Raw genomic sequence first — 71375 nt, forward strand, 5'->3', positions numbered from 1 at the left:
CGAACTAATGAACCTCCAAGGCAAAAAATATTCAAGAAAGTTTTGGCTTTCTCGTTTCTCTCTTGAGGCTATGGTTTAGCGGAGCTTCCTCATCCAGCAGTCTCAATGTCTATGGCAATGGACACTAGGAGTGGTGCTAGTCTTGCAGATCGAGGGCCAGCGATGGATGGAGGTGAGAGAGACGGGAGTGGATAGGAAGACGAATTGGAAGACCATGTGACACTTGAGAAATCGCTAGGCCTTGTAGGTGCAGGGGCGTCTGTGGTGGCCGCCACTACCCACTGTCCTTTTTTAGCAATACGACGAATAAGATGCTGATGATGGAGGCGTGCGAAGGTGTTGGGCTGACCTAATTTCAGGTCAACGTTATTTTCCTCGATGGAATCCTCGACGAGAGAGCTCAATTTGGGAGGTTTAACAACATTTTCACCCAAAGAGAAAGGTGTTCGGGGTGACAACTGACATCGGTGATTTGAGCCTGCTCATATGGCTTGAAGGTCTGATGTTTTAGAGGCTAGAACCATCTTGATGGTTCCAGGCTTAGGTTGTTGCAGGGTGAAGGCATGGTGTTTTGTTTTGGTTTTGGTTCTATTGCAGGGTGGAAGGGTTTCTTACCGTTAGTAGTGATGCCTCGGTTTCCCTATTTTTTGGTTGTTGATGTTATTTTGGAGGTGGTTAGAGTCTTTTATTTTCTTTTTCTTTGGTGGAGGTAGCTGGTTGTTGTGGCGTCGAACATTATTCGACCTCAATGATTTTTAGTTTGGGCTTGGAGGTTTTTCTTTTGCTTTTGTGGAGGTAGTTGGTCGTTGTGGCGTCGATTGTGATCCGATCTCAATGATTTTTAGCTTAGGCCAAGTGGTTTTTTCTTTTGTGGTATTGCTTGGTGGTGGAAGCTGGATCGTTGTGGCATCGTTCGTTAGCCGTCTCAACGTTTTGCTTTATGTTTGCTATTTTTGGTTTTGCTGTTTCTTTTGGGTTCTTGGATTTTGGTGTTTTTATTTGGCAGGTTTGGGTTTGTTTTGGCGGAGCCCTTGGGTTCTGTCTCTTTTGGTTTTTGCTTGTATCTTAAAATAGGTCTTGCGATATTTGTTTGATTTGGGTTTGTTATGATCTATTGTTGAGATGACAGTTTCTCAACATTCTTATGGGGGGAAAGTGTGCGTTGTTGACCCATGTTTTTATGGTGTTTTTCTGTTTATTTCACATATAAATTGTTAGCTAAATTTAGGCATTTTAGTCATTTTAGGGTATGTTAAAATTTATATTTGCTTCCAGGTTCTTAATCCTGAAAGATAGTTTGAAAAATATGTTTCGGGAACATAGTTCGTAGAATACTAAGTAAAGTTTCTAATTTTTTAAAAACTCGGTAGTGCACCACTCATTTTATATGTTCCTTGCTTACAAATTCTCATAACACGAACCAAACCATATTGAGAAGCTTAAAATGCGGAATTGTGTGTTAACAATACCGGGTAACATTGCTACTACTTCAATCCATTTTTATAATCAACATAAAAGTTTAATGCATACAATATGATCCATACATGATCAACATCAACATAAGTATGACCATAATCCTAATCATCCAATACATACAATATAATCTTAAATCATGATAAACATCAACATCCTACCTCAATACATGCAATAAACACATTCCAAATCATTAAAAATGACTATGAAGAGGAGGTGGATGCACTGAGGGCCTTCTTCTTCTTCTTCCCCTGATATACAAGGTCGAACATCATCCTCCGTGTAGCAAAGTTCAAGACCCTCTGAAACATAGCTCGACTATGCCCTCCAAAGGCACACTCGGTGATTATATCCCCTATCTCAGCCACTCCTCCAATTAGAAGGTGGTAGCCTGAACAGAACGTATTTTTGATGTTATTCGTTAGATTATAATGAAAGTATCATAGGTAAAAGCATGATAGATGATACAAAGTTGCACATAATAACTTACCATTGTAGTTGCATCACCAAGCGGCTGTATACTCAGAGGTACCATCACAGGATGTGATATCTAGTGATACCATGACATGTACTTCGGTGCACTCCTTGTGAAAATGTAGCCCAAGCCATTGGACCAATGACTCGAGTGTCGAATGAGGCGTAACTCGCATCTGCCTCCTTCATCATGGGTTGTCCTATGGGGAACAAGGGATCCCTTAGAAATGCGCAAATTGTTTGAGAAACTGCTTCGACAGATGAGGTCGTAAAATTTGTACGTAGATGTACCCCGAGTACAATGAGAAGGGTTGTAATAGTCGGTGCTGCCTATGTGTATGATATGGATTCCAAATGACACGGTGTGCATCCATGTCATCCAACTCACACCGTCCTTGATGCACTAGAAGACAACATATCTTCACGCATATCCACCAGGGTGCTCTTAGCTTGTCCTCCGTGTAATTAGTCCTCACAGCTCTAAAGAAAATCTCCCTAGGGAAAAGATTGTAAATTCATGCATGTAACATAAACATACAAAGTCATAAGACAAAAGACGCTTGTGAAAAAATAAATGGAGTTCAAACTAGAAATCAAACATGGAGGAGGGTTCATTAACTGATAATATGCCTCGTCACTCTCAAGCTGGTCATACAAATATGCAAGAACTATTGTCCCCACGCATATGTCTCTACGTGATCCATATCCATGAACAATGTAAGGTGATTAATATCAGCGTAAGTCTAGCTCTTATTTGCCAACAAGGTGTAGCAAGTAGCACCTAGAAGCGTGTTCCCATCGCTCCTCTGTAATAATGCGATATTGAAGAGCAAATGAAAACGTGATGTTGAAACGAGGATCAAAACTGCAATGACCTCAGCATACTGCTGATGGAGCCACGCGTACAACACGTGCATCCCTCTGGTGTTGTACCAAGAAACATGACCAACACGTGCTCCAATGCTTACTCTCTAGTGGTACCAAGAAACATGACCAAGCTCTGAGCTACTTCCTCTCGTCGTATCACTAGAATGTAAAAAGAAAAGTCCCTATGTAAGGAATATGAAGCAAACATGACACATCATCTAATATAATGATCATCTCCACAAAAAACACGTGGAAAGAAGACATCTCTCAATGCCACCTTGAGCTGGTCCGCGACCACCCTCCTCGTCCTCTTGTCCCCTTCATTATACTAATGGAACATAATAAACGAGAAATTATAATTAAAATAATGATAAAACAATCAAGAAAGCAAGAATAAATTGATTTAAAACCACCCAACCCAAGGAGTGAAAGAAAGTTGGATAAGAACAAGAATAGAACTAATTTTGACATAAATAAAATGCAAGAGAAAAAGCGTGCGTATATGAGCAAAGACGTGCAGAAGAAGGTGGGGAAGACGGGCACGCAGCACGCTCTCCCTCTCACGAAATCTAAAATTCCTAAATATACGTTTACCACACACACACAATAAAAAAAGCAACTATATATATACTATTTTCCATTTTCTCGAGAAACTCCATCACATATTCACATCACACACACACTCATCATAAGATTCTTCTGTCACAACTCACAAGCATCGAGGAATCACTTCGCTCACGGTGATCGGAGAAACCATGGATGATGAAGTTGTTCAGCGCGTTTTCCATGAAGGAGGACGCGATTACTTCCAGCAACAACCTTCAACTTCATCGTCTTCTTCCTCCTCCATCCTCCAATCTCTCCCTCTCCATGTGGTATGCATTTTCTTCTTCAACTTCAATTTTTAGGGCTTCAAGCTTAATTTCATGTTTTCTGTCTTGATTTTGATAATTAAGCATATCGATGAGCACGCCAAATAGCTGAGTAGTAAAATTGATTTCGTTTTGATAATTTAATTGTGTATTTGTTTGTTTGTGAGTGAGTGAGAGAGATTTTCTGATTATTTTGAATGTTGTTGATGTTCATGTGAATTGAAATTCTTTGTGGTTTAATTCTCATGATCCATGAAATTTTTGTGGAAAGGATTACTAAAATGTGGGTGAAAATTGTGCAGTCTTTTGATCATGGATATTATTTGTTGGTAAAATCGATCCAAGAACTTCGAGAGAAAAAGGATGGTCTTGTTACAGTTGGCATTGGTGGTCCAAGTGGTTCTGGTAAAACAAGGTAAGGTGTTATTTATATTGTGGTCAATGTATTGTTTAGAATGTGTGGTTTATGGCTTAATGTGTTTTCAATTTCATGTTTCGTGAAGCTTAACGGAAAAGGTGGCATCTGTTATTGGTTGTACTGTTATATCAATGGAGAATTATTGTGATGGAGTTGATGAAAGGAATGATCTGGATTCTATAGATTTTGATACCCTGATCAAGAATCTTGAGGTGTGCATTTGCTTTTCTCTCATTTTACAACGTCTAAGATGCTGTACTGGCCTTTTCTTGAGTTTTATGGTTGAATTGGCTTTGATGGGTTAGCATGGCTGATATTACAAACCCCTTAGATTTTACACCTTCACTTTGTTACCTTCTCAAGCTTTTTATGTTTATATTGGCAAAATGCAACTTCCTGAGATATTTGTCCTTGATTACTCTTTACAAAATCAAAAGAAAAAAGAGAAAAAGAACAGAAGGAATTAGTAGCTGCTGATTCATCATGTTACACTGTTGGGAAAGTGGCTATCTTCTTGTTTTCTTTGGGACTAAAACAAATTAGATTGAGTCAATTTAATATGTACTACTTGGGGAGTTGGGACAAGCTTATGATTTTAGTAAGAAATGCAAATGAGTCTTATTATGCTTTTCCTTCTGCAAAGTTTATTTTATTTTGAACTTTATTAACAGGCTTCTGTATTGCAATTAGGATTTGACAACAGGTGATGATACATTAATTCCAGAGTTTGACTATCAGCAAAAGAGATGTATTGGCTTTAAAGCAATAAAGAGTACTTCATCTGGGGTGGTAAGATAAGCTAATTGTAGTTGTAAAGGAATTCTGTGTTTATTATTATTTTTACTTTTTTTTTTTATCACAATTGGTTTCAGGTAATTGTTGATGGTACATATGCATTACATGCAAAACTAAGGTCTTTACTGGATATTCGAGTTGCTGTGGTAATTTTTTTTTTCTTTTTACAATATTGTAATAATTCTATGGCCTTCATTATGCTGTTGGTTACTTGTGTGTTTCAAAATAACTAATTAATACAGACATATATTTTTGATAAATCAGGTTGGTGGTGTTCATTTTAGTCTTCTTTCTAAAGTCCGCTATGACATTGGAGATTCTTGTTCTCTGGATTACCTTATAGATAGCATTTTCCCGTTGTTTAGAAAACACATTGAGCCAGATCTTCATCATGCACAGGTTGGTCCCTTTCTTATTCTCACCTCCTATTTTCACAGCTAATTCTTTTATTTCCTCTGCCTTTATTTTGGCAGATCAGAATTAATAATAGCTTTGTCTCATCGTTTAGAGAGGCAATCTACAAGGTTAAATGCCGAAGCGAGGTGAGTCTATCATCTACAAATTAATACCAGTCATTGTCTTTCTATTTGTGAATTTATCTTTCTGATTACATAATTTTGTTTATTGGGTTTTCTTTCTCTCTGGTACATCTGTGTTAGGTTAGTCTACCATCTAAAAATTTAATACCAGTCATTCCTTGTCCACTGGAAGCCTGTTGGCTGCATGGTTTTCACTTCAAGTTAGCCTTCTTAATAACATGGAAGTTGGAACTCCAGACTTACTGCTAACAGTTTATTTTCAAACCTAGACTAGCTGAAACATCTGGTATGCTAGGTATCATCCCCAAGATTCCTTAGACTTGAAACCTTGGGTTTGATTGCTTCAATTTACACAGCCAAACTAAGGAGAAAGCACTTTTCTATCACTTATTGTTTTCTTTAAACCCATCAAAGCTAGAAAACCGACCATATATAGGTCACATAGATGGTAGCAAATTTTTATGATCTTATCATTATTAGTTTGTTCCGAGAAAATCATGTGTTTTTCACCTGATAATCTTACACCATATGTATGTTAGGGTGGTGGGAATCTTGTGAAGTGGGCTGCCCTTTTTCCTTTCTTCTACATCTGGTTGGATAAAAGATTAAGCTAGTTTGACTTTTCTGGTCCTTTCCTGGGTCTTTATGTCAGACTAGTTAGACATTAATAGTTTATTAGGAAGGGGAGATTGGTAGAGAAAGAAAGGTTTAAGTCGGAGTTCAATTATATAAAGTGAGCATGAATTCTTTGTGCCTGCAGGCCATTTGATAGGCACCTGCATGGCTGCATATAGTTAGATAGTTAATAGTTGGTAGTTAGTGAGAGGGTTCGACGGGGCAAGGGGGTCTGCCCAGGGCACAAGTAAGATCCATACGAATGGGACAAGCCCAAACTGCCCACGGAAGGAGTTGGGCCTTACAGAAAATTGTTTTAAATGCTTATTGGGCTAACAGCAGGACAAGTCCGATAGATACTTGAAAAAAAAGAGACTTTATGTGGTCTTTTGACAGTGAACACCCACCTGAAGAGGCTGTGTAATTTTCCTTGTTTGTATTTTGGGATAATTGTTCAGTCCTTAGGCTTGTATTCAATTATTCACCTTGAGGACAAGGTGAATCTTCGGGCGCGGAGTATTGATAGGTACCTGCATATAGTTAGTTAGTTAATAGTTGGTAGTTAGTTAGAGGGTTAGTGAGTTAGGCATGTTGCCCATAAATAAGGGAGTTAAAAGAGAGCGTTAGTATCTTTGCGACAATGATATAATTGGGAGTTTGGGACTAGGAGAGTCCAGGTTCTGTCGAATAACCTGGGTTACTTTTCAATAATATCAGAGTTTCCTATCTCTTCCTTGGCTGGTTTCTATCACCGTTTTAGTGTTTTGACTTTTGACATTACTTTTGGGATCAAGAATCGTGTGATGTTAGTTTTCCTTTTACTATTTTTTTTATTCTTGTGTTAATTTGGTATAAAATTTTAAACTTCTTGTTAGTTTATTTTTAAATAATTTATAATTTTGTGTTTTGGATTTTTGGGGTGCAAACTTATGCTTTGGACTAAATTCAAATTTTGTGACAGTCTTCAGAGGGGCATTCAGATTCTGTCTTTCAAGGAAATGAAACCCAAACAGATAAGTTAGTGTTTTAAATGTAGGAAGAAAATACGTTTGGTGGTCCATAGTAAATTTAAAATATCTTCACTAGAAAATTTGTCTTGCTTTCAGTTTTATTGAAATGTACCTTAGACCACCTTCAGCTAGTGAAGAAGCAAGAATAAACGACTGGATCAAAGTGCGGCAGTCTGGAATTAGGTATTACTTATCACTTGGGGACCAGAGGATTGTTGACAAAAATTTCATAATCAGGCCTAAAGCAGAGTTTGAGGTATGGGTGTTTTCAATTTTATTTTTTTGTCTTTGTTTCATTTCTTTTGATACTAAAACTATATATATATATATATATATATATATATTATGAATTGTACAGCATTTAGTTAAAGGATATATCACCAAAGGACTGTATCTTTCGTAAGTTTAATCCTGATGATTGCAATCAAATTGTCTATAAAAGAAGCCCCCTTTTGTGCTTGATTGAACATGGGCCTGTGGACATTTTAAATGTGCCCCCCAATCTTAATAGTTGATATACAGTGTTCAACAAGTTTAATAATAGAGAATAACTATTCTCATTACTAGCAGTTATCCAACCAGATAACAGACAACCATATGCTTCATCCCGCATTTAATGTTGGACTATTCGTTGTCTCAAATGGTGGATATAAAAGCATGACAAATTATTTGCTCTTCTATATCATCATGAATCTAGCCTTGCTAATCATCTTCCCTTTGTCGTCCTAACCTTTGAATGTTATCTCTAGCAATAAGGCCAGGAAGTTAAATCTTTTAACGCACAAGTTAGCATCCTCCCTAGATAGCTGATAGGACTGTAGGCGCTGACATCCTGGTGCACTAAGAAGTCTAGAAGAGGAAATGGACAAGGTGCTGATCCAGAAATACATGGGGTGTAGAGTGGGCAAGGTTTATACATTGAGGCATCAGATGAATGCATGGATAGTTATTAAACATATGTGGCAGGTTGTTAGTTTGTTTAGAGGATGGTTTACCAGGGTGTATCCGTGTATGGAGCATGTGTGGTAGAGAAGATATTCAGTTAGGCTTGGCCTGAGGAGGGAGAGAGAATGTTCATTCTCTAGGAGCATTTGTGTTATGGAAGGTGTATTCTAGAAGGGACTGTAAAAATAAGGGGAAGGCAACATATTATTAAGTATTTCTTAGTGATTAAGTATTTCTTAATTCTTAGTGATTAAGCATTTCTTTAGTGCAGTACTTCTAATGTACCTAGGTTTGCCTCTTTTAGCATTTCCTTCCATAGAACTTGTCTTGTTGTCTGTCAAGAAAAAATGAACTCTGAGCAGGTTCTTATTTTCCTTTCATTATTATAATGTTGGAACAGGTTGGACGAATGACATTGGGTGGATTGCTGGCTCTTGGGTACAATGTTGTGGTTAGTTATAAACGGGCATCCACAACTGTCAATTATGGCAAGGTTTCAATGTCTTATGAAACCATTGATGCTCTTGGTGAGACATTCTCAGTGATGAGAGGAACTAATAGGAAGGTATGAGCTTATCTCTTATAACTCTAAATTACATCCCTTTTAAAATAAATCTTCTTGACTGCGTTTATTTTTCAATTCTGAGTGGCTCATCTTGTCATTTTTGAGCAAATATAGTGTTAAGAATGATATATACTTGTTTTAATATTTGAAGAGTATCTCATAATATCTTTCTTGTATCAGAATAATTATATTAGATGATCTCTTAGGAGTGATTTCCCAGTCATTGTATTTCCTGTTGTTTTCTTATTTATTAAGAAACTTTATTAGAAAAAGTAGGTATTGGTGATTTGTATTTTGTACCACATTATACTCCCTCCGTCCCTAATTATATGGTCCTCTGAAGACAATCGTGCTTATTAAGAAAACATGTAATGAGGTTAATTAATGTATTGGTTTTAAAAATGTTTATACAATTTTCCACATTTACCCTCAATTAATGTGTTGAGTAGTGTTGAAAAGCATTGATTATTAGTGGTAATCAAAATTTTAGAATTACAAAAGTATAATAAATACAAGGCGTATACTTGAAAAAGGATAATAAATATTTCTAGAATCTAGTAAGGGGTCTAATATAAAGAGACACCAAGTATGTCTCTAAAGGGTCTTATAATTAGGGACGGGAGGAGTAATTCTCTTCTACCTTACATAACCGGATAACCCCTATAATTTCAAAGTTGAATTGGAGTATTGTCATTGTCTGACCAATCTCATCTCTATTTTGATAGTTTCCCAAATTAGGAAGTCCTAGTCCTCCACAACAGTGATGGATACTCCCTCACTGTGATGCACACCAGCCTTTGTTTCAAAATCAAAGATTTTGGGTCTACATTAGTTTTCTGTTTTTTGAAGCTCCAAGCTCCTAGTGTTTCAAAATATATGCAAGTTTTATGTTTAAACAAATGGTTCTCAATTTAATACTTCTATAGTGATCTTGTCATTTGAACATTTGAACAGCTTAAATCAGTCTTAATCTGTAAATCATTTGTTCGGACTTAGGACCAAAACTATACTTCGTTTTGCTCTTTTTGAGTATGTAATTTCTTCTTTTGTTTTTCATTTTTTCTTTTTAGTTGTTTTATTCTCAGTTTTTGGAGGATTTCTTATCATTGCTCACTATTTTTTCCTCAACAGTTCTTTTACAAAAACCTTTTCTTAGTTCTTACAGGATATGAATGTATTATTTTCTTCCATTATATATTGAAAAGTCTATTTAGCTAGAGCTTTCCATGTTGTGTACTTGCTTCTCACTCTGATTACTTATCCAAAAGTTCCAATCAAATTTTTTCTTCAGACTATTTCTTTTTCCTTTAGAAATTCTTTTATATAAAGGCTTTCCTTAGCCCTTAGAGCATGAATGTTTTATTTCCCTCCATTTTATATTAAGAGCTATTTGTTTTTAGTTTAAAAAAAAGTGATTTTAAGATAAAAGCTGTTTTTTGATTGAGATTTTATGTAAAGTAGAAGTAATTTCAAGTAATACTTCATTTGGTTACGATGATGAAATACACTTTTATTTTAAAAGGTAGCTATAATTTCTACATTTTTCCGGAAGCTACTCAATAATTAGAAATCTGGTTTTTTTTTTTTGTTTTTGTTTTCAAAAGCTGAAACAAAACACTTAGAAATGTTCAAAAGTGATTATTTTCTAAGTGAAAGTGATTTTTTCAGGAAAAAAGCTGATATAGACGGGCTCTAAGTAGTATGTTTGGCTAGTGGTTTCCTGTATTTTATGCTAGTTGCTTACTCTAATTGAGCCCATTTTTGTTGGTTAATATGCTAAGTTGTATTTTAAAGGAGGGGGAAAATAATTTCTGCAGACTGTTGGAACAGAAGCTTTGAGGATGGGTATCAATGGACCTTGGATTACTAAATCCTACCTGGAACTGATTCTTGAGAGAAAAGGTTGGGATTTGGGTGCATACTCCCTCTTTTAAAGTCCAGACATATTCAATTGATTCAGTTAATTTTCTTTGTTTTTAGGACAATTTTTGGTCAATTATCTTTACAATGACTTTCATTGTCTATTTAAGCTTTATCTTAAGTATGAAGATGATAACAAGAATAATTTCCTTCGGTTGCTTTGAGATGTATTGGACAGTGAACAGTTCAATTTTTGTTTCTCCTTCTCACTTTCACATGCAGGCGTACCCCGTCTTAGTACACCGCCACTTGTGTCTAATACAACTGTGATTGGTAGTCAAGAAACCGCAATCGTTGCACCAAAGCCAATTCGTCTTACTCCTAACCTTGTTACTGGGCTTGAGGATGTATCTCAGCCGTGGACTCGATCCCCAACTAAATCGAAAATAGAACCTGTTATGGCTGCATGGCATTTCATATCTTCTGAATCTTCCCAGCCTGACAACTCAGTACTAGGTATTTTTCCTTGAATTGGAGGATGTAGCCTAAACTCTTTTCTGGTGTTTTCGGTGATAATTTCCTTGCATGTATACATAAGAATTCCGTTATACCAAGACTTCTCTCATGAAGCAACCGCAGATCCATCTTTCAGGGACAACATTAGGCTTGCTCCAATGCCTGATTCATATGACTTGGATAGGGGATTGCTTTTGGCTGTTCAAGCAATACAAGTAAGGAGGGAAATTTCTTCTGAGTCTCATTTTTTGAAGATTACAATTCCTTAGGAAATTTATGTTTATAAACTATAATGTTTGATTGAATCCTGTCCTACAGGCTTTGTTGGAGAATAAAGGTGTCCCAGTCATAGTCGGAATTGGTAATGTGGAAATTTTCTCATACTTCCTCTTCCTCCTTTTAATGTGCATTTTTTCTTAAACCATTTACGGATGCAAACGTGCTGCTTCATTTCTGTCTTACACTGCCACATGGTTTGAACCACAATATTTTTGCTTGTTTGATCTTGGTGGCCGGGATACATGCCAGTGAAAGTTTACTCTTAAAAAGGTTTCAAGCATAAACAAGAAGACAATCATTTTAGCATTGAGCACATGAATTTGAAAGAACTGTCCTTTTTTGTATTTCACTCTTCCTATCTCTTCTGCTCTTAATTTGAAATATTTTCTCACTTTTTGGTAGTATTATATTTATACTTCAAATTGTGTTCTTGTTGAATTGATGCTGATAGTTATTATTGTTGAAAAGTGTTTTCATTTTTCTATCTAGTATTGGCTTCCCTGTACTTTAAATTTCATTAAGACGGTGGCAGATATTTAAATAGTGTGTTTCTGATGAAAAATGTTAGCTCTATTATTGTTTCTTCATAGAAACCTGGTATTTCATTTGAAAACATAGGGAGGAATTCCCCAATCTACAAAATGAAATACACAGAGAAGATCTGCAAGGGTAACTAGCCAACAAACTAAGAATGAAGTCTCCTAACAATACTTGCACCCCCCTTCCTCCGCGTGTGCGTCAACATTCATTTTCCTTCTGAATAGATCAACATGATTACATGACCAAAATCTATGTTGTCAATCCCAGATCCGGACGCATAGCGGCCGGCCCAGAAACGGGATTGCGGGATGACCGGGATAGTGAATATTTGTTTATATTTTGTGTAATGTAATAATTGTAAATCTCTCTCTCTCTCTCTCTCTATATATATATATATATATATATATACACACTAAAACAATGATAAATATTACTTGAAATTCATAACATATGCAGACTTTCATAGTAGCAAACTAGCAATAAAAGTCGTACAACTAATAAAAAATACATGATACTTAACTACTTAAATACTAAAGTCATTGATTCCTTAGCAAAAGAGAGGGCAGAAGCTACCTAAGCAGAACAGAGGCAGAACAAAGGAGATGTAAAAAACAGAGCAAGGGCTTTTGTTGTTGTGAAAACCTGGGAATACCCCTATAAAACACCCTAACGTTTACATTTGGAGGGCATTTTTGGAAAACTGGAGCTTTCACTATCTTGTTGGGATCGCACGTGAAATGCCGGGAAATGGGTCGGGATCCCGGCCGGGACGGCGAAGTGGGATGGGATGGGGGTGGTCGTCCCATTACTTGGCCGGGATGGGATGGGAAACCGGGATTCCGCCGGGATTGACAACCTAGACCAAAATACAAATAAAAGATAATAATGTCCACTTGGTTCCATTGATCTTGAATACCCCTTTCAGTAGGTAGCTGAATAGTTTTAGCAGTGGCTTGGAAGTCCCCCTTCTCTTCATACTTGCTGCAGAACCACGTTAATTGGGTAAAACTTGGTCATCCATCCCCAACATCTTATAAGTTCCACCACTCAGAAATAACTTGTGCTAGGCATATCACTGCGGTTCCATATTTTGAGCTCTAGTTCCTCTTTTTCCATTTGGATGGGTAGATGGGGTTTTAACCCAACATATGATAAGGTGCCCAACATCTAGTTGAGGAAGAGTATAAACTGAGGTTATCCCGACAACATTGATTTGATTTGACAATGTAAAAATCCAAGTATGTACTTAAATTATCTCATTTTTTACTCTAATTTTTTATATATGGGTTGATTGAATTCTGTATAATCAATTTATGTTCATCTCTAAGCATAGTAGGATACATATACTGGCTGTAGTTCTGAAAAATGACTGATGCTGGGGAAGTTATGCTTTTCAGGAGGTCCTAGTGGGTCTGGAAAGACTAGTTTGGCTCATAAAATGGCAAATATCATTGGTTGTGAAGTAGTTTCTCTGGAAAGCTATTATAAACAAATAAAGGATTTTAAATATGAAGACTTCAGCTCCCTTGATTTATCTTTGCTTACAAAGGTATGTTTTTGGAACACTTTTTATGTATTGGCTACTCTACATGTTGCACCTTCATATATATAGAAATCTAAACGATTACTTGAAATTTTTGTGTTCAAATGGATCGGTTTTTCTGAGGAATTAGCCTTTCTCACTATTTCATGAGGAATGAACCTTTCTCACTGTTTCATGTTCTTCTGATATCATTTAATGAACCATTCCATTAGCTTAAACTATTAAGTTAAGGTAGACGAATGTTATCTCGAGCACCCCTAAATTCCCTCTCCGAGGCGATTTAAAGTAATGGCCAAGTTAAATAGTCCAAGTAATTCTTCCTGTTTAGTTTCTTGGATGTAATGGCAGGAGATCCGGAGAAGGCAAATGAAATAAGACTTCTTATTCTCGGGAGCCTCCTTCTCAGGCAATTCTGCCACGGGGAAAACAGGGGTACCTAAGTAGCAATGGAGAATGGAAGAAACAGTAATGGATACAGGAAAAATCCCAAAAAATAGAACCCTTGGTCAAAAGACCAAAACCAAGAGATGTTACAGCCACTAGTCCAGAAGCTAAGCTAGGGAAATATAGGATGAGGAAGCACCAACAAGCACAAGAAAGAAACGATGAGGCACAACAACTTACAAACATAGCCACATCAACTAAAAAATGAAGAAACATGGAACCAAAAACAAAGAAACTGGGGTACGGATCTGGACAGATATGAACAAAGGGACCCACAAACTGAAACACCCAACAACCAAACTTGGTCAAAACGGAATGGCGAGGGGCTGGAGAACACAACTGAGAGGGGCTGGAGAATACAACAGAGTCGGCAGTGCGCGAAAAAAAGACCTGGATGATGTAGCGTGGCTTTCCCTGATTCTATGGGGTTGTCCCTGATTTTAGGGTCCCTATTTTATGGGATTGTGCTATACACTAAAAAACAAATATTCTACTATTAGAAAAGAAAATAGATGATGTTAATATCTCTATTCATCGAAAAAAAAAATGATGATAATATCTCTTTGCTTTTTATGCTTGTTTAGTCAAAGCTTCAGGATACTTTTGGCCTTTGTACTCATGGATAGTTAAACATTTCCATTCTTGAGTCCTTTGCAGAATATTGATGACATACGAAATGGTCGAATAACAAAAGTACCTATATTTGACTTGGAAAGTGGTGCTCGGATTGGCTTCAAGGAACTAGAAGTTTCTAAAGATTGCGGAGTGGTTAGCCATTAAACTTGTGCCCTAAAACTGGAAATTTATCATTATTATAATCTTGTGAGATGTAATAGAATAAAGATAATATCTTGATTGCATTTTAATTTTACAAACCGCATGCATGCATTTCGTAGTAGATTTTAAATTCATTGCTGATCTAAATAATTACTTGGTAATGGATTGATGCTGAACTTAGAATGGCCATTTTAGTTGTCCGTGGTCAATATTTTCAAAAGTAACGACCATTAGGCATCTGTGTAGGAATTCCCCTCCCCCCCTAACACATTTCCTTGTGTTAAGGCCCTTTGGGCTTTTAGTTTGGACATAATGCAAGCCTACTGAAATTATATTTTAACTAAATTAAAGAAAAATAAATTGAACTCGTGTGTTGTTAACTTGTTATTGAATCTGTAAGTGCAGAATACACACACACACACAGACACACACACACACGAGTACAATGAACAAACTCTTAGGTTAGGGGGAGACACATGTCAAGATTAGTGCTTAATTTAACTAACGTGTCTAACTCCTAAATTAGTTCTGGACATAGTGCCTTAAATTAAAGCCTGAAATCAATACATAATACAATCAGATATTCAACACTCCCCCTCAAGTTGGTGCATATATATTAGATGCATCCAGCTTGTTACGTGCATATTTTATCCTAGTACCCCGTAAAGACTTAGTCAACATATCTGCAAGTTGATTCCTAGAGTGAAAATAAGAAGTCTTAAAGATTCATGAGAGTATCTTCTGTCAGATGAAGTGACAATCAATATCTGTACGCTTGGTCCTCTCATGAAAAATGGGATTTAAGGAAAGATGTTTGGTCCTATCATGACAAATTGTATTTTAGGAATGATACATAGCTGATTGGTTATCATAAGCAAGTTCCATAGGTCCTATTTCACAAAACTTCAGCTTCTGAAGCAAGTGTTTTAACCATAAAAGTTCACATGTAACATTAGCCATAGCACGGTACTCTACTTCCGTGCTAGATCTTGTCCTATGACATTAGTATGAACCCTGTCCATATAAACAAGGCCCTTACCAGTGATCCTATAATGTATCTTAGGATTCAATTGACTGCGTTCCGATGACTATCACATGGTGAGTTAAGAAACTGGCTCACAACAATGACTGAAAAGGAAATGTCTTGTCTAGTCATTGTGAGGTAATTAATTAAACTTTCCACTAACCTTTTGTACCTTCCTAGATCAGGATAGGGCTTACCTTGATTAGGTAGAAGTTTCATGTTGGAGTCCATAGGTATGTCAATAAATTTATTATCAAGCATTCCACTTTCTTATAGAATATTAATGACATACTTTCTTTGAGAGATAGCTACACTTGTCTTTGATTCAGCCACTTTAATCTCAAGAAAGTATTGTACCTGGCAAAGATCTTTAGTTTGGAAATGCTTGAACAAGTATTGTTTCAACTCCTCAATGCCCTTTTGATCGTCACCTGTAATAACACTATCATTCACATACACCACAAGATAAATAAATTTACATGATGATTAGAATTTAAGAAACACAAAGTGATCCGCCTAACAGCGAGTCATGCCAAATTGTTGGATGACTTTGCTAAACTTCCTAAACCAAGCTCAAGGTGACTTTTGCAAACCATGCAAAGATTTTTTTAACCTGCAAACCCGGCCTAACTCCCCCTGGGCAACAAACCCAGGTGGTTGCTCCATATGATCTAATTCTCCACCAAGACACCCTGCAAGAATGCATTCTTATAGCAGCCATAGCTAAGAACAAATGTACAAATGCCATCTTAGCAACAGGAGAGAATTTATCACCATAATCGAGACCATAATAACTTAATGTCACATATCTGATGCATCTTAGTTTGTCCATATGCATAATTCCTGATGTTGAAGCTTAGTCATGCTATACCTCTTAGTTATTTTTCCTATTTGTTCTTTTTTATTCTTGAGATATCATCTGTTAATTTTGATCAGATTATATTTGAAGGCGTGTATGCTTTGCATCCTGATATCCGAATATCACTCGACTTGTGGATTGCTGTTGTAAGAATGAGCTTCTATCCATCTTTGAAGGCCCCATTCTATTTCATTTATTTTTATATTTGGTTTTTGCTGGGCTAAGAAAACCCATGAAATAACTTCCTTCCTTTTAATCTTCTTATTTTAAACAGGTAGGAGGTGTTCATTCACATTTGATTTCAAGAGTTCAAAGGGATAAGAGTAGAGTGGGATGTTTTATTTCCCAAAATGAGATCATGATGAGAGTTTTTCCTATGTTCCAGCAGCTTATTGAGCCTCATCTTGTTCATGCACACGTTAGTTGATAGCGTATTGCCCCCACCCCCACAAAGTATTTGAAAACTGCTCAGGAAGTAACAGTTTGAATATTTTTTGTGATTTTAGCTGAACCCTTTAATGACTTCTGTGTAAACAAGAATCACAGCACACTATCTTTGACAATGCCCTCTAACTATGGCTACTTAACAATCTTTTATTTTGTAAATCTTTGCTAAAGCTTTTATGTTTGAATATTGACACTGGAATGATAATATAAAACTTGGTGGTTTTAGTCGACTTTGATAGTCCCTTCTTTTTATTCCCTTCTCTCACCTGTCTCCCTTTTATTGCTGTATTTTATTTCAATATTCTTTTATTTTAGATGTTAGATAGTTTCTTTTGGAGAATCAATGGGTATATGACACGTCACCATTTGATATTGACTTGCAGCTTAAAATTCGAAATGACTTTGACCCTGTGCTTTCTCCTGAGAGTTCATTGTTTGTACTAAAGAGTAATAAAAAAGTAAGACGTTTATCTGTATTTATAAATTATTGTATTGGACAAGGTTTTTGTTCAACACTTTAACTAAGTATTGCAATAAATCTCAGGTAGCTTATCAAGATATTCTAGCAATTCTTGATCCAGCAAAGTTTTGCAGTTCTGTTCAGAAATTTATTGATATATATATACGGCTTCCTGGAATTCCTTCTAATGGAAAGTTGTCAGACAGTGATTGTATTCGAGTCAGAATATGTGAAGGCAGATTTGCATTACTTATACGTGAGGTTGGGAACAATTTTTCTCCTTTTCCCATCATTTACTTGCTGATACCTTCACACAATTATATAACAATATATAGTTACTGTCCATTTTTTATGATTATTTATTAATTTTATTTTATTTTATTTTGACAATGTTCATATTATCTTGTACTGTCCAGCCTATCAGAGAAGGAAACTTCATAATTCAGCCTAAAGTGGATTTTGATATTGGCATTAGTACGGTTGCTGGTCTTCTTAACCTTGGGTAAGCTACATTTCAGTACAAAAAGATAATCTTCACCAAATTGTAGATTTTCAGTAAATATAAACCACTGTTTTACAGAATAAGTTGTGGTGTTTGAGCTACAAATGATGCAAGAACAATTCTTAGTGTGAGAATTGTATGGGAGGAGATAACATCTTGCTTGATGTTGTCCAGATTCTATATTAGAGGAAAGGATAGGTGATTATCATCAATATTAGTTGTCTACACTTTACACATTAGGAGAATGTAAAATATGCGTACCAGAGTCTAGTATTCTAGTTTGCATTTCACATACCGTACACACAGCCATTGTACTTAACTAGGAAGAAGTAAAGTGAAGTGAACTCAATGAAAAGTAAGGGCTCAAGAATAACTCTACTCATGGAGGCCTGTTTCATATTTTATTTCACATTCTAAATCCTAATCCAGTAACTTTTTTCTTTTTCCTTCTATTAAAAGATCCTTCTATTAAAAGAGAAGCCAAAAGGCATTGGACTGCATCCGCGTGTCTCAACTACTCAGCGGAATGTATTATATATAATATGTGCAATATTTATACAATACCATTGATACCCTATTCATAATGGTTACGCTATCCAATTACAATTAATACAAGATATCCTACCTATTGACAATATACCTAACACTCTCCCTCAAGCTAGAGCAGATAAATCATATGTATTAGAAATTAGGAGGCCTATACTCAACCACAAAAGCTAGCTCAAGAGTTAAGGTTTGCACAACCATATATAAAGGCTATCTATGCTCTATCTCTAGCCAATGTGGACTTCTAACACACCCCCTCACGTTCCAGGTTGTTCAGTCCTGGACGTGAGGGGGTGTGTTAGAAGTCCCACATTGGCTAGAGATAGAGCATAGATAGCCTTTATATATGGTTGTGCAAACCTTAACTCTTGAGCTAGCTTTTGTGGTTGAGTATAGACCTCCCAATTTCTAATATGGTATCAGAGCCTATCCTAGATCCATTTGTTGTTTGTTGTGGAGACCTCCCATTATTGGGCCACCCGTTGTTGTTGATCCCACGTTCCAGGTTGTTCAGTCCTGGACGTGAGGGGGTGTGTTAGAAGTCCCACATTGGCTAGAGATAGAGCATAGATAGCCTTTATAAGGATAGTGCAAACCTTAACTCTTGAGCTAGCTTTTGGGTTGAGTATAGGCCCTCTAATTTCTAATATGGTATCAGAGCCTATCCTAGATCCATTTGTTGTTTGTTGTGGAGACTTCCCATATTTGGGGCATCCGTTGTTGTTGTTCCCACGTTCCAGGTTGTTCAGTCCTGGACGTGAGGGGGTGTGTTAGAAGTCCCACATTGGCTAGAGATAGAGCATAGATAGCCTTTATATATGGTTGTGCAAACCTTAACTCTTGAGCTAGCTTTTGTGGTTGAGTATAGACCTCCCAATTTCTAATATGGTATCAGAGCCTATCCTAGATCCATTTGTTGTTTGTTGTGGAGACCTCCCATTATTGGGCCACCCGTTGTTGTTGATCCCACGTTCCAGGTTGTTCAGTCCTGGACGTGAGGGGGTGTGTTAGAAGTCCCACATTGGCTAGAGATAGAGCATAGATAGCCTTTATAAGGATAGTGCAAACCTTAACTCTTGAGCTAGCTTTTGGGTTGAGTATAGGCCCTCTAATTTCTAATATGGTATCAGAGCAAGTTTCAATCCTACCGCTGTGAGGGGGCTCCTCCCCCGTGAGCCCCCTCATGGTGACTTTCCAAATCTCTTGGATTTATTTTTCATACTTTGCTTCCGCTTGTTAGTTCTAGCCGTTTTCTTACGGCCTCGTTTCTTTCTGAATACACTCCCCTTTGTCTTGAAACCGTAGTTGCTTTCGTGATGTCTCTCTCGGCTATTTGGTTTTTGGGTCCTATTTTTTTGGGCCTGCTTTGACATCTCCTCATTGTGCACTGTTCACGCTGGTTAGTCAACCCCTCTTTGATTTCTGGTTGTTTTTCTATCTTCTCCATGGCTGATGCGTTTTGAAGATCTCCTGCTAAAGAAGAATTTGGTGTCCTTTTCTCTTTTTTGGATCGCCTACTGCCACCACCGACCGTCGCTGCAGCCAATGACGACTTATCTGGTTTTGCTTTCAGATCTGGAAGCGTTTTTCTTGAAATTGTGGCTATGCAACCATATGCCACATTACAACTGTTATTGGATTTGGCAAGTGTGGTATATTGAGTTTGGAATTTTCAATTCAATTGGAAGCTGGCTAATGGGAATCACATCTTGGGCTGCTACCTTCACGAAGAAAAAAAAAGGTTTCACAAATATAAGGATTTCAAGATTCAGAAGAATCAGAACATTGTTGGCTCATGTGATGTCAAGTTCCCAATACGGCTGGTTTTTCGCCCTTGTTTGCTGACTCAGCTACCCTACGACACTCCAGAAGAATTGGTTTTTGTCTTGCATCAATTTCAGCCAGATCAAGTATGAGAAGTTGTCTTTTGCCTGCCCATGGATTTAGCAGAAGTTCGAAAGATTATTCAATTTGAAGTATGAGAAGTTGGCTTTTATCGCCATGGATTTACTAGAAGTTTGAAAGGTTATTCAATTCAGAAATTCGCCAAGACTGTCATTATTAAGGGATATCTATTAAGATAATTTTCTTCTTGGGTTCGATTTGTTACAAGCTTAAAGCTAAGTAAGCTTTAGCTTGAGGGGGAGTGTTGAATATCTGTTTAGATTTAGTTTCTTTTTATCTATTTGTTAGTCTATATATATTGTAGTCAAGTCAAGTATTATCAATGAAATACAAGTATTATTTTATCAAATTCAAGTTGGTATCAGAGCTGTTTCCAGGGCTTATATACCGTATGAAGTACCCCAAGATTGCTAACCGTACAGTTCTCTGCACCACGTGGCTCTTTGGTCCAGTCAAGTTCACAATTAGTGTGTTGGGTTGCTCTAGTTTCTTGTTTTGGTTTCTTGGTTTTAGTTGGCATAATTGTGGTTTTAGAGTTGGAAAAGATTTTTGGATTGTTTTTGGGAATATCTCTCTCCGGCAGCAGCAGCTTCTCAAGTTAATTATATTTGTTACAAGCTATGCATATGACAAATATGCTCTAGCTTGAGGGGTAGATCTGGATATTGTTAAATCTTAATTATATTTGTTACAAGCTATGCATATGACATATATGCTATAGTTTGAAGGGAAGTGTTGGATATTGCTAAATATCCTAATAGAGACCACAGTCAACCACCGCCGACAATCGTTATCCTTGTTGCTGGTTTGGTGGAGGGTGTATTCAAGAAGTGTTTGGTTGGATCTAATTGTATTGCGCTGCATTGTTCTCGCTGGTCCTATTTGTGTTTCGGCCAGGTTTGGTTTTTAAGGTCCTCTATTTGACGTGTGTTGTGGCGCCACCGTTAATGGTCGTCCGGTCTTCCTCTTCCAGTTTGGTTTGTGGGTCTTCTGTGTTTTCTCATCTGCGATGTTTCTTGCTGTTTGAGTTCTTAGTTTGCGTGTCATGGTTCGTGATGCTCTTATTATATTGATCTTGGCTGACTTTATGCAATTTGGTTTTGTTTGGTTTTGAAGGTGACAGTGTCACCTTCGTTTGTTTTGTCTCGATTGTTTGGTTTTCTGGTTTTAGGGCTTCAACTGCAAGTTGCGCTGGCCCACTCTCTAGTTGAGAGTTATTGGTTTTGGTTTTAGGGCTCTAGCTGCGAGTTGCGCTGGCCCGCTCTCTAATGTTTGAGAGTTGTCTGTGTCAAAGTTGACACCATTGTTTGTCTTAGAAGCCATCAATCGATCGACCTCAAGTATGTTTTATTTCTGTGTGGTTGTTGTTGGTGAGTTGTTGCTTCAGCCTTGTTCAGTCCTGGACGTGAGGGGGTGTGTTAGAAGTCCCACATTGGCTAGAGATAGAGCATAGATAGCCTTTATATATGGTTGTGCAAACCTTAACTCTTGAGCTAGCTTTTGTGGTTGAGTATAGGCCTCCCAATTTCTAATAATATGCACCAAACTTGTTACATATTTAACTAATTCTAGGACCTCTCAAGGACTTAGTAAAGACATATGCCAATTGATCGTTTGATTTCCATTAGCAGTTGATTGTTAGATATATAAATAACTAATTCTAGTGCCTATGTTTCATTCTGTTAGCCATTGTGAATTTTCAAGAGGTCCAACATTCACCCAACACTTAACATATCATGTTGACTTCATGCTTTAGGCAAGGGAAACCAGGGTATAGATTTGAGTTTTACCAAGTTCCAGAACTTAGATTGTGTCAGCCTGCTGTTCCTATTGCATTTGAATTAAGAATCTGGGTTTTCCAAGGTACTCAGATCAATTGGATAAGGTGGGGGCATGAACAGATTTGGAGGTATTTCCTTCTCAGTTTCAAAGATTGGGCGATTCTTAGGTTGCAAGTTTGCAAATCATGGTCATTAGAGAAGACATCCAATCAGAAATCTATTACTGATTTGCATGGACTATTTGAGGTGTGATAAGAAGCATTGGTTGGGAGTAGTACGAGCTGAAGAAGAAAGATTTGGTAACTCTACAGCAAAAACAGCCTCTTTTGCTTCTAATCTTAGCAGGGAATGAACTACCAGTACAGCCTGGACAAGTGTTGACAGCAACTCTAGGTTCTCCAGTTGAATTACAAGGATTGGTTACAGGCATAATCTGCTGGAACAAGATGGTTTGGCTGTTGGCTCAAAGGGAAATTGTGGTCTCTCATTTTCCCTCTGCTTGTCATGTTTTAAATAGTGGGATCGTGGTGGTATTTTGTTTATAGTTATCAGTATTTTATTATAAGTACAACATGTATCTTGATACCATACAAATTCTTGAAGCAGCGATACGTATCGCAGTATGAATCTAAAATGAACTTGCATCTCATTTTGTATCTCTGAGTCGGAGCTGAATCTTACGATTCACGGTTCACTGTTGAATCTTACGATTCAAAGTTGTGTACAGGTTGCACTCCAGTCAAGTCAGGTTGTGTGACTCGTATGTGAAGATAAGAGATACAGAGAGAAAACAAAAATAACAGAAAATAGAAATTGAATGTAACTTGTATTCAAATTCTGAAGTCATTACAAAGAGTAGACTTATATAGCATACTATTACTAACTGTAAGTACATGTGCAAACCACATGTTAACTAGCTAGTGCACATGCACAGCATAGCTGGCACTTATAGGTGTGGGTATCGATACGGCCATATATGTACTTAGCACCTATGAGATTAAAGTTGCTACTTACAGAGGTAAAGGAATGAGTATGGTTATTTTAAATTACCGGTTTGGGGATGAGTACGATAATACCCTACCCAAACCTTGCCCGTTATCACCCCTAACTTATATTTGTCAAAATGATAGATACCTCTTGCAGATTTCTTTCTTAAACTTGTCTACAGTTGGTGTGTTTAGGTATTATTATTGATTGGAAGCACGTTTGTGTCAGGTACCATGCAGTTGCGTACATTGAAGCATCCGCATTCATCTATCAGGATGGAAAGGTCACATGATTTATATTATCTCTTGCATTTGGGTTAAAATGAATAATAATTAGTTGATAGAAGTTGCAAGGCCAAAATGAACTTGTTCGTGTTTCTCTAGCTCCCTGCTTCCTTAAACCTAAACTTGGCTGATTGAGAACCATGATAATTCAAGTCGTTTTCAACTTTTGAATTTTATAGTGAATTGTGTTCATCAGAACTCATGTTCAGATTTATGATGATGAATTCTTGAACTGTTGGCCAAAAATAAATAGTGAATTGTGTTCATCAGAACTCATGTTCAGATTTTATAATGAATTCTTGGACTGTTTGGTGTAAGTATTGTGAATTTCAATGATGCAACTGAAGATTCCATGATTATTATCTGTAAAGTATACTTGAACATCACACTTTTATAATAGAACCGGGATTTGAAATAAGTTATACTGTTGAAGGATAAAGTATCTTTGAAGTGAGTTTGTCTCTAAAGTGGACAAGAAGGTATATCCACCATTGTTTAATCTGTAATCTTAACTCATAAAATCTAGGGGTTCATACACACTCTTAAATTGTGTTAAGCCTAACTCAACCCTATATGCTAGCTCATGAAATGAGAATTATTCAAGCCTTTATAAGCACTACTGGGGCTGTATTTCTTGTTCATATGAGATCTTTGCCACACTCACCCCACATTGAGAACCGGTCAAATGGAGCATGGAGATTATAGGACTTACCGGTTAAGCTGAAGGACTGGGTTCATTGCAGTGGGAAAGTCGTCGGGCCAGGTGGACTTTTAAACAACGGTGGGTGACCCAATGTCGGATCTTTTGATCCAAGTCTAGTTCAATCCCAAAATTTAGCTTGTGCAATTAGGATTTCCCAAGTCTTTAAAAGCTCTAGTTTGACCATACCTCTAGTCAACATGGAATCTTAAGGCACCCTTTTTCTTAATAGACACCCTTCTTTTTCTTAATAGACAACCTCACTTTAGAGGAGTTTTTCCATTATGAAAAACAAAAAAGAGATGCAAGATATGTTGAATATTCTTTTAATAATTACATAGAATGGTTACTTATGACCGTTAGATATGCTTTGATCGGACAATGTCCCTTCTTTTTTGGCGTACTTCAAATAACTAATTGCTTTCTAAGTTTCCTAATCGGTCCAGTGTAATACTATATTATGCAATTTGGGATGATTATTAAGAATTTATTGATTGACCATGTCTTACTAATAATAGGTGAATGGTGAGTACTTGTGGATTTTGATGTAAAATTTCATGTTTAGTTTGTGATCAAGAATTCTGATTGGGTCTTACTGATATTTGCAATGCATCACTTTTTGTTTGATGATTGATAGCTCAGTTTTGCAGCTACAAAGATTACCTTTTGTACCACTTCTTCAATTTCCTTTTGAGCCACCACTCAAATTTGTTGCATATGCACATTGGAATAATTAAGTTATGATATTCTATTGTGTGGGGGAGGGGGCGGGGGGGGTCACTTCTAGGCTTATCTATGATTAATTTGCTTCTGAGTTGCCGCTGATTTTTTTTTTTCTTTCTATTTTCTTGTGTAGATTCTGATTGAGGTTGATCATCTACAAGATGTCTCTGGCCCATACATCCAGATAAAGGGTGTCAATAAAGATGCTGTGGCAGCAGCTGGTTCAATGCTTAAATTGGATGGTTCATATACTACTAAGGTATTGACTTTCTTCCTTTATTATAGTTCCCTTTTTGTGTCTGGTGCATAATTCAGGCGCTTAATCAATCTAGTCTGTCATGTCTTGATGGTGCTTAACTTATTGTTCTTGTTCATTTTTTTGGTAGAGTTATCTTGAAATAGTCTTGGAAAGACTACCAGCAATAGAGAGAAACTCTGGTGGGATTCACTCTCAGCAATCAGCAAAGTTGCAAGAGATTGTTGAATTTATTCAATCTCAGGTAGCATTTATTATTTGGACAGATTTTAGTCTATTTTTTCGGGGCTTCATCAAATATTAGCCATCTAAGTATTTGACTCTATTGAAATTATATTGGTTTAGTTAAAGGAGGAAAAGATAGATAAAAGAATTTGCGGATATTTTGATGCATCATATCTTTTTATACAATAGTGAAGCCAAGAACATGCAAACATCCTACGGGGTATAGCCGCATGACCTGATTGATCCTAAACTCTTTGGGTTTTGATTTATTCACACTTCATTTTCTCTTCCATTCCATCTTCACCAACTTTCTGTTTCTATCTTTTCATATCACATCACCTATCATATCATTCATTTCTCTCCCTTCCTTCTCTTCCTTCATCTCTCTAGGTGTTGGTGAATTTTTTTGTGTGAATGAAGTTCTATCCATACTCTATAGTACCTAGGGATCTACTCCTTTTTAGTCTACACATCTTGCGTCATGCTAATGCTAAGCAAACCTACACTGCACTGGACTCCTGGATTGGTCCAAAGCTACTGCATTCCTGAATGTAGCGAACCTTTTTTGCATTTGTGAAGCATTTAATGTAATTTTTTAGGCATAATCATTTAGTGGAAATATGTTGGAACAAACAGGGAGGTAGCTCTTCTTCAGAATCCTCACCAAGTACGGGAGTCTCTCCAATTGAAGGTGTTATTGAAGAGATGCAATCAAGGATTAGAAGGCTTGAAAAGTGGCTTGCTATAAATACGGTACTCCCAAAGCCTTACCCTATTCTCAAAGTGCTTGCTTTCTTCGAATTCACTTTAACTGTTGCATGATTTTATTAATTTGTTTATTTGAAACTGTGCGCAGGTTCTATGGACATTTCTGATGTCTGCCCTTGTTGGTTATTCACTGTATCAAAGGAGGCGTCAATGATGGTCTTGGAAGTTTTCAGGATCATGCATTGGCATTCTTGTATAGTTACAACACCAGGCTCCATTTTTTAAGTGGCGAGCCCATAAAAAGCTAATTACAATGACAAATCCCTTGAGTGTAGGTTCGATTCAGAATGTGCATTGTGGTTCATCAATTTCAATTTTCAAAGATAAATTCAACTAGAATATTGCTAAGAGATTAGGAAATGTAATTCTTTCTTTTTTTGTACAGGATATGTAATTCTAAGTATATCAAGTATAGTAATAATAATATTGTAATTGTTGTCATAATAAATGAGATGATCTATAATTTGTATGGTTTTTTTATCATCTAACTTATGCTTGTCTTTAAATTGTATTCATAATGGAATTTATATGTACTATAGTGGAAGGGGAAAGATCTCCAAGCTCTCCAACCTGACAACTAAGTTAAATGGATGATATGGTGAAACAAAGGGCATATGGTAATGTTGATTGATCCATACAGTCAATAACTTGGAGAAAATGAGGTCCAGTGCATGTTTGGTTGCATGTCTGTCATTCACGTTTAGACGCTGAGATTACATTCATTCATGAGCTACAAAATTTTGTTAAAAGTGCTTCGGAGTGTATGTGTTGTCCAACACATCTAAAAATGCAATTATTTTACAGAGCCTCTCAATTCCCGCTATAAAATTTAGGCTTAAATATGTTTAGTTTTTGATTTATATAGATGAATTGAATTGGGTCCTTGAAAATTACTAATTATTTGTAATTGATCCCTGAATATTTTTTTTAATTAAACTAAGTCAATATCCATTTGTGTCTACGTGTCATCAATTTAACATAGTCACTAGACTCAAGTGGCTTTCACTTATCCTATGTGTATTTTTTATCCTATGTGTCATTTAATTTTACTTTTTCCACCATCTTCCCCCTTCATCATCTTCCTCTTCCCCTTCATCTTCTTCCTCTTCCTCTTCCTGCTTCCATCCACACCACTCCCACCCACCACCACCACCACCACCACCACCATCCTCTTTCTCAATCTACTCCCACCTCCCCCTCATGCTTCCCTTCCCCTCTCTTCCCCTACCTCTACTACCCCTTCCATTCCACCTTCCGCCAAACCAGTGGCTCTTGTAACAGATGTTGTAGTTGTCAATGTTGGAGATGCAATAGAGGTACTAGAGAATATATAGTTTTCATGTATCATATTGCTTCACCTCCTTCTCCTCTTTCCCTTCTTCCCTTTGGAGGGGAAAACACAAAAAAAAGAGAAAGAGAAGGGGAAAGGAGAAGAATAACTATAAACGATTAAGAAATTTAGAATGGCCAGAAGTGAAGTGAACAATCCACATGAACTGGTCATGTGAGTTGTCCTTAACTGTAAAAACAATTGTCAATGACCAAAAGTATTAAAAAATAAAATCTAGAGACCTAGAACACATTTAACCCTTTATTATATATACAGAAGTTCTTCACAAGTAGTTTGGTTGAGCCATATGTGCTCAAAAGTACATGGAAATTAACTTGAATGCCTAACTCACAATCATCAAGTTGTTCCCATTCAAGTCACGGTTAAGAATTGCTTGTGTGTGGTTTGAGGCAAGTCTAGGAGGTAGAGGCACATATGATACAACATTTCAAATGTACAAGGAGATGCCTAGTGGAACCAAACTTTCTATCTATAGGAATTTACATTGGTTAGTTTAATACAAAGTCTACTCTTCTATTCTGCTGATGCTGCTTCTTATTTTACACTTCTATTGTTTTTCTCTGCTATTTTAAATATCTGATTATTAGCTCTCAGTCACAATTCCATGCTCCTCTTCTTCCCTGGTTGATGATTGGTCCTTCATTGCTGATGAAAGTGAAGCTACAGCTTCTCCAACTGTCAAGAAAAGGTGATCTGGTTGAATGAAATCTTTAGTTGCATCCGCTCTTTTTAGCTTTTCAAAGACCGCAGCTAGAGGATTCACCATCACAAGCTGTGACAACTCATTCTAGTTAGTAACAATTGAGATATCAAGGTGTTTAAGAAAATCAAGTTTTTCAGAGCTCAGCAAGCTTGCCTCAATACCCTTCAATTTCAATGTTCCTTTCAACTCCTTGAAAAGTGTGACCCCGCTTGTGTCTATCGAACTCACAGCTGAAAATGTCAATAATGTTCGTATCAGTGATATGATTCACCAGAAATCAAGATAATGCACTTCCCAGATTCCAATTTTAAAGTTTCTAAACCTGCTGATGATCTTACCTGACATTTCCAGAACCACAAACCGAAGGTGTGAGTTTCCTGTCATGGTATCTTCTTCTTCGTCCATCCATCGCAATATCCTAATAACAAATGCAAACCATTGCTGAAGAGTAGGGAAAACAATAACCAATGCAGGTAGGGATGCTTTGCTATCTACATAAATTTGTAAAGATGAAACCAACCTGTCATGGAGATATGTGATGTTTGCAAAATTGATGGGAGCCTCTATACCTAAAATAAGAAAACCAGGAACTCTTGTAGCTTCCTCATAATGGTGAAGATCTCTATATATATTTGACTCTGGGATGTTCCCTAACAATACTGTTTTAGGCCTTGTAACTTGCATAAGCACCCTCAAAATTGATAAGCAGACCTGGTCAGCAAATAAAAAGAATTATGTTGGCCCCCTGATAAGCATTACTCCCTCCGTCCCTTATTATAAGACCATTTTATTGTCTCATTGAAGAACCAAGAACTTACTGCCATAGCAAGGCCAATCTGGACTGAGTAAAAAATAACACCAAAGAATGCAACCATCATCACAACGAAGTCGAATTTGTCTATCTTCCAAATGACACAAGCAGCAGGGATATCAATGAGGCCAATTACTGCTGTTATGATGATTGCACCCAATACAACATTAGGTGTGTAATGAAATAATGGCATGAGAAACAGGAGGGTCACCATAACAGCCATAGACATCACTACATTAGACATTATTGTTTTTCCACCTGCGTTATGATTGACAGCTGAACGAGAGAAAGCTCCTGAAATTCATTATTTAAATCGGTTAAAATGATCTGTTTTTGACCCCTTCTGTCATGATCAAGCTTTGTTAATTTAGAAGGTTTCCTGGCTAAGGACACAATCACACAAACCTGTTGTGACGTAGCAGGATGTGGTGGAGCCAACCATATTCATGCACCCAAGTGCAATCATTTCCTTATTTCCATCGAGTTTGTAGTTTTTCAGAGTTGCAAATGTCCTTCCCACTGCAATTGCTTCCTGTTTTAAAACCCCAAACATTCATAATTTATCCAAGTTTAGTTTTTTTTTTTGAACAAAGCTGCTTAAAGAAAAACAAACAGACTACTAGCGCCTCAAAAAGTGAGTGTCACGGTAGTCTTCCACTAACAAAGGGATGGAAGCAAAGTTTAGTAAACAAACAGAAAAATCCTAATTAATATTCACTTATGAATAAAAAATGAGCACATGTTACATTACGATGTAATTATTTGTCATGCCTGGTACCCAGTGACTCAGTGAGTATTGTACTATATTACTGACCCCTAGATATTTTCTATGTTATTCATCTTTTTCTAGTTATATGAAATTATGGACACATAAATTAGGAGTTCCATAAATTAGTTCTCTGCTCCATCTTCTGTTATTTTTTTCTTTTATGTTTGTTATGAGGAGGGAGAGAAAGAACTTCCCTGAAAAGTACTTAACCAAAACTACTTTAATGTCATTTTGCTTCCAAACAAAGAAGCTTTGAACTTGTAATCATCCAGTACAAGTTAGATGATTGCACTCTGAAAATGGAAAACTTGCTAAAAAAACACCAACTATGCACCAGATTCTTTTTCTATACGACTACTTCATCTTACAAATATACCACAGGATGACAGGACAAATCAAACAAATCATGAAATAGAAGTGAGCAAAAATTGTACAGAAAAAGGAAGAACAAGAGGTTAAGGATCAATGTTATTACAGTGAGGGATAAAATTCCAGTGATAATCCCGACTTTGATGGTTAGACCAAGATGACTTCCCTTAAAGACCAACATATCTGCTGAAACAGGATTTATTCCTTTTTCCAATTTTCCAATCTAGCAAGCACACACAAGCAAGAAGCATTGCATTGTTTTACACTTTTAAGAAATAATAAACTCATAGAAGCATTAGGGAGAAGAGACTCACTACACTGATGCCATGATTTTGACCCTTGATTCCAAAAACCAGGACGGTAGAGACAATGACAGACAAAAGTGGAGCTCCTGCTGATACCCAGAAAAGACGTGGCCTCCTCATGCTCTGCACACATTTATTTCTATACAAGTTAGTCAATACTAGTATCCTACCCTGCACTCATTCTAGTCATTTCAAAATAATATCCAATTTAATTTTAAATAAATAAATAAGAAAAAAAAAGAACATACGATGTGTCTTGCTAGCAGTAGCAACACCAAGAAGCAAACCCCCATAACTATTGTTTGCCATGACCACTGCATAAAAATAAAACAAATAACATATTTGTTAATGGAGTACATCATATTTAGAAGCGTGATCTTGACTCTCTCTATTTGTTTTGGGTTGAAGTACTCCTTGTAATTCATTTCAATATATTTTCTATGGTTTATTAAAAAAAAAATATAGAAGCGTGAGAAAGAGATTTAAGGAGCAAACCTCGTCTCTATTGTGAAAAATAGAGCGCAAAACAGGAACCAGAGCCGTCTGTTTAGTGAAATGTATGATTCCAAGTATGTTCTTTAGCTGTTGAAAAGACACAATTACACCAGTTCCAGCCATGAACCCAATAAGGGTCGCCTTAGAAAGAAAATCAATGATAAATCCTAGCCTGCAATCATTTGAAACTTCACACCAAATGAGAATTTTCTTTCTTTCTTTAGTTTTGTTTAGTTTTTCCTTTATGATTTTTATATTAAAGAAAAAAATGGAAATAAAAGAGTGATAGTAATTACCTTAGAAATCCAAGAGCAGCTTGAAAAACACCCGCAAAGAACGTTGAAGTAAGCGCTAGCTGAAGAAACAAATGTGGCTCTGTTAAGGGAGACACTTCGTCTGAGAGCATGGATCCCAATACAAGAGAAGTAACAGAAACAGGTCCCAGTCCAATATCCCTTGAGCTTCCAAGAACAACATAAACAAGTGGCGGAACAAAACTAGAATCTGAAACATGCAAAAACAATTAACCTCTAATAAGAATTATGTATGAATTATCATTGGTTTTGAATTTTTGAACTAAAAATATACAACTCTGAAGATAGAACAAATAAACATAACTCACACAATCCCACAATTGGAGGAAGACTTGCAAGCTTTGCATAACTGATTCCCTGAATAAAAGACAACAAATATCATAATCAAAGAAGATATATATATATATATATATATATATATATATATATATATATATATATATATATTATTTTGGTTGGGGAGACGGGGAAGCTTAAAACACATCACATACTACCACGGATTTTGAACACTACATCATTACCCAAAACTTAAAGTATTGAATTTATTGGTGACATCTCTTACATTGTCTTTACATCACTTATTTTTAACTAATATAAGATTCCAATTCACACTTAAATTCTCAACAATTTTAATGACGAAAAAATTAACAAAGAGTATGATGAGTAATGACCTGAGGGATGGCCAAGCTAGCAAGGGTGAGACCAGCAATAAGGTCAGATTTGAAGAGTGAAAAGTTATAATTAGAAAGGCATGGAAGAATAGGGAAAATGTATTGAGCTCCAAGGATCAGTCTTCTGTTAAGTGGTTGACCCTTGAATTGGCGTAGAGGATCATCAGGGAAAAATGTTTCCTTGAGTTTGGTCATGAGCTTCTGTAAGGTGCTCATGTAGGGTGGTGAGACAACTTGGTGCACTTCCATGTTTACCTCAACGAAATCGGATTTCATGTTGCTACTACTAGGCTCCTCCATCATTGAAAAGAACAAATTAACACTATTGAAAATGATGGTGCACTATTCTAAATAGGTAGCTTTCTTCGGTTTGATCAATGCTGCCTCTTATATAAATTAATTCTAATTGGCATATCTCGTCATAAATAATCATCATCCCACTTTAAAAGTGCAAGAGGGTATTGCACACTTATATAATAGAGATCTTGTATTGCTTTTAATCATCTACAACCGCAATGGTCACCATCGACGGGCATGCACCATGAAGGAGAAGGGGAAAATATGAGGGCTAAGGTTGGTTGGAGAGTTACCAAGAAGGAAATTTTCCGTAAGAGTTTGTTCACGCATGAGACTAATGGCATGAATGGTGTACGTACATGTTTTCTGTCAATTTAGGTGCACCACACAATGTTTTTCTTTAACACTAAGTAATGGTGTTTGACTGGTATGAAAGTATTTCCTGAACAAGTGGTTTGAGAGGAGGAGATACGAGGTAGAATATGAGGGAGGGAGATTTTTGAGGGAGTAGTTCAAATTATTTTTGCCTTTGTTGGTTGTAAATTTAATATAGTTTTTTATTTTCATTACGAAAGGTGGAGCTGAAATTTAGTTTAGCCTCCCAACCCCATATAGAGGTAAAGAAGTGAATGCATTTACTCTATTAGTGTATATATGTTTGGATATTTATTGGCGTACAGATAAATGATGAACAGTTAGCAGATATTTTAACATAATAAGTAATGAAGTTCTTCTTATGGATTGAAATTAAAGTTCATTCATGTTGCATTTTTCAAACACATAGTTACTTATTTTATTGAATACCAATGACAGATAACAAATTAGTTGAGATATAGGTTTAAATGGAGACGATAGAACAACAAATTCATCTATGACAAATCATCAAGAGCGTGAATATAAAGATTTATAAGATAGAGGAAACATATTCGAATTCATGAGATGAAGTTAAAATTTCATGATGAAATTGATGTGGAACTAAATCCCCGATAAACTTGATGCGAAATTATTGATGATGTGTTGTGTTTGGTAACGGTAAGTCATTAGAATAAGACCGCAATTTTAATTACAAAGATAACCCTGCATGTTTAATATTTGATTGAGTATAAGAAATTGAACTCAATTCAATATTATACATATAGTCGTTTGTTATTGCTTATGTTTTTTGTGTATGCTTTTGAAAAAAAAGCAGAAATTTGATTATTTCGTTCGGTGCGTTTGTTTCAAATAAAAATTATAATTTTTAGAGAGATTAATTTGTAGAGATTTTGAGAAAAGCACAACCTAATTTGTTAGTATTTGGGGTCTTTAATTTGCCGGATGTAGGGTTGTCCAGGGTGCTTTGCGTGTTTTGTTTTTTGAGTCTAGAGTTTTTGTATCATCTTTGGTGTTTTACTAGTTTGGCTGATGCTCTTAGCAGGTTGGATTGTTGCCGACTTTGTTAGTTTTTTTATCCCCTTTGAGGAATGATGTATATCATTGACATTTTCCTCAATTAATAGATATTTAATTTCGAAAAATAAAATAAAAATCAAACTCAACTTAAAAAACATGTAGTGGCGGTTCTTCAAGATAATGCGAAAGTATTTACGTTGTTGGAGAAATAGACTATTTTGCGTGTTAGGTGTTCTTATTCACTTGGGTCTGACATGCTTCAACAATTTACACTATCTCCTAAGAGATGAACAATGCTGCGGATTTCCTAATCCCTCAAGCGTCTAGGGAATACACTACTCGTTGAGTTTGAAGGCTTCCACAATCGTCTATTGTAGCGTTTTTATGCATGGACGGTGTAGTTGTCGTTCTTTGTCCTAGTTATCCTCTTGTTATAACTTAAAAAATTATCTTTAAAAAAAATTAAAAATTAAACGGAACTAAAATGGCATATTGATGTCATAAAAGTATCTTTCAAAAAACGACGTCGTCGCTTAGCAGGGGTCTATCTCCTCCTCGTCCACGCTGTCTTCTAATCTTGTTCACTCCCAGCATAGCTCAGTAGAGTCAAGAACACAGAGCTTCCTCTTCTCTCTCGCATTGCAGAACAACAACCGTTTTGGTAACTATTCAATTCATTTACCCATTTCTCTTCTGCTTGTTCTGTATTTCATTATGTAGGAACTTTATAGAATTTGTTAACACAAACTGGAACAGTTATAGAATCAGAAAAATGGAAATATAATTTTAAAATTATGTTTCTTGAGACCCTCAAACATTATTTAATTTTTTATTTGAGTTTCTTTCAATATTGTGTTGTTTAAGGTTGAGTTTCAAACTGTTTTGCATGTTGTGTTTTTTAAGGTTGAGTTTCAAACTGTTTTGCATATTGTTTTAAGCTAAATGTTTTATTTTTTATTAATTTTTTTTTAGAGGAATATGGAAATCTCTAGCAGCCATAACAGCAGTAGTAGCATGATGTGGTTTTTCAAGGACAGAGGGTTTGATGATAACAGCATACAAGGCATGTTCCGAAAATGCAAGCGCCTCGAGGTTGTGCATCAGGAGAAAGCCAATGAGAATTGGGAGTATTTGAGAAGCATTGGAATTCAAGAAAGGAAATTGCCCTCAATTGTTTCGAAATGCCCTAAGATTCTCGCGTTGGGTCTCAATGAGAAGATTGTGCCCATGGTTGAGTGTCTCAAGACACTAGGTACAAAACCCCATGAAGTTGCCTCTGCCATAGCCAAGTTCCCTCACATACTCTCTCACAGTGTGGAGGAGAAGCTTTGTCCCCTTTTGGCATTCTTTCAGGCGCTTGGCGTGCCCGAAAAGCAAATCGGTAAAATGATACTGCTGAACCCTAGACTTATCAGCTACAGCATTGAAACAAAGATGGCAGAAATTGTGGACTTCCTTGCTGGCCTTGGTCTCAATAAAGATGGAATGATTGGAAAAGTTTTAGTCAAGGACCCGTATATTATGGGTTATAGTGTCGAGAAAAGGCTCGGCCCTACTTCACAGTTTCTGAAGTCAATTGGTCTGGCTGAGAAGGATCTTCAAGTGGTGGCTATGAACTTCCCATCAATTTTGAGTAGAGATGTGAACAAGCTTTTGGTTCCCAATCACGCTTATTTAAAGAAATGTGGATTTCAAGACAGACAGATTGTCGATTTGGTGGTTGGATTTCCTCCTATCCTGATCAAGAGCATCCAGAATTCTTTGGAACCGAGGATCAAGTTCTTAGTAGATGTAATGGGGAGACAAGTTGATGAAGTCGTTGATTACCCTTGCTTCTTCCGGCATGGTCTAAAGAAAAAATTACAATTGCGGCACAAGTTTCTGAAGCAGAGGAATTTAAGTTGTAGCTTGAGTGAAATGCTGGACTGTAATGAGAAGAAGTTCCAAATGAAGTTTGGATTGTAAGCAGGATATGCCTTGAGTAACTAGGTCTCATCCCTTTTAATTTGTTTATGATTTTCATAATTAGTTAAATAGTACTTTCGCATTTATATCCTCTCATGTGGATTGCCTTATCTATCACAGTTTGTGTTATTCCATGTGCTTTTTCCTTTGTTCAAATTCTTAATCTTGTGCTCTGCTGTATCTAAGTCGAGAAGGTTTCTCCTTCGGATTTAGGATTGAGGTATGTTTGCATGATATGGGTACTGAAAGTTCCTCTGTCACAATATGTCATTGGTAACGAGGTCCCGTAAATCTTGTTTCCGCACATGCATTGTTTCACAGCATGATGAACATTTTACACTTAGTTTTGTGAACTATGAAAAAAGATATGGGGACATTGTATTAATATCTGATTTGAGCATCATCAAACAAATATCTTCATAATCCTCTGTGACTGATGTGTAAAAAGGATAACATCACGTCTACCTTAAGTACATTTGAGGTCATAGTGCTTGGTTTTCTGAATGTCAAGCTAGGAATAGCTTTGATGAGAGTATAGGCAAAGTTAGTGACTGTTTCTGTTCTGTATGTTAACAATGCCATGATCATATAATTTATACATTATAAGGGGGGAAAACCTTTGCCCCAGCTTATGAATATAAAATTCTAGTTGTTTTTGTCTTTCATAATGTTGTTAAAGCACAAATATTGGAGTGTTTGCCTATAGACTCATGTGGGTAGATATGTATTGTTCATGCAATTCCCCCCCCCCCCCCCCTTTAATCACGAGGTATAAAGTGGGCTAGGCTCGGTGCAATGGTAAGATTGCTGTCATGTGACTTTGTGGTCAAAAGTTTGAGCTGCGGAATCAGCCTCTTTCCTATCACAAGGCATATGGTCTTGACTTTCTTTTTCCTCCTGCATGATTGGATATTGAGATGTCAGATGTGCAATACGGAGTAGGATCATAGGAGGAGTCGAGAAGGCGCATTTAAGCATTATGTAACGTGATGTGGATTTTTATCTATCAAGCTCTAGTGCTTTTTCTCCTCAATATCTAAGGATCTTATAAATTATATGTAGATTTTACTCCTCTGAAAGAGTGTGTGCACCTAGCACTTGTGTAGATATCCGTATTGGTTCCTATCATGGTCGCGCTGAGGTTAACAATACTGATTTTAGCAGAAATCACTGTTTTGTCGTTTTGGAAATGTTCTATGTTGTGGTTAAATAAATTTAGTTTAAAATGGTACAGAATTTGGCTTCAATAGCTACATTGGGATAAGCTTCTTACTGCAATAATAAGAAATGTTTTAAGAATATAAACTTAAGATCTTTGCAAATACTATAGTTTTGTCGAATTAAATCTGCATAACAACGCATGAAGTCAGTGCTTTAGTTAAGAAGCAACAACTTGTCCCCATTATGATCAAAATGTATGAGGCAAAGCAGAACAATTGACGAAGTTTAACTTCAATTGTTGAAACTATAAACTGTTGCATGTTACTATAAATAATATTGCACTAGTTCTATGCTAGCTTTGCTGCTGCTGCTACTTCTACTACTACTTTGTTTCAACATTAACTTATTTATGCTGCAACCTTAATTAATCAGTAATGTGACACAACTATATGTGCTTCTTCTGCGGTTGTTGATTAACCCTTCATTTCTGATGAAAGTGAAGCTACTGCCTCTCCAACTGTCAAGAAAAGGTTATCTTCTCTTATGAACTCATTAGCTTCATCTGCTTTTTTCAGCTTTTCTATGACCTCAGCAAGAGGGTTCACCAACACAAGCTGTCACAACTAAAATGAATTAGTCACTATAGAGATTTAGTAAATAAATCAAGTATATTTCAGGGTTTAGAATCCTTGCCTCAACACCCTTCTTTTCCATTGTTGATTTGAACTCCTTGAAAAATGAGATTCCACTTGTGTCAATGGCGCTCACAGCTGAAAATTTCAAAGAGACATGATACTTAAAGTTTTTATTGTATGACACTGTTTTCTTCATTAGAGGGTAGGTGAAATATGTTCAGTGATTTGCTTGAATATAGATTGTGAAATTAGTGCAGGGAAATTAGCTCAAACCAGCTTCTTGGTATGAAATGCAGTCTTACAAGTAATTGTGTACAGCTAGGTGAGAACATCCTTAGATTACAGTAACAATTTGATTGAGGTTTTCTTATTAGCAAATAAGTTTTACCACTAGAATAGTGATTCCTAACAATAATGAACTGAATCACATACTGCAATAGGGATATATGATTCACAGGAAATCAAGACTATGAAATTCCACCTTTGCTGTATCAAAACCTCAGTTACCTGACATTTCCAGGATTAAAAATCGAAGGTTCAAGGGCTCCTTTTTATTATCTTCTTCCTCAATCCATCGTAATGTCCTAATTTTACATATCAGCAGTCAGAGTAAAAAAAAGAGAATAATATCAATGTGCCAAAACAAAAATTCCATACTTGATAAGATTTGCAGAAACTAACCTCTCATTGAGATATGTGATGTTGGCAAAATTGATTGGAGCCTCAATGCTTAAAATAAGAAATCCTGGTATTCTTACAGCTTGGTTGTATTGATGAAGATTTCTATATATTTCTGTCCCTGGTATCTTCCCCAACACTACTGTTTTAGGCCTTGTAATTTGCAGGAGTATCTTTAAAACTGATAACCCAACCTGATCAGTAGCATTGTCATTCCTTGCCAATCAAAGGGAGCTCCTACAATTTGTTATAGAACTCTTTTGGATGCAAAATAAAGAGCACTTATTGGAGTTTATTTAGTAGATAAGCTCCAATAAGTGTTTTTTGGTTCATATACAAACGAGCTCTTACTTGCTCTGTCTCCACTTGATCTCTTACCTTATTCCACAATCAAATTGTGCCACGAAGGTAATTATAACCTTACATGAGTCACGTGACACAATTCGATTGATTTGGACAGAGAATGAGACACAAAATGGAGACAGGGGATTTCACTCCATAATAATGATGTTCGCATTTATGAGTAAAAACTGAATAAACCAGGAACTTACTGCAATAGCAAGTCCTTTCTGAACTGAGATGAAAAGAACACCCAAGAAAGCAGTTAACATGACCAGGAAATCGAATTTGTCAATCTTCCAAATGTAACAAGCAGCAGGGATATCAATGAGGCCAATCACTGCTGTGACTATGATTGCACCCAACACAACATTAGGCGTGTATTGGAACAACGGCATCAGAAAAAGGAGTGTCACCATGATCGTCACAGACATCACTAAATTTGACACTGCTGTTTTCGCACCTGCGTTGTTATTAACAGCTGAGCGAGAGAAAGCACCTGCAAATTCATAGTTTAAATGGGTAAGTATGTGCTTCTCAACCATCACTCAATCTTATGCTTAATTAGCCTTCAGGAAAGACTTTTGAAAGTTGCAAACAAGAACCTGTTGTAACATAGCAGGAAGTGAAGGAGCCAACCACATTCATAAACCCAATAGCCATCATTTCTTTATTTCCATCCACTTTGTAATTTCCTAGTGCAGCAAATGTTCTTCCTACTGCAATACCTTCCTGTTTTTTAAAATTTCACTGATCCATCGTTATAACAGTGATAAGACCAACTATGCATACTTCATTATGGTGTTGCTGGTTTTATGTATATGAAAAAAAATTATTCCAAGTTTTCTGTAGGACTAGAATGAAATAAAATTAAACAAAAAGAAGTTAGCAAAGGAGAAAGCCAGAGAAGAAAAATGCTAAACTTACAGTGAGGGACAAAATGCCAGTGATAATGCCGGTTTTCACGACGAGACCAAGATGACTTCCATGAAAGCGCAACATATTCCATGAAGGAGGGTTTATTCCTTCTTGTAATTTTCCAATCTGGAAACACATTGTAATTACTTCTCTTTAGTAATTGAGCAGATAGTGATATGTAATTACATGTTTGGATCAACTTATTCTTTTCAAAATCAATTATGTTACCCTGAAGCAACTCATAAAAGTTTCTTCCCAAAATTGATTATGTTTAAAAATCAATTATAGAAGAATTTCCAAACACGCACTAAGTGGCTCAAAATACTGCTACATTGATGTTTCATTTAAGAAGCAAATAGTGTGGAGGGTGTGGGAGCAGTGACTTACTACACTGATGCCATGCTTTTGACCCTTTATTGCAAAAACCAGAAGAGTAGAGATGATGACACACATAAGAGGAGCTCCAGCTGAGACCCAGAATAGCCTTGGTCTCCTTATGCTCTGCATGCATTTATTTGGATAAGTTAGTCAATACTACACTGCATTATTCAATACTATAGTAAAAGTCAAGTGAAAGACAAGGCCAACGCAGTCTAGACTTAAATTTACATCCACTTAGGCCTTAGCCCTTATTCATAATCATTGGCAAGTGAACATTATTTAAATAATAGAACTATGTTCAAGTTTAGATCAGCAATGTTGGTTGATGCTAGGCGAGTATTCTTTGAGAGACTTTAGTTGGGTAGCCTTGTGCTACTTTCTTTTTTACTGACTCTTGGGCTTCTCGCCCTTTCAGTATAAAAAACAACATAAGAATATAGATGATTGCAGTAAACTCTGGACTAATTCCTTTTTATTTTACCACTTTACTTGTTAAAATCGGTCATCCTTTTCCACGACCACAAGCCAATCTGGAAAAAGAAAATCAAGCCAAGCTTGTTCTGAGTCGAGTCTGACTGATATATATTCCCATGTGACAGACAAACATCATGATGATTTCGTCCAAATTGAAATATAGATTATTTATTGTAAAATCATGTGCAGATGCGAACAAATCACCTACATCATTCTTTACTATTTCTCAGTACAATAATTTAGTGTATATGATTGATATCCACAATTCCAGAGAAGATTCATATAACAATTTTAAGAGAGTCTAGAAAAATAAAAATAAAACCCCAAAAGTTATAATGTCCAGAAAACCCCTCACCCAAACCAAAAGGGACCTTCCATCACTCCCACTACGCACCAGCGAACGGACTCGAAGAGCAATTCCAGCACCACCGGGAACAGATCCTGCGTCGTAGATGCGAAGTCGACGGTATTGGAGAAATCTTTCGTGCAGAGAGGCTCCAACACAGTGATGCAGTTCTGGATAACGTTGGGTATGGTGATTGTGGTGGTTGTAGGGGGAGCTTGGTGTTAGGGTCCATTGGTGAAGAAGAGGGTAAAGTGGTAAAAAGGAAAAATAACATCTATGGCATAATTGCTTTTTAAAATTAATTTTAGGGTAAATATGTAATATCCTGTGATAAAAGAAGGTTTTTCATGTTAGTCTCCACCAAATTTTAAAGGTTTTTTTTAAAGTAACTTAACCTAATAAATTATCAATTTATTATATTTTTGTAAAAAAATGTATATTACGAATCATTTATCAGAATTTTATAATCAAATAATTTTAACATTTTGTTTTCATGATGATCAAATTTTGTTTTTAACCCAAGTGTAGAAAATTGGTAAAAGTTGAACGGCATTAGTTTTAACACCCCGTCAATTAATCTCCCACCCTTCTTTATGCACCAAAATATCTGAAATACCCTTTAAAATTTAATTTCATTCCAAACATATCTCTTTTCCTATCTTATCACTACCATCATTTTTGTTTATCACACCACCCTTCACTTTTACTCTCATCTCATAGTTTTCTTCGTTGCCACTTTTCACACTTAATAAATGTGAAAACATTTCATACATTGTAAGTGTAAACTGATGTATGTTCGTTCTCTCTTCACCTTCTTCCTTTCGTTTTAAGTATTTCACACTCAGTGAGTGGAAAACATTTTCACATTCTTAACAGTTGGTTCCTTCACACTCTTGAGGGTGAAATTTGAAATTATTTCACACTCTTGAGTGTGAAATGAAAATATAAAAAAAATCAATTTTTTTTTAAAAATAAAATTATTAACAGTTCAATAACTCACACTCTTGAGTGTGAAATTTGAAAATGTTTCACACATTTGAGTGTGAAATTTAATTATTAAAAATAAAATTCTTAACACTTGGTTCTTTCACACTCTTGAGTGTGAAATTTGAAAAGAGAGTGTGAAATGTGTGAAATGAAAATTATAAAAAAACAAAAAAAAATTAAAAAATTATTAACAATTCAATAACTCACACTCTTGAGTGTGAAATTTGAAAATGTTTCACACACTTGAGTGTGAAATCTAATTCTAAAGAAACGAAAAATTTAAAATTGAAAATAAAGTCCATTCACACTACTGATCTTGAGTGCGAAACTGAATTGTGTTTCACACCCTTGAGTGTGAAACACAATTGTGCGAATTGAGTATCTTTATTCTCTCTTCACCTTCTTCCTTTCATTTTAAGTGTTTCACACTTAGTGAGTGTGAAATATTTTCACACACATTGAGTGTGAAAATGTTTCACACTTAGTATGTGTGAAAATACTATCACACTTTGACTATCTCTTTATAAGAGAGGGTATTAAGGGAATTTAGAAAATAAAAGAGGGTGTGGGATTAATAGGGGGTGTTAAAACTAATGCCCAAGAAACTCTTTGAGAAAATAGGTGAATCAAAAGACACATCACATTAAATAAAGTTCCATATGAGTCAAAAGAGGATTCAACTTTTCAGTTTCCAACAACACCATAGAAAAGTTACCCATTAATTTAAATATAAAATATCATTTCAAATTCATGAATATAAAATATATTAAATAATTTTTTATGCTTCAGAAAATAAAACCAAATTTAATATTGAATTTATATTTATATTAGTTTTTTGTATGTTAGTTTATTAATACTTATATAATACTATTTAATTTACATTTACATATATATATTTTTAAAAATTGTCTTCTCTTTGTCAATTAATAGTGCTGTCCTGGTCTTCTGGGAAGATGGTAAGAAAATGAGGCACTCGCAAGAGAAATTAATTTTTTCAATAAAATAGTATTTTAATATTATTTACTTACACTCCCTATAAAGTTTTTATACTATCTTCATATTTTCTGGTCCCTCAATCCGTGGCTGACTTCATCATTTCAACCACCGAGTCGATTTTCATTTTTGAGTTTTCATTTTTCCTGAATAATGATCCTCGAGTTCATCATACCGTTTGCAATGAATTATCTCTGTCAGGGTGACCTTTGAGGTGTAAAACCCAGGCTGAAGACTGAAGAGGCATCAAGGTGTTTGATAATGATAACTATATGCTAGTGATTCTGGACCACAATGCCTTTTCACTATTTATTGGAGGTTAATTAAAGTGCCTTTTTGAAAAAGATAAAGAAAAAATGGTACCATAGAATAATGCACACAAGGGTGAGACAAAACTATAAGATTCAAGATAGAAAATTTGAAGTAAGAACAGAACAGTGAAAAGAAAGAGTTGTGAGAATATAACATACAACGTGTCTTGCTAGTAATAGCAGCACCATGAAGCAAATTCCCATCAGTATAGTTTGCCAGGACCACTGCAGAAAAAAGTCCCACAAATTAAAGAACCAAGTTTTCAAAAGAGAAATTCCATTTGGTGTTTTGTGTCACGGTGAGAGATAAAAAGAAAAAAAAAGTAATTAATTAACCTCATGTATATTGTTAAAAACAGAACTCATAACAGGAATCAACCCCATCTGTGCAGTGAAATGGGTGATTCCAAGGAGGCTCTTGAGCTGTTGCAGTGAGACAATTATAGCAGCACCAGCCATGAACCCAATGAGGATTGCCTTAGATAGAAAATCAATGATGAATCCTAGCCTGCATTAATCATCAACACTTTCAAATTGGGGGGAAAAACTAGCAAAACATGCCTAAATTTTGCAAATTAATTACCTTAGGATTCCAAGAGAAGCTTGAAAAAGACCAGCAAAGAAGGTTGAAGTAAAAGCCAGTTGAAGAAACAGAATTGCATCTCCAGTGGGAGACACTTCCTGCCTCAGCATGGATCCCATCACAAGAGAAGCAATTGAAACAGGTCCTACTGCTAGGTCCCTTGAGCTTCCAAGAACAGCATAAATCAGTGGTGGAACAAAGCTAGAATCTGAAAATGTGCAGAAGAACCAACCATAAGCATGTGATCAAACAAATTAGCACAAGCTATGGAGAGTAAAAAAAGAAAAAGCAACACACTCACAGAGTCCCACAATTGGAGGAAGGTCTGCAAGCTTAGCATAACTGATTCCCTGAATGACAAATTCCACAGAAGAAATTTCTAATCACAGTTGATTTTATTTTTAGAATTAATTGTAGAATGATTTTCAAACGTGCATTTTTTAGATTGATGACGAACCTGTGGGATAGCCAAGCTAGCAATGGTGAGACCAGAAATAAGGTCAGATTTGAAGAGTTTGAAGCTATAGCTAGGACTCCATTGAAGAATAGGGAACACATATTGAGCTCCAAGGACTAGTTTGTTCTTGAGTGTTTGTCCCTTGAATTGGCGCAGAGGATCATCAGGGAAGAACGTTTCCTTGAGCCTAGCCTTGAGCTTGTGCAAGGTGCTCTTGTGGGGTGGTGGAACAACTTGGTGTACTTCCATGGCCATTTCTACTATGCAATGTGAAGAATGCATGGTGCAGGCATTATTAGGCTCATCCATTGAAGAGAGCTATGTTTGATTGGAATGGTGTGGGTAATTTGAGCAGTGTTGTGTGCCTTTTATGTAAAACCTTTGTGTCCTACCCCAATAGTAATAATAATAAAAATAAAAATAAAAATAACATAAAATATAATTATTTTTATATAGTATATTATTATTACTCCCCCTTATTATAAGTCACTTTTTTGGAAAAACAATCTGTTCCTAAATATAAGTCATTTTATAATATCTAGAAAGTATTAAATATTTTTTTCTAAATTCACTTTCATATTAAATATGAAAGAGATGATGAACTTTGAAATATTAACTTTGAGAGAGAAAATCATAGGTAAGTAAATAAAGGTAAACTATCATTTTCTTTACAAATTTATTACTCCCTCCGTTCCATAAAGTTTGTTGTTTTGCACCATTTTTCAATATCCCAAAATGTTTGTTGTTTTAGAAAACCAATGCATTTTTTGCTAATTTTTTCCACTTATACCCTCATTTAATACATTTTCTCTCACTTATCACCTTTCATATTAACCAACCACAACTCTTCTCTATTAATTACATTCTTTTCTATCTAAGTATACTTTAATAGTTGCACATCATACTAGTAAAATTAAATAAGGGCAATCTAGTCAAATTATACTATCAATAATTGTTTTCTTACTCTTTATGCCACAACCTTAAACTACAAACTTTCTGGAACGGAAAGAGTATTAATAACTACTTTTTTAATTTAAGAGAAGTATTTATTTGTGACTTATGTATAGTAAATGAGGAGTATTATTGACATGTCTGTAAACCGCTATAAGACAAAATGGCACCTATGGCAACTAAAGTACAAAGAGATTGAAACAATAAATACGAGATGGTGTCTGAAATCAATAAAACGAGAAGGGATAGCACGGGCGGTGAAATTACTACTAGTAGCAGTAGGCTTACGGTACCGTTCATTTGGTTGATTGGTGGGCACACAAAAATAAGAACACAACCGATTACACTTCTACCAAAAAACTTACCCTTTGTAACTTCTTGCTATGATTGATTGCAAAATGGTTATTTTCATTTTGCAGTATTTGATTGATCTGACTGGATACCAATTTGATGACATGTTGGATTACATGAAAAGTTGGAAGATTTTAGAATGGGGATTGGTTTTAATGTGATCTTAATTCGTTATTTGCATTATTAGTCGCACTATCCCGATATTTATCTGTACTTATAATTTTGTGAAACTTGAAAACGCCATTCATTATATTTCATTCGCACTTTTAAAGTGGGTTAGTAACGCACTCTGAAATTGCGTTTGTAATGCACTTTGTAACTACATTACTAACACACTTTGTAATTGCGTACTAACGCACTTTACTGATCACTCTGATTATAACTAATGTAAATTCTTAAACTCTCAATTTTTAATTAACACACATGTTAAATATTAGATTGACTATTATTTCCTATGCTAAATCAGACTCTATATATAGGGTGTCATTTCTCTCTTTCCAACACGATTTTTTCTTCTTTTTCTTACTAATTCAAATGTCTTTGTCCTCTTCTCCTTTATTCCTTCTCCTGCATTCTTCTTCCTTAGGTAATAATGTTTGCGGTTCACTGAATTTCATCCCCAACCTTAGCTACTTTGGAAACTCATAATTTAGATATTCAGATTTAGAGTTGCAAAGCAGCTAATGTAGGGGTTGACTATCCTTATTTTGAGTTCTCAAAGTAGTGAATGTAGAGGGTATCTGGTAAAAAATTGGTCTCATAAATATGAATGAACGACATACTGAGCCACTAGATACCCTCTGAACTTGATGATCTGGATCGATAATTTGAAAAGCTGAAGGGCAGAAAGATTTGCAAAATAAATTAATTTTACATTGTACCAAGTATGAGTTAATGAGTTTATTGTAATTCTATTTTACCTTCTAAACTTCGTGATCTGAATTAGTAAAATTAAATTGCTACTGTTGTTTCATGTTTCAATCTCTGTAATGCAATTTCTTATATATGACGTTCACGCACTTTACATTACGCACTTTATAGTGCGCACAAGTAACGTACTGTAAAGTGAAAAATAATGCATTGTTATGTGCGAGTTTCATAAGATTGAAATTTGCTTCTGCTGCACAAATCTATTTAAGCAAATACATACACAATTACAGTCCACAAACAAAGTATCTCATCATGAACCACAAACAAAATTACCAATTAAGTTAATGAATCTATAATTGTGTAAACACCATACAAACACAAACACCAACACGAATGGGAAAGGAATCTTTACACAATCAAGCAAAGTACAATCCTCCTAAAATAAAAATCACATGAAACAACCAAAGTACAATCACCCTAAAATAAAATCCATATGAAACAACTAAGTACAACCAACATCCCTAACCCTTGGAGCTAGATATGTCATCCCTCATTTCCTCTTTTTGCCACCGCCACAATCATCCTCATGAGCCTATTAACCCTGCAAACCCCGCTCTATGATGGCATGAATGTTTTGGTTTGCTTCCAATATCCTTTCTAAAGTCTCATAGGGGTCACTGTTATTAAGCTCCATATCTGAAACTGCTCAAGAATACCCTAAAAAACGTAGACAAATTAAATAAACATAAGTTCTGAATAGAAACTTGTTTGATTTACATTCATCACAAGTCAGAAACACTTACTTCTAGAGTCGCTGCTACATCATCTATGGTTTCCGGAGGGACCACCACGGGTGTGAGACTGACTTGTACCACGTCATGTAACCCGATGCTGTCAATGGATATCTAGATGGATCACTGCCCACGCAATGAATAGAGAATTCTCCAAACATTTGATCAATCTCCTCACAGGTGGGTCTCTGAGCAGGTGGTTGGTTAGGAACAACCTGGACCAAATGAAACTACCTTAGCACACACTACGATAAGGGTGGGTGTACCATGTATGAATAGTGAGTCCAACCACTGTACAGAAATGCTTCCAAAAATGGCTTGTGCACTATGTGATTATCATAGGGTTTCCATATGACAGAGCCCATTGTTAGGTCATAAAGGGAAATCCTCTTATGGTAGATTAGCATATTTTCCCTCTGCGTTATCCAACGACTCGCCGTAGGCATGTCCTTAGAGTAATCAAACAAAAGTTTGTTAGACTTCATAAATCAAAATTTAAGTAGCATGTCGTAAGAGAGAAACTAAACAAACATATTGTCACAAACCTGAAATAAATTCAAGTAGCCTTCGATGTAGGTGCAACTGTTCCTGCCGACATCCTTAAGATGCTCATAAAGAGAGGCTAATGTTTTGGCACCCCAAGCATACATGCCGACTGCATCTAGATCATGAAACAGGTGTAAGTATGCAACATCAACCTTGTCGTTCGTCTTCCCATAGAAGATATTCAGCCCCATCAACTTTACAGCAAGAATGCGCTAGCAGTTGTCTTCGTTCTTTTGTATGTGACCATGTTCTCAACCAACTTCTCAAGCCATGTATAACGAGCATACGATCCATTGCACAAGCGAGCCTCGTCTTCAACCTTAGCATGGGTAATACCAAGCTCATTGACCAACACAACAACAACTTCATCTCGAGTCGAATTTGCGAGAGTAAAAAAAATCCACGTGACAGGGATATGTAGCAATGAATCCACATCATCTAGGGTGATACTCATCTCCCCGAACGACATATGAAAAGATGACATATCCGGATTCCATCTCTCCACAACTGCCGACAACATGGCCTTATCCACCGAGGGTAGATTGCATATCATGAAACTCTCAAGACCAGCTGCTTTAACCCTTCCATTCATGTATTTATGAAAGTACTTTGGTTCTTTCTTGAAAGCAATCCCGTGATGGTAAGTTTTCAATACATCCCAACATGTCTCATTTTCTATTGTGTACGACTTCCAAACTTGATTGGCAACATGCCTCTTATAACTCTTCAGGAATTCCAAATTAAAAGGCCCCTTGGAAAGTAAACCTAATCCTCATCATGCTAATCCTCTTCTTCTTTCTCATTGTCATTGTCCTCATCATGATCATCATCCTCATCCTGATTATCATCATTGTCCTCACCTTCGTTATAATCATCATTATCCTGATCATCATCATCAACCCTAACATCACGCACATCATCGTCCTCCTCAGCCTTATTCACAAAGTGAGAAACCTGTTCAGGTTCAGGGTTAATAACTGGTTGAGATGCACGAGATTGTTGACGCCTTCTTCGTTCCGACATCGTAGGAACAAGTCTGCGCACGGGGGAATCCGGGGGCTTCAAGTGGGTGATTTAAATTTTTTATCCTTTCCATATCTGTACCAAAATTGAAATGATTCAAATATTATAAGCAGAGATTGCAATGACACTGAGAAAACGCACTTTACACTTCAAAGGTAAACACACTTTATAGTGCGAAAAAACCTAGAAGTCAAGGGAAACGAAGGTTTACCAGAAATGACGACAGAAAGATGACGAGCAATGGCGAACGATAGAGAAAGATGGTGGCGGGTGCGGTGGGGGTTGTGAAAGGGAAGGTGAAAGGGGAAAGAGAAGAATAAAATCGTGAAATGGAAGAAGAAGATCTGATCTGAAATGGGATAGTTTGAAATGAACTGGGGTGGTGGTTGGTTAAGAGAGAGGGAAATTTTTAAATGAAAGTGGGATGGTGGGTGGTTTCAGGAAGTTATTTCATTAAGGACATTTTGGACTTTTTACACTTTAATGGGTGATTTGAATAGATATGTGAGTGGTTTAAATAACAGTTCCTATGGCCTTAATGTTTTCCTTTAAGTGGTATTTTATTAAAATACCCTTAAAAATCAATATCATCCCCTTACCTATCCCCACCATTATCTCCACCATCCTCTTCCTTCTGTCCTCACAAATCTTCACCATATTCAATACCATCTACACCATTCTTGCCCACCATCTTCTTCATTTTCTTCTTCAATCTCCACTATTGTCACCATCATCCATCTCTTCTTTTTCTGCAGCAATCATAGCCTTCCCTCACCACCATCCTCTTCCCCCACTTTTCGTTGTTTTCAAACATGATTTTTTCTAGGTACGTCGTCATTTTTCCGCACATGTGGTAAGTGCGGATCGCACCTATCTGTTTCTGTTATTACCTTCTTGCACTTATATGTGCGTCTAGTGCTGTTGTTTTTTGCACTTTTAAGTGCAAATCAATTGACATGACTTTCGCACTTTAAGGTGCATTTTTGTACTTTGACAGGTAACACGTGATTTTAACATTTTCAATTGTTTTAGGCATTCTAGTCATGCACCCTATGTTGTCAAAGGAGGTTGATAAAGTTGATAAGGTTGATAATGTGGTTGAAGGACTCGAGAATGTGGATAATGTGGACGAAGTAGGTTATGACGTGAAAGAACGAATTCAAAAAGTAAAATCTGAACACAAATTGATCTTTCGTAGACCAAAATCGCTCGTTTTAAATAAACAGGACCCAAATCACACAAAGCCCTAAGATAATTAAGCCAAAAGTAAATTTTATATGAGGTATCCATATTGTTTGATTGTCTCAAAAATGAGATGCTAACTTAGAACATAAATTAATCTATAAAAACTAAACCAAGCATGCTATAATATTCTTAATATATAATCTTGAATTTGGAAGCAAATTGAATGAGTATAATGTTTATAAGTACAATTAATTATATGTTTAATATATATTAAAAATATATATATCAAAGTTCATACAAAATTATTAATATTAACCACAATGGGTGGCACAAGTGGTAAATGTGTATTTCCTTAAGGGATTTCACCTAGGCTTCTAGCCCGGGTTCGATCTCCTCTGAGGTCAAAAATAAAAACATTTGTGGTCAGGGACATCACTACCGTATCCCGAGGTAGATTAGTCACGTGGGACCCCTTTACTAATAAAAAAGCCTGCCAAACATTGTGCTATTGGACAGATAATATCCCATTCCTGGAAAATGGAGTCCTAGATCATCATGCTGAAACCTAGTTATACTTCCAAATTGGTGAGTGAAATCATCACATAAAGCATTCAACCCTCACTCGAATGTTACTTGCATCATGATCATCATTAGCAAAATCAAGTTTGTCTCAAATTGCATGTGCTCCAACGTAATGTAGTTACGTTCTTCAATGAGTTTCCGTGTCATCATCGTTCCAATACAATTTCTGGTTTCAATAATTGCCGTATTTAAAAATTAACTTTCGATTCGTATTGATCGGTTAACATAAGTACAACCAAAAACATTAAGCTGAAATATATATTTTGCAAATTTTGGATTGATTCTGATGAAAAAGGTCGGTACCTTTCTGCCATGGATAGATAGGGAGGCATCTGTCTAAGTCTAATGCGACCAAACATATAATAGCACATGACACGAAGCATTATTGTGCCATGCTACGAGAAATTGGTCGAAAAGTCCAGCGCCCTCCTATAGTTTTTTTTTATCAATGTTCACCAGCTAAATTCACAATAATCGATGTTTGTGAAACTAATCACTTGCTCCGTAGTTAGTGGATTAAGACCCTGTTTGGAAAAATAGCTTAATTAAACGCTTATAGTCATAGCGTTATGACATAAGTGTTTATTCATAAGTTATTTTAAAGAGTTTATTGAAATAAATTGATAAGCATAAGGTTTTTTCATAAGCTATCTTGAATAACTTATGAAAATAAGCTCAAAACAGCTTATGGTGGACCATAAGCTGTTTGCATAAGTTTTTCAAAGCACTGATATAAACGTTTATGCTATAAAATAAGCTTGAATAAGCTCTTCCAAACGGGGCCTAAGTGATAAGAGGTTAATTAATAAGTTTTTTCTATTTACCAGAGTTGGAAATTAAATCTCATACTTAAGTGCTATTTCAACCAACTTGCTTATGCTTATATACCATCCTCTATATATATATATATAGATAGAGGATGTATCTTATGAGAATGATGTTTTTATGTAAGAAAATGAGAATAAATCACGGCCGTTAGATCTAATTATGAATTGTCCAGATTAAAAGATTTAAATAGTCATTTGATAGTCACATGGCCACTTAAAAATGCCATGTGACTTAATATTTTAATCTGAACCGTTAATGATTAGATCTAACTATCAGCACCTTTCTCATAAGATACATCCCTTATAGGCAATATATACAATTTTGCACATGTTTTGTTTATAAATTTTGGGAGACAGAAAGAAGAACAAAACTTTGGTAATAAGCTAATAAAGAAAGAATAAACATTTCACGGACTCTGTCTCGTGATCTTTTAGTTTATTTAATTCTTAAGGGCTAGCTCCGAGAAATCCCTTCTGATGTTTGTATTGGAGGCATAAACATTCCTAATGGCGGTGTGTGTCTTTTATATTTCACCATCCCTTAGGAATCTTGGATACCAAAGCTAGTTGGTATCTTACATATCATGAGAATACTAAGGCATAGTATTTTCATAAATTGTGGCAGACATTTTAAAGTCTCAGAGGATCGTTACTCACGACCAAGACCTTGAGATGGTTCAAATAAATTTAAGTCTAAGAGACGTGTAAATCACTTGAGAAATTAACACAATCATTTTTTATATAAGTGATTGTTTGTGAAAGAGACTATTATATGTTTTTCAATGAAAGTTTTTAAGATACTTCTAAAAACTTTTAGTTATTGATATTAAAAGGAGATGTTGAAGGTACTTGAATACTAACTAAGATAAGGGGGAAACGACCAATGAAATAACTGAAACAATTAAATAAATAAGCATAAACTTAAAGTAAATGGCTAAAAGTAATAAACCAAGGCGGAAATGAATAAAAGTAACTAGAAAATAAACCGAAAGTACAAAATAACATTTTCTCTAATTTTAGCTGACTATAACATTTATTCAAGCCAATAACTATTAACTCACGTACTATATATACGTAGGCTCCCCAGGAAGACAATCCATTCGATTGATAGAGCGGCTCGAAACTTTATTTGGTCTAACTCCACTGCTAACCGTGGGTGGCATCGAGTGAAGTGGGAGATTGTTACTCAGCCCAGGCATGCCGGAGGACTTGGGATTAGAGATGCAGCGCTTGCAAATACCTCTCTGCTTGGCAAACTGGTGTGGAACTTGTTACAACAATCTGACAAACTATGGGTCCAAGTGCTTACCCATAAGTATATAAAAGACCATTCTTTGTTGGAAGTCTCGGCCAAGCCTAGTTCTTCTCCCCTTTGGAAAGGGGTGTTGCGTGCTAGAGATGAATTAAAGGACGGGTTTGGTTTCAAGTTGGGGAACGGTGAGTCCTCTTTTTGGTACCATGATTGGAGTGGTCATGGAAACTTGGCAAATCACATCCCTTATGTGGATATTCATGACATCCATGTGTCTCTTAGAGATTTGGTGATTGGAGGGGATTGGGTCACGACTAGTTTGTATACTGTTGTCCCTTCTTTGATTCTGCAGAAGCTGCACGACATCACTCCTCTGGTGGATGATAGACTCCATGATCATTGGACGTGGAAGAAGGGGAGACAAGGTGTGTTTACTGCTGCTGCTGCATACTCCTGGCTTCTTGAGTCTTCTTCCCAGCTCCCCCCCTCTACACCCGATTCCTGGAAATGGATTTGGAAAATTCAGGTTCCGGAAAAAATTCGGGTCTTTGTCTGGTTTATCATGCAGGGTGCGATCCAAGTCAATAGCTTTCGGTTCAGATGCAAGCTTGCAAATTCCCCTGCTTGCCCGCGCTGTCAACATCAATTCGAGGACATCTTGCATTGCCTCAGGGACTGTAGAATTGCGCGTGATGTCTGGGTTCGGCTTAATGCTCTCGGGTGGCCAGGCTTCTTTGTGAGTAATGCCCAAGCCTGGGTAAAATCGCAAGCTCAAGGTCCTCATGCTTCTCTGTTTTTTACAGCAATATGGGGTACATGGAGATGGAGGAATAATGAAGTCCTAGGCGATAACGATTGGACAATGGTAAGCACTGTGAATTGGATTATTACAGAGCACAAGGATTATGATCTATTACTCACGAGAGGTCTGTCGTTGTCCATGGTCGACGATGCTCCAGTCCGTTGGGCTCCCCCTGTTTCCGGTGAGTACAAAATGAACTCAGATGGGGCGTTTAAGCATGATGATGATCGAATGGGAATGGGTGGCATTGTTCGGGATGCCCATGGTTCTTGGATATCTGGTTTCTATGCAGGTAGCCTAGGAGGAGATGCTCTTCGGGCGGAGATTGCAACTCTAAAGCATGGTCTAACACTGTTGTGGAATGCCAATGTTAGGAGAGCTACTTGCGAAGTTGATTGTTTGGATATTGTGGAAGCTTTGGAGAATGATCGATATCAGTTTCATGCCTTGGCGTCTGAGCTCCTGGATATTCGTCTTCTCCTGGATCGGGATTGGACTGTTACTCTTGCTTACGTCCCTAGAGAGGCGAATGCAGCAGCTGATTGTCTCGCAGGACTTGGAGCTAGCCTCCTTTGCCCCCTGACTTGTCTTGAGAGCCCTCCTCAAGAGCTTCAGCCGATTCTGGCTAGAGATTTGTTAGCTTTGTAGTTTTTGTTTCTTGCCTGTTTAATTTTCCGATGTACCAAAAAAAGTAATCCACTAGACACCGTTTACACGTTAGCAGAGTTGTTGCGTCAACATGTGGTGGAGAGGAATGAAATTGTAAAATTTGATGGAGTGAATTTATAATTTATAGGAGGGGAAAAAATTAGGGGAATTAAGCCTCCTTCTTCTCCAAAATTGTGAATTTGACACTTGCTTCTTCTTCTCTCATTTTTTGTCTCGTGAAATCTCTCTCAAAGCTCGCTTCATCTCTTTTCAGACCTCCCTTACACTGGTGTCGGTTCCGCCGTTGGTTCTGCTTCTTCTCTCGCTTAAATCTCTTCCTCATGGGTGGAACACTCGCTTCCCCTCGCTCACATCGATGCCTGCTCCTCCGTCACTGGTTCTGACGACCACTCCCCCACTCCCTGTTTCGTCCACTCGCTTCCTGTATGGCTTCCCCTTGCTAACTCCGGCTCCGGCTCCTCCACCACTTGTTATGACAGACACTTCCTCCCTCCCATTTTCACCTCTTCATATTTGATGACCCGAGGTATATTCTATCTTTGTCGAGTCTTTCTTGTTTATTTCCTTTTCTTTTTGAGTCCTTTATTGAGTTTTAAGTCAAGATGAATCCATTTTTAATTCATAATTGCATCTGCATTAGTTTATGTGTTTTTAATCAATTTATTTGGTCTTTTTATTAGTCTAGTTAGAGAGTAATCCCTATGGTCAGATTTGGGCTGAAATCTTGTGAAAATATGAGTGTTGATGGTCTCTTGGGGGTTTTATTTGCTGAATTGAATGAATGGATATTGAATTATCATGATTAATGAGATGTTCCCATGAGTTACATTGTTATTTTGATGGATTTTTGAGGTTCTTTTCAGGTTTGAATAGATTTTTGATGGCAAATGATGATGATTGGAGGCCAAGTAATGAGTCATGATGATAAGTGAAGAGGGAGTTACAAAATTTGAGAAGAATCTGATGAGCCATGCCACGCACATGCGTGGCAGTTCTATGCAAAGAAAGACGGCAAAAGTTGAAGGCCACGCATGTGCGCCGCCTAGGCCACGCACATGCGTGGTGGGCTGACCTAGGCACTTTATTTTTACAGATGATCCACGCATGTGGGTGGAGGAGGCCACGCACATGCGTGGTGCGCCGTTGGAAACTCTATAAATAGAGTTTTTGTTATTTCTTTTAGGTATCTTGTAACTTTTGAACAAAACTTAGAGGTTTAGGTTCTTGGAGCTTGTGGGAGACTTCTTGACACTCTTATTTCAGGTTTTTGTTCTTTTAATTTGCATTATGAATTCCCTAGCCATGTTTGGCTAATTTAACTTTGTACCTTGGGGATTGTGGATCCTAGTTTAAGTTTTGTTATGAACTTCTGAGTTTCTTATATGAATAAAGTTTCCTTTCTATGTATCTTTTCTCTAATTCAATACTCTCTTGAATGCATGCAAGTGTTTGGCTTTCTTCTTGCACAACGGTAGTTGATAAGGATTAAGGGACTTAGGACTTAGGTATAAGGGTGGGAACTTATTGTGTTGGCCTGAACATACAAGCTTCATTCTTCAATTGAATTGACTAGGTACTAAGGCATTAGGCTTAGCAACTGAAATTGAATGATTTACTTGATTAAGGTATTAACAAGTGAAGGTAAATGCTACATCACCATAGAAATGTTTCTAAGAGTTCATATATGAATTAAATTGTGAGCAACATAACTGAATTAGGTGAAACTTGACCCAGGGTGTTGTTTTCCCATAAGTTTTACAAGATTCATGTTTATGTTTTTGTTACAATTGCTTTCATCACAACAAACTTTAGAATATATTTATTTTTGAGTAAAATACACTCACCCCCCTCAAGGTTTGCAAGAATGACACTCCACCCCATTGTTTTTTAAAATCTACACTCCACCCCATTTTTTATAAAGGCAAAATTTAGTGACGAAAACAAATTCGTCACTAATAAAAAATAATTACTAATTAGTTAAAATTTAAATAAATTAAATGCATATACACTATCATACATCAATTTATGAAAATAATTTTACTGAATTAAATTTAAAAAAACCATCCACTCTGCCTGTTAAGTCCACGTCTCATCTATCTCCAAATCGTACTTCTCACCACAAACGGTCACCACCAAACCTTTGCTCCCTTTAACACGACGACAACCATCCCAGAATGTGAAACCCCATGGCACCACCATGCCTCAAAGTTTTGTTGCGACCTGAACCCCAGAACGTGAATCGCACATCCCAAAGCCACTTGTTCAACTACTTGTTGTGAACTTCACCCCTTTAAGTTGTGAGCGAACACTTTGTTGGTTTAAGATGTTGTTGGATTTTGTTAAAAACGGTGCTCCACCGCATCGTTGGGTTCTAATAACCTTCGATCCACTTCATATTTCTTAATTTTGTTTCTCTATTTTCTTCACCACCCATTTGTGTTGCTTTTTGGAACGGGAGGCAGCAGTGGGGAATTTTCTGCAATGGGCGAAAGCCTGACGGAACAATGTCGCGTGGAGGTAGAGGGCCTACGGGTCGTCAACTTCTTTTCCAGGAGAAGAAGCAATGACGGTATCCGGGGAATAAGCATCGGCTAACTTTGTGCCAGCAGCCGCGGTAAGACAGAGGATGCAAGCGTTATCCGGATACAATCCAATTTTAAAAATTGGAGGTATAAATAGATTATTTTGATTAAAATTGAATTATTACCAAATATGAAAACACAAGCATGTTTCACTATGTTCGAGATATGGTTTGTCAACCGGTCTTGTGTGCTATTGCAGAATTTGCATTGTGAATTTACGGAGGAAGAACGCGATTGAGAGAATGAGGAGGACTGTGATGTTTTCATTTTTATATTTATTGGATTATATTGAAAATATTTTTTGAAATTATTGATTAACAATTTAAATAATAACTAATTATTAATGAAGAATATTTTTCGTCACTAAATTTGCCTCTATATAAAATGGGGTGGGGTGTAGATTTTAAATAAGAATGGGGTGGAGTGTTATTCTAACAAAATTTGAGGGGGGTGAGTGTACTTTACTCTTTATTTTTTCCTTTCCATTCAAAACAATAATCTCAAAGATCAAATCAACAAACAACTATATCTGTGGTTCGATATCTTTGTATTACTTCGATCAATTCGTACACTTGCGGATATGCTATCAATATTAATCAAAGGTAATCCAAACTTACTTCCATTACCTCTGATTGTGGTGTGCTTTCGCTTTTCAGTAACATATTTCATCCCCGGCGGCTGGCATTATAATGTATGTTTTGCTATGTTTTGGTGGAGGTTCCTTTTTGCGTTTTACTGATTATCTCTTTCGTTCATCTCCTAGAGCTTTGATATAGTTGACCGAACCGGAGCTTTCATAGCGTTGGTTCCTCCTAGAGCTTCTTCGGTGTGAGCGAGTGTCCCACCCCTGAAGAAGCAAGTTAAGCGGGAGAAAAAGCAGAAACCATGGAGGAGGAACCGACGCCAGTTTGTGGGAGGGCCGACGAGAGAGGATGCGCTCTTTGAGAGAGGTTTCGCGAGAAGAAGAAGCGAGTGTGAAATCCCTAATTTTGGAGAAGAAGAGCGCTTTAATACCTCTAATTTTTTCATTTCCTTATAAATATTATAAATTCACTCCCATCAATTTTTATAATTTCATTTCAGCCCGCTCCACCCACGCAGTAACTCTGCCAACGTGTAAACCGTGTCTAGAGTGGTTTCTACTGTAGTTATGTTCAGGTATCATTATTGTAGATAAAATGATGAGCTAACATTCCTTTAAGAAAATGTGCATCTCTAAGTTTAAATCTGCATTCGTAGACAACACTCCAGTGTTTATATATTTTGCTAGTGCCAATCAAGATTCTTCTGCACGGAAAGAGGAACAAATTAAAGACAGAAACGTGACAGTAACATAGCTAAGAATGAGTCTATATGTAAAGGACTGAAGGGAATTGAAAGGCTAGCCCACTGGGGTAACTTCAGTCAACTTGTCATGAGCCTTTTCTGTTTGTACACATCAACTTTATAAGTCACGGTATCCTGTTTGTTTCTGGCGTTTCTAGCACAGTGCATACCTGGGCTTGACTTCCAGAGTGATGAGGAGCTTTATATTATATATGGGTTGTAACTTAGGTTGTAAGCTAGTGATATATCTGATAAAACGGCATAGTAACCATCAATAATTGCCTTCTCTCTACACTATATTAAAAGTATATTTGATTTCACGTTTGTGAGTGTTAAATTAGTTCTTCATTGTTATAATTGATTATTTTGTACTTAAATATTAAATTTTATAACTAGCCATTCTAAATAAAACTGCATGCTAATTCTAATTTGTGGTTTACATATTTAATTATGGATTTCACATTATCATTCTACAAATTTTTATCAGAAATGTATGAGCAAGAAGACTTCATTAGGAATTAATTGCCTATCAAAAAAAAAAAATTAGGAATTAATTACAAGAATGGTGCGTTAGCTTTCCCGTAAATGATATGTTCATCGCCAAATAAAGTTGTTAAGTTCTCAAATGATAGCTTAAGTGGTAAGAATTGAAAACATATGAATTAAGGAGAGAAGTTCAGAAATCAATCATTGGAAGGAGGTGAATTGAAATGTTTTCCAATGTAATAAAAAAAACAACCGCTAAAAAATTGAAATGGTGAGAAAAGCTTCTTGTTTTCAGTTTTTCAACTCATTTCTATCATAATTAATTGGATTAAAATTAATTTTTTCCACAATAGATTTTGACAATTTGGTTCAAACATGCACGCAGAAGAGGTGCAAACGTGCTCCCCACAATGAATGATGAAAGTGAGGGGTTAGGAGTTATTAAAAGGACCCATAACCGAAAGAGCTTCTCTATAGAACTTCCACTTATGACTTATATATCAATTGGATGTTACATTAAAATTGGCCGGTGGTCTACTGAGGTTGACATTAACTGTAGTTCTCACCTGCATGTATAACTGACGTTAGTCTAGAGACAAAGGACTCAGTGAATGGGGGAGTAAATTCATCTTCTACTTGTTAAGTTCTTATAATGAAACTACGTACCATTGCTGGGAGTAAAATTGTGATCGATGGTTAATGAGCACACAAAACTACATCATCATATATATATATATATATTGAGCAATGTGTTACCTTAAGACCTAAAACAAAAGTGGCATGCCAACACTAAGTAGGAAATAGTACAGTGCATTTTATATAAGACCAAACTCAGTGAAATTTTTATAAACATACAAGCAATTATATTAACAAAATCGTGTGCATTTTATATTAACATATTCATTAATAATAGGAATGGACGCTAAGTCCAGGAAATTGACAGTTGAATTAATAGAGGAAAATATCGTTCATTGATGATATAATTTTTTCTCTAAAAATACTTCTTCATTCTCTAGATTTCTCCCTGATTAATATGCTTATTCTTTTTCTTCTTCTCTAGAGTTTTTTTATTGTAAATTGAATTAATTAAAAGTACAAAAAAAACAACCTTAAATGTCATTTTGGAGTTGGTCTACGTACTTACAAATTTATGTGCATTTAAAAAAAACAATTAAAGCTCCCACAACATAAAATCTTTGGATCGGTCGATAATGGATGTACTCACAATGGAGGTCCATCAAGTATTCACCCGTATATGTATACTAGTGCAATAATCCGTACGCTGCACGGAATTTTATGTTGGAATTTGTTAATAAATAAATTAGTTTTCATTTATATATAATTTTTAAATTATAAATAAGTCAATCGTGTATAAGTCAAGTCAACAGTGTATACATCAAACATTTCCAAAATCTTCCTTATACACTACATTTACAGTATTGGTCTGTTGTTTGCCCGACTCATCCAGTATACAAAGTTTAAGACTATTTCTTGAGCGTACTCTAGAGAGATACATATAACTGGCCATGAGTGAAGACGGACCTCGAAATGAAGAGCCTAACCTGAGATAGTGTTTGTCTTTAGCTTTTGTTTATGGTCATCGCAAAGCATACTGCAATTGGAAACTGTCTTCTTTTGAATTTAAATTCGAAATTTGGAATCAAATGGAACCAAGTACATTATTGAAATGTGCACTTTGTCATTAGCATTTGTTCCCGTGATGACAGTTGCACCAGTAAAACGTTCACCAAGTTCATCCACAATTAACCTGGTTCCATTGCATAAACTTGTTGTTTGTTCTATATTTCTCAAAAGCATGATTGGAGTATCAACTTTCAATAATAGTTTGTGGTTAGGGATTCCTGAACTTTTAGTGTCATTAAAAAATTATGTGGTAAACAGCTCACCTCGGATTTCAGAATCCTCACCTAGTCGCAAGGCAGAGTTGGAGCTCAGATATTCACGTTCTGGTGCAGCTATCATGTCAAGCATGTAAGTGTTTATCATGTCAAGAGCATCCAGTGTATGGGTCCAATATTTCTCTATCTTGAAAGAATTGTGGATCTTTTATTTTGTTTAGAAGGCCATGATACATGTATTTAATCAATTCCATTAATGGGTCAGGACTAATTGAGATGAGCAGATCTGGCGGGATTTGAACATCATACTCTCTTGCTCCGAAATCAGGATGATCATCATTTCCAATTTTAAGAATCCAATATGGAAACTCTTTGATTTCTTTTGCTTCATCAACCGTCTCAGCTGCGGTTAGCCCGCATGTTTTTAGACAATTTCATAACCTTACTATCAAGAGTCTCCAGTGTATGTGGCCAATATTGCTCTATCTTGAAAGAATTGTGAGTCTTTCATTTTGTGAAGAAGACCATGATACATGTATTTAATCAATTCCATTAATGAGTCAGGACTAATTGAGATGAGAAGATCTATCAGGATTTGAACATCATACTCTCTTGCTCCGGAATCAGGATCGTCATTTTCAATTTTAAGTATCCAATCTGGAAACTCTTTGTTTTCTTTTGCTTCATCAACTGTCTCAGTTGCGGTTAGCCGCATGTTTTTAGACAATTTCATAACTTTGCAATGCTTCCACAATGATGAAGAGTTTACAGTAGCTTCCACAACTTCTTGTCTGGTTCCTCTAGTTATTACATGTAATATTTATCTAAAATCACCTCCAAGTATTACAACTTTTCCTCCAAAATGTTTATGTACGTTGTCTTCATTTTCAACCTCATTAAATCTCAGAGTGTAACGTCTAGAGCTTCGAAACAAAACTTTTTTCACATTGGAGCTTCATCCCATATAATAATGTTTGTTTCAAGTAGAAGTCTTGCTCGTAGACTTCCCTACTTTATATTACATCTTGAGGTCTCTGTAGCATGAGTTGTTCTGTCTCCATGAAAGAGTAATGATGTTATGCCACTAGAAGAAATATTAAGCACAATTAGTCCTCTAGATCTAAGTGACGCGGATAAAGTGTTTCAATCAAAAGTCTTTCCGGTTCCACCATAGCCATATAAAAAGTATAAGCCTCCTGAGTTTGACAACACAAATGTGACAACTCTCTCATTTTTCTCAGGTGTAAGTATACTAAGCAACTCTTCATATTATACCTTTAATGCATCTTTGTCATATTTTAGTTAATCGACAATAAATATATTGTCAAATTGCATGACATCATCATATTATGGAGATGGCAAAGATGAGTAATCATTTAATGATCTACCATTTCTTTGAAGAAACTTCTCAATTTTAATGATACTTAAATTTTTCAAATTAGCATCTTCGATTCGTAGTCCTGCAGTCGAGAAAGAATATTAACTAATGATTTTTAACTGCATCGAATATAACTAATGTTGTTCACACACTTTGCATAATTATCATGCGCAACGTGATTTTCTAAACTTTTGAATTTCATTTAAATTAAATCCAAGCAAAATTATATTATTATATAAACATTTCAAATCTTAATAATATAACTTGAAACCTACATACCTAGATTATATTTTTTTTTTCTTCTATGGTATAAAATGCATTCTGATAAGAGAAGCCAGCATGCGTCCCAAACATCATTAGGTTTTGAGATTGAATTCATCATTAAGATTCTTACAAAGAGTTTCTGCATTTGTTCTCTATAAGCTAAATCAGAGACTTCTTTAATTGCATCTATACATTCTTTGTCATTTGTTAGCAACCCCAATTGATTGCGTGCTTCCTTAAAAGTATCATATGTATTCCCTTCGCAGTTCTGATACTTCTATATGATGTACAACTCCTTTGCATAGTTAGTAGGATTCTCATGTAATATAACTCTCTGATGCCTGGAGATATATACTGTAGTCTACCAATTTTAAAACCTCTCTCTCTTGGTTTCCGAATTCTATCTTTTTTATGATAAACAAATCTACTGTGAAATTCAGCATATGTTAGATTTCGCCCTTCCTGATATTTTCCATTAGCTGCAAGCCAAGCTATAAACATTGTGGATTTTTTTACCACTCTTTTCAAGAACATCACTAACGTCTTCATCATCAAAAGATGAAAATTTAGTTTTTGCACCGACGATCATCGTTTGTGTATGGTAAAGTCAGATGTGTTATTCAAGCTCCCTCACACGTAGAAAGATAACGACAATCATAGTATTGCTTTACCTTATCCACTGACTCTTTCGCTTGAGCATCGTTGTTCTTATTTGAAATTTCAAGCATTGCTCGATCTGCGCCTTTGTTGATATATTTGAACACATATTTTATAGCATTGGACTTGTTACAATACTCCACATTAATGTGAACCTCATAAGGAGAGCGAGATTGTCAAGCACAACATACCTGCAATGTAGAACATGCCGCATGCAGATTACAATTGTAATAAATAACATATCTGAGTTATCTTTCATTTTTACACGAAGTTATGTTTTTTCAAATTGGTATCAACTTACTGTATTCGCACTGCATATTAAAACTGTAATAAATAACATACATGTTATTAATCACAATGTTCTATATTGCGGGTAGCCTTCTTCATCAATAGTGGTGGTGTTTTAAAATTTCTTTGGAAAGAATTTAGTGCACCTACTCTTGTCCATGCATGGTGATTTTTTGTTTGCACTACCACACGATCCATGTATCATGAAGCTAGAAACTATAGCGTGCAACTTGGGATATAAAACTGGATCAGGAAGCTCTACAGACATGACTTTGTCAATGTCATCCCCAGTCTTCAACTCATTCTCTCATTGCAACCAAATCAGTATGTGCGCATGAGGAAGTCCTCTTTTCTGAAATTCAATTGTATACATACCTAAAAGAACATATTAATGATTAAAAAAGTTTCTCTAACAACCGCACATGATCTTTAGTTTAGTACAAATTAAAATCATATTCTTCTTCTTAGATGAAGATGAAAAGTAGAATAATTCAAAAGTGATTAGACTTGCAAGCACCAAAAAATCTTGCTCATAGACAGTTCAGAAGGAGTCCTGCAAATTAAAACAAAAACTAAAATTATATCTGAGACAATACAAATGAGATATGACCATTTCATAAAAAAAATGTAAGATTAAACCTTCCCCATATCGTGTAGAACAACAAAGTTTTGCAAAGCCATGGATTAAAAGATAAAATTACAGGGAAAAGATGAAATCAATATTATGGAAGAGTTTTTTTCCGTTCTTGAATTGTTATGATGTTGTTGAGTTTTATAGCACTGAGTGTATGAAAATGGCGCAATTTTTGAAAATTTTAATTTTTTTTCAAAAAGATAAAACTGGCGATAATGGATGTAATCACAATGGAGGTCCATCAAGTATTCACCCGTATAAGTATATGTCTAACTATCCAATAGTTACTTCTCTCATTCAACACAATAAGAAGTCCCCGCTTACATTATGAGTCTAATGTCGTATATAATAACTGGTGGACCAATTAGAGATTCTAGTATATTCATACGACCCTACCAATATATACCATTAAAGGAAAGTTGTGTGAGCAAGAAGAGTCTTGCTGCTACATTGCATTTGGTTGAAAATGTTTTTGGCAGGCGAAATGAATCTGTCATGGCGCACTAAATTGGCCCAATCAAAAGCTCATCATGTTTTCTTGTTTTATTCTGATGTGAACCAATAAACCTGATGATTAAATTGCTGGAGTGATCAGTTGATGTACATCAGTGTACCCTGACCCACTCAAGTTCAATAATTCCTCTTTGTAATCATGCTTTAGACTCTTCACTTTGGTAAAGTAATATTTAAGGGGTGACAGAAAATATGTTATCTCATGTATGAAATTTAAATGATCATCATCACCAGATTCCATAGGAATCTTGTCACAAAAGAGGAACAACATAGAAGGCAACTAGTCTCAGCACCAGAACCACATTTTGTGAAGTCACTACTGATCCATCACAGCGTGCCTCTTTTCCATCCGTAGCATAGTTTTGGACCTCAAAGCTGTTGTAGTGGCAAAGTGTATTCGGTAACATGGAAATTGTGGTCCTCAGAATGTCAGCCAACCATATCCTCAAAAACACACCGCACTTTTGGACTCCAAAATATGCGCGACACATGCGACACCTACAATTTATAAAAGTTTTAAATCGCCCTAAAGCATGAGACTTTTTGGTAGTACCGGTGAAGACAGCCACGGCAGCAGAGTTAATTGTTTTTACATCGTCACAAACTGCAAAGGTTGCGTATATTTTGGTGTCCATGAATCAGCGTTGCTTAAAAAAGATAGCTGCTAAAATGTCAGGTTGAAGATTCTTTCTTCTGCTACATAATAACGTATAGCTGGTAGACGTACATTAGAAGCATATCATTCATGCCTAACTATGTTCCAACCACTTGTTTGCATCATGTGTGGTCTACCAAAATTTGTGTTTAAATGGCTTTAACAAGAACAATTGTTAGGATAATGTCTATCTAGTTGAAAGTGAATCTTCACATAGTGGTTGTCCTTTTCATGGTCTTTGTGGCTCTTGACTTGAGCTGGGTTGAGTTGGGTCACCTCTCGATCATCACTGGACTTGATCACAATTTGCTCACCTCTTCCTTAGCAGTGTTAACTGTAAAATTTCAAAGTTAATTGGTACTTTGTACCATCTATGATGTTCCCAAAAGTTTCTTTCAGTCTAAATAGAATAGATTTTTTTTTTTGGTTTCATAATACTAGTTCATTGCAAACATACTCCTATTCCTTCATTGGTTGAAAAAAATCCTCATAAATAGTGTTTACCAATAAATCACCAAATTCATCTAAGGGTCAAATACGACCTATTAATCCATCCATGACCTATTAGAATTATTAAAAAACTCAATACATCCACGATCCATTTAATAAAATTCATTGATCTCGCCCATTAATGACTTTTCTATGGATAAATATTTGAGAGTTGTTATTGAGACCCCCTGACATCTATTCAGAGCCAAGAAAAATTTAAAAACTCGAAAACATCCCTTTCGAACGCACTCTGCAAGTTCGTGTTAGTCGCGCCTTAAACCACTTTTCCAAGTGCGATGGCGACGCACCTTGAATGTAAGCAAAGCAAACAACACACTGTTTACTGCAATTTATCGCACTCGTAAAGTGCGAAGTAAACGTTGTTTCAATGTGCGAAGTCAATATCGCACTTCCAAAGTGCGCCGTTGACGCCCTTAAAGAGTGCGTCAACAGCGCTATTCACGGAATGCGATAGTAACGCACTTAAAAAGTGCGAGAAATCAAGATCACGAAATTCCAGTGAATTACCTTCAGACCGGGAAATGGAGGAGACCAGTTAGGGGAGGCGACCAGTGACGACAGCGAAGAACCAGACTTCGACGGTGGCGTTGGCAGCGGTGGTGGCCGGCGACAAGAGTTGGGGGAGGTTGAGGGAGGTTTCTATTATGGGTATGGAAGTTGAAGAAGAAGGAAGAGAGAGAGAGAGAGAGAGAGAGAGAGAGAGAGAGAGAGAGAGAGAGAGAGAGAGAGAGAGAGAGAGAGAGAGAGAGAGAGAGAGAGAGTTGGGGTGGGGGTTGAAGAAGAAAGAGGAGAGAGAATGTGAGGATGGAGGTAAAGATTTTTTCAAAAAAAATTCATTAAGGGCAGTTCAGACTTTTCGCACATTAATGAGGGGTCTGAATAGATGTCGGGGGTCTCAATAACAACTCCCTAAATATTTAGTCAATCCATAAACTTATTTTAGAGTGTGCTTGTTAAGAGGTATCATAAAATATTATTGTTCTCTTTTAACTTTGGGGTCCCAACCTCAAAGGTTAAATCATTATTTAAGCTCAGATCCACGATTAATATCAGAGTGAATGAAGATGCTATTTCCCTAGCTTTGTTTGTCTTCTTATATATATTTTCCAAGTCTCTTGGGTTGCTGGGGTTTTCGGTGTCATTAAGTGCCTTATTACGTATTTAGTGTGGCAATAATTGGCTTCATTATTTCTAGGGGTTTTAGACGACTATTTATTACCGTGAGTTATTTTTCTTCGATCTTTGGGCTCCCATTCATTACAAGTGATCTTTAATGCAGGGACGAATCCAGACTTTAAATATCAGTGAGGCTAAACATAAAAGCAATTATAGACTAAAAGAGAAATATTATAGATAAAACCATGAGAGAAAGTTTCTCATGAAAATATAAGAGTTTACATTATAGTCCAAGAGTTTACGATGAAAATCGTCTATTATCCATTATTTGAAAATGTGCTAAAATAACATCATTGTCAATTGTTTCAAGAACATCTCTTTCTATAAAAGTTACAAGACGATCATTTAGCCATTGATCACCAATTTTGTTACATAACTGACTCTTCACAAACTTCATAGCTGAAAACACACGTTCCACGCTTGCAGTAGCTACGGGCAAGACTAAAGCCAACTTCAGAAGCTTATAAACTATATCAAATGTGTTGCACCTTTTTGTTTCCACAAGTTTTGCACAAAGTTCTGAAAGTCCTTTTAACTTTGCAAATTTTGGATCACATCGAACATTGTAAGATCAAGTTTTGATCGAGTAGTACAACTCTATGTTTTGATGATTACAAGTTAACATTTTAGTATGAACAATTATGGTACTCTAACGTGTTTTTCTGAGTGTGCTATTTACAGGCTCTGACCTCAATTCAATCTCACACAAATCAGAAGCACTGTGCATAAAGAGTGACCCAAGCAACGCTTTCGCAACATCTATGTTCACTCTGAACAGTAGAAACGCTTCAGAAGATCTGAAGTCATACAAGCTCTGATATGGACTCAATCACTTGAAGTTCTGAAGATCCATACGTTCTGACAACCAAGAAACTCTGAAGGTTCAAATGTTCTGATGGTGTAGAAGACTCTGAAGATCCAGAAGCTGAAAAGTGGAAACTCTGATGTCCAGAAGCAAGATAACTCTGAAGACCATGTACTTCCCTCTGAGTTCAGAATCAGAAGATACAACGGTCAGAGGATCTGTGCTTCCCTCTGACTCTGATCAACTGGCTTCACAAGTTCCAACATGAAGCTTTTCCCTGATCAGAAGTCTACTAGGTTTAAAGGTCATGTCACTATCCAAGTACAAAAGCAAATGTACTATCCTGACGACCTACCTAACATTCTCAGCCACAGCAGAAGCTGGAATTTTCAGAACTGCCCTCCAACGGTAGCATTTCCATGCAGCGTTCAAACCCTAATCCTTGGAGTATAAATAGAGGCTGGAGATTGAAAGAAGCGGCTAGAAGCACTTACACACGCGCAAACAATATTCAAACCTTCTAAGCTTTCTTTCATCTTGAATTTCATTGTGTTTACTATAAGCTTTTTAGAAGCATTCTCTGTGTAAACAAGAACTTCATATACAGTTGTATAGTTTGCTTTTAGGAGATCAAGGTTGATCGGATCCTAGAGAAGACTAAGAGAGTGAATCTTAGTGTGAGCTAAGTCAGTGTATTGCTAGTCACTTGTAGGTTTCAAGTGCAGTTGTAACACATACCTGATTAGTGGATTGCCTTCATTCTAAGAAGGAAGAAATCCCCTTAACGGGTGGACTGGATTAGCTTGAGGGATTTATCAAGTGAACCAGAATAAAATCCTTGTGTGCTTTTCTATCTCTTATCTTAAGCACTTTGTTCTCGAAAGATTTGTTAAAATCTTTAAGGTGGAAGTTTTATTCTGAAAACGTTATTCAAACCCCCCTTCTACCGTTTTTCATACCTTCAATTGGCATCAGAGCTTCGGTTCTGATTAAAACACCTAACAGTGTTCAGTGATCCAGAACCTGGTGTGAAAAACAAACGATGGCCCAAGCCAATACTTCCGCTGACAACAACAACAACAACAATCAACTCAGAGCACCAATCTTTGATGGTGAAAAGTTTGAATACTGGAAAGATAGAATAGAGTGTTATTTCCTTGGCACTGACCCAGATCTCTGGGATATGGTCATGGAAGGCTATACTGATCTAGTAGATGCTTCAGGAGTGAAGATCCCTTGTTCTGAAATGACTGACGCTCAGAAGAAGCGTTTCAAGGATCATCACAAGGCGAAGTCTATGTTATTCAGCTCAATATCATATATTGAGTATGAGAAGATCTCTGACAAAGAAACAGCAAAATCCATCTTTGACTCCTTGGTCATGACGCATGAAGGAAATGAAGAGGTCAAGGAAACCAAGGCTCTTGCTCTCATACAACAATATGAGCAGTTTAAGATGGAATCTGGTGAAACCATTGAGGAGATGTACTCAAGGTTTCAAACTCTGATTGCTGGAATCAGAGTGCTAAACAAGGGCTACTCTACTGGTGATCATGTCAAGAAGATCATCAGAAGTTTGCCTAAGGAGTGGAGAGCTTTTGTCACTGCACTGAAACTCTCCAGGAATCTGAACTCGCTGAAGTTAGAAGAACTCGTGAGTCATCTCAGAAGCCATGAGATTGAACTCAAAGAGGACAAGCCTCAAAAGAAAGACAAATCTATTACTCTTAAGTCAAAGTCAGACAAAGCGAAAGCTTATCAGGCAGAAGAGGAAGATTCCTTTGAAGAGCTATCAGATGCGTCTGGTGATGAAGAACTATCTCTTTTCACAAAGAGATTAAGCAAACTTTGGAAGAACAAACATAGCAAAGGCAAAGGACCAAAGAAAAGTTCAGGAAGATATGAATCTTCATCTGGTCAGAAGAAATCATATGGAAAGGAAGTCACTTGCTTCGAGTGCAAGGAATCTGGGCACTACAAGAGTGACTGTCCCAAGCTAAAGAAGGACAAGAGACCAAGAAAAGTCTTCAAGAAGAAAGCTCTCGTGACCTTCGATGCAACTGATTCTGATGAAGCTGAGTCAGAAGAAGATGAAGCTGTGGAGGCTCTGATGGCTACCACCAGCAGAGGTGCTGAAGCTTCAGAAGATGACTCAGACTCTGAGAATGACGATGAGGTATTCTCTAATTTTTCTCCATCTGAGCTAAGAACTGCTTTATCTGAAATAATGGAGAAACATGATGTTCTAGTAAGTAAACATAAAGAGCTTAAGAGAAAGTATGCTGCTAAAACTAGTTCATCAGAGGTTCATGAGAAGTCAGTCTCTGAACTCACAGAAGAGAATCATTCTCTTAAAAATGATGATGAAAGGATATTTAATGAAGAGGTTTTCCTCCACTAACTACTATCAAATCCCTTTCAAGACTCAATCGTAGTATAGTATCGGGTTTTGTCGTCTCCACAGGGATTGTGTTGCTACGTATTAATCTCACTAGCTAGATGTTGGATGATCGATTTAACAAGTAAAATGTGATTTTATGTAAATAAAAGAGAAAATATATTTAAAACGATAAAAGAAGTTTCACGGAGGCAAACTAAGAAGAAAGTGTATTTGGAAAATGAGTTCACTTGATTTACTACTTATTATCAACCAATATACTCTTATAAGATGAAATTAACATTTAAGATACCGATAAGAGCTATTCACCCACTAATTTCTTAGCTAAGTGAATCTACCAATTAAGAACCTAGCCTTAATTCCTTAAGCCCTAGTGATCATAAAAGGAGCATTATAGCACATACCTACTCGATAAGACATTCCCAAGCTCTGTTCCTAACTTAAGAAGTTCATGTCCTAGCGGATAGAATCTCTGACTGTCACTCAAGAAATTCCAATAGTTCCTACTAGATACTCATATCCTAGAGAGGTGAGTATCCCGACTAGTCACTCGGTTTAGACCTCTTTTCCAACTCATGATATTCATACCTAAGAGTTAATGTCTCCTATTGTCACCTAGAAAACCTCAACCCTACCTAAGACATGTCTTTCTTAAGATGACTGATGCAAGAGTGGTTTCTCTCATTAACTAAACTCACACCAACTTTTCAATTGTCATGCAAATCCTAAAAATCATCATATTGGCAAAAGATACATGAACGCGCAAAGAGAATTGATAACCTAAGACATAGGAATTTTTCCCCTTTTATGAACTAAGTCTACATTAACCCATATCAATTTCCCAATCTATTTATGAATTAATATAAACTCTTTAGAACACCAATTAACCAATTGAAGCATTAATCATAGAGAGAAACACCAAATAATGAAAATCCATACTTATAATTGCATAAAAGTATATTGAATAAGAGAGAAAATCAAATTAAGTCATCCCAAATACTAAAAGAGAGTCAACACAAAAATAGGTAAAGAGAAAAACAAAACCCAAAATAGAACGGAGCCATGGACGTCCGGAGAAGCTGTCACCTCCTCCATGGCCCTGACATCGGCCCTCAAGGGCCTAGCCTTCCTCTCCACCAAGAAATTGCCTCTAAGTCTCCCAAAATGTGTTTATTAGGTTTTGGAGAAAAGAAAGATGAAAAAGATCCCAAAAAATAGGTTAAAAACTGATTTTATAGTGTTTTTTCGTGTTCTGGGCCTATTTTGTCTTTTTCTGGCGCAGCAGATGATTCAGTGCGGACGCGCCCATTGTAAAGCTGTGCACTCGCGAGATCCTGGGCTTTCATTTCCAGAGTCCTCCACGTGTCACGATCAGAGGCGCAGGTGCATGATAAGCTTGTGCACTTGCGCTCCACATGATTCCAGCCTTCAGAATTCTTTTTTAATTCAGAATTTTCTCTATCTTCTCCTAAAATAAAGCAAATAAAAATAGATAAGAGATAAAAATAAGATAACACCTTAAAATAAAATTATCTAATACTAAATTAAAGTAAATAAATCCTAATAGTAATTAAATAGAATATAAAGCTAATTTAAATCCTAATAAAATCTAGAAAAATAATATAAAATGTAGAAAAATACTAAAACTAAATAAAAATATTAAAATGCATGAAATAAGCCTAAAGTGTCCTAAAATGACTAAAATATCTTAAATAATATATCAAAATGCATGCAAATAAACTAGGAAAATGGCCTTAAATCCCGGGTCATCATACCCCTATACTCAACGACAGCTTGTCCTCAAGCGAAAACTTAAGGTTGCTTGTCCTCAAGCTCAAGAAAACAGTTCAAAGTAAGATGCTAGTATACATATTTTCACAAAAGATACATGAGATGAGTTCCTCAAAATAGTTCATGCAGAGAATCAAGCTTTAAAAACTGAGTAACCTTTAGTAAGTGCAAACAAGAATTATAGAAAATACCAAGATGTGGGGTTTCACATTTTATTCCTAATTCCCCAACCCCATATTGAGAATCCACTAATGATGGCCAACAGTCTTATTTTATTATGAGCACACACATGTTCTTTCCTTTTCAATTTAGCTTTTTCCCAACCCTTCACAGTTATTACCAACTCAGGGCGAAATTCTTTTCTTTTATTTAACAAGGTCGGAATATGATTGGGGGTATGCTCAGTGGTGTAAATACTTCCCATTCCCTTACTCACATCCTTTCCCTATTTTTTCATTTTTAGCACTTTAGCTTTACTCTCACATGTGTGCCCCTTTTTT

General features: G+C 36.4%; 5 protein-coding genes across 9 annotated transcripts; 2 read left to right on the forward strand and 3 right to left on the reverse strand.

The window, feature by feature from the left end:
* The first annotated feature begins 3319 nt into the window (after positions 1 to 3319).
* Positions 3320 to 26487, forward strand: LOC130713804 (uncharacterized). Of its 4 annotated transcripts, XM_057563610.1 has the most exons (26): positions 3324 to 3689; positions 3989 to 4101; positions 4190 to 4316; positions 4795 to 4893; positions 4977 to 5045; positions 5164 to 5298; positions 5373 to 5441; positions 7015 to 7070; positions 7160 to 7319; positions 8409 to 8573; positions 10391 to 10475; positions 10716 to 10949; positions 11073 to 11164; positions 11268 to 11310; positions 13166 to 13317; positions 14413 to 14523; positions 16493 to 16561; positions 16690 to 16833; positions 17246 to 17320; positions 17407 to 17583; positions 17739 to 17824; positions 23272 to 23326; positions 24884 to 25009; positions 25137 to 25250; positions 25868 to 25984; positions 26088 to 26487. In XM_057563610.1, exons 1-26 carry the CDS (start codon positions 3570 to 3572, stop codon positions 26151 to 26153), a joined length of 2859 nt encoding a protein of 952 aa, XP_057419593.1. In that variant the 5' UTR covers positions 3324 to 3569; the 3' UTR covers positions 26154 to 26487. The 4 variants fall into 4 exon arrangements, 3 of the variants coding, with proteins under 3 accessions (XP_057419595.1, XP_057419594.1, XP_057419593.1); XM_057563611.1 differs by lacking the exon at positions 14413 to 14523 and having other exon boundaries at positions 3323 to 3689; XR_009011039.1 differs by lacking the exons at positions 23272 to 23326; positions 25868 to 25984; positions 26088 to 26487 and having other exon boundaries at positions 3321 to 3689; positions 25137 to 25160.
* A 1129-nt stretch (positions 26488 to 27616) lies between these two features.
* On the reverse strand, positions 27617 to 32477 carry LOC130709943 (probable sulfate transporter 3.3). 2 transcript variants are annotated; one of them, XM_057559074.1, is made up of 13 exons: positions 31788 to 32477; positions 31425 to 31473; positions 31099 to 31306; positions 30803 to 30974; positions 30556 to 30621; positions 30317 to 30430; positions 30109 to 30225; positions 29270 to 29396; positions 28872 to 29158; positions 28574 to 28764; positions 28392 to 28471; positions 28207 to 28283; positions 27617 to 28122 (listed from the first exon to the last, which is right to left on the reverse strand). In XM_057559074.1, the coding sequence occupies exons 1-13, from the start codon at positions 32088 to 32090 to the stop codon at positions 27934 to 27936; spliced, it is 1980 nt and encodes a 659-aa protein (XP_057415057.1). In that variant the 5' UTR covers positions 32091 to 32477; the 3' UTR covers positions 27617 to 27933. The 2 variants fall into 2 exon arrangements, with proteins under 2 accessions (XP_057415057.1, XP_057415058.1); XM_057559075.1 differs by lacking the exon at positions 30109 to 30225.
* Positions 32478 to 33997: 1520 nt separating this feature from the next.
* Positions 33998 to 35575, forward strand: LOC130709945 (transcription termination factor MTERF6, chloroplastic/mitochondrial). Its single transcript, XM_057559077.1, has 2 exons — positions 33998 to 34137; positions 34449 to 35575. Exon 2 carries the CDS (start codon positions 34455 to 34457, stop codon positions 35439 to 35441), a length of 987 nt encoding a protein of 328 aa, XP_057415060.1. The 5' UTR covers positions 33998 to 34137; positions 34449 to 34454; the 3' UTR covers positions 35442 to 35575.
* A 1167-nt stretch (positions 35576 to 36742) lies between these two features.
* Positions 36743 to 44053, reverse strand: LOC130709944 (probable sulfate transporter 3.3). The gene is made up of 13 exons (XM_057559076.1): positions 43705 to 44053; positions 43549 to 43597; positions 43248 to 43455; positions 43001 to 43172; positions 42824 to 42889; positions 39560 to 39673; positions 39182 to 39298; positions 38860 to 38986; positions 38467 to 38753; positions 37919 to 38109; positions 37745 to 37821; positions 37296 to 37372; positions 36743 to 37216 (listed from the first exon to the last, which is right to left on the reverse strand). The coding sequence occupies exons 1-13, from the start codon at positions 44011 to 44013 to the stop codon at positions 37076 to 37078; spliced, it is 1935 nt and encodes a 644-aa protein (XP_057415059.1). The 5' UTR covers positions 44014 to 44053; the 3' UTR covers positions 36743 to 37075.
* A 3356-nt stretch (positions 44054 to 47409) lies between these two features.
* LOC130712273 (uncharacterized) lies at positions 47410 to 47805 on the reverse strand. Its single transcript, XM_057562105.1, has one exon. The coding sequence runs from the start codon at positions 47803 to 47805 to the stop codon at positions 47410 to 47412; it is 396 nt and encodes a 131-aa protein (XP_057418088.1).
* Between the last annotated feature and the right edge of the window lie 23570 nt (positions 47806 to 71375).

The sequence above is a fragment of the Lotus japonicus genome, chromosome 4, assembly GCF_012489685.1.
Source record: "Lotus japonicus ecotype B-129 chromosome 4, LjGifu_v1.2".
Taxonomy (NCBI): Eukaryota; Viridiplantae; Streptophyta; class Magnoliopsida; order Fabales; family Fabaceae; genus Lotus; species Lotus japonicus.

Coding starts and splice junctions, on each gene's coding strand:
- LOC130713804 (XM_057563610.1), top strand. CDS start 3,570: ATGGATGATGAAGTTGTTCAGCGCGTTTTCCATGAAGGAGGACGCGAT. Junction 5,299..5,372: donor CAGATCTTCATCATGCACAG/GTTGGTCCCTTT, acceptor TTATTTTGGCAG/ATCAGAATTAATAATAGCTT. Junction 10,476..10,715: donor ACTGATTCTTGAGAGAAAAG/GTTGGGATTTGG, acceptor TTTCACATGCAG/GCGTACCCCGTCTTAGTACA.
- LOC130709943 (XM_057559074.1), bottom strand. CDS start 32,090: ATGATGGAGGAGCCTAGTAGTAGCAACATGAAATCCGATTTCGTTGAG. Junction 30,226..30,316: donor AAAATCATGGCATCAGTGTA/GTGAGTCTCTTC, acceptor TGTGCTTGCTAG/ATTGGAAAATTGGAAAAAGG. Junction 28,284..28,391: donor TGTGGTTCTGGAAATGTCAG/GTAAGATCATCA, acceptor TGACATTTTCAG/CTGTGAGTTCGATAGACACA.
- LOC130709945 (XM_057559077.1), top strand. CDS start 34,455: ATGGAAATCTCTAGCAGCCATAACAGCAGTAGTAGCATGATGTGGTTT.
- LOC130709944 (XM_057559076.1), bottom strand. CDS start 44,013: ATGGATGAGCCTAATAATGCCTGCACCATGCATTCTTCACATTGCATA. Junction 42,890..43,000: donor TTTTTAACAATATACATGAG/GTTAATTAATTA, acceptor TTTTTTCTGCAG/TGGTCCTGGCAAACTATACT. Junction 37,217..37,295: donor TGGAAAAGAAGGGTGTTGAG/GCAAGGATTCTA, acceptor TAGTTGTGACAG/CTTGTGTTGGTGAACCCTCT.
- LOC130712273 (XM_057562105.1), bottom strand. CDS start 47,805: ATGAATGGAAGGGTTAAAGCAGCTGGTCTTGAGAGTTTCATGATATGC.